Below are 71,399 nucleotides of genomic sequence, written 5' to 3'. Positions count from 1 at the left end.
AGCTATTGAAGGGCCCAGGATCACTGCAGATTTATCCTGGTAAAATCAGTAAATGCTCTGTTTGCTTCATGATATTTCTGGGAATGTCTGGGAAGTCAAATTAAAATGGAAGAGTGGATATCATAGCCGGGGGCTTCCCCCTGGTTCTTCACTAGCACAAGGAAAACAAATTACAAATGGATCCCGCCAAGGTTTGAAAGGCCGGGTTTTTTATTCAACATCACCTGACAGTGCTGTTTGTTAATACATTCAGTGTGTTTTAATATAATTTTTCTCATCTTTCACCACACTCGATGATTTTCTTCTATAATTGTTTCGTTAGTCATTTCTGTAGGCAGCCTGGCAGCTGTTGCTGAAAATCCGTTTATGAATTGTGGTTGGCTCTGGATTTAACAAAATGCAACTGCACCCTCTTGTGGAAGCTGCTAAGTAAATTATTTTTGTTTCCTGGTACCACCTGGTTAATTTTTTTCTGAACTAGTCAAAAGAAAACAAATAGCAGAAGTGTCCTAAGGCCACACAGCAACAAAGCTTCCTGGAGAACTTCAAAAGAATAAGCTGCAACTTTGGAATGTCTGAACTCAGAAAACCATTGAAGACAAACTTCTGTGGAGAAGACCTTCAAAGACACCCTGGGAGACCTTCCTGCCAGTGGCTTTTGTGGGACTCTCTGTCATAATATATTTTTCAAGAGAAACAGTTGGTATGGCTATATGCATAGAAATGGTACATTTACAAGTAAGTCTAAGGACAATAATTAAATATAAGTATCCAGCATGGACCTGAAAAATAGTTTATGTTCATTCTCTATTTGTGCAAATCCATGAATACAGATGTCAATCTCTCTGTATGTGCTAATGGAAATAGTGTTTGTATTTGAAGGCAAATACACTTGTGAAGGGAGTGGGTTAGGTTGCACAAAGAAGGTTTAACGTTGAACTCTTGTAAATCTCAAAATGTAATTTTTTTCCTGCAACCGCTGTGGACACTTTGGATAAAAGAAATGCCTTTAAACTCATGAATGCATTTGTACTCTGGTCTATGAGGAGTAGGGGCAGGGGAAGCAAGAATTCCTTTAACTGCTGAAGCAAATATATTGCCACCTCCTACTCTGCATTATATGGGCTTGCACAGAGTCTCATACAATGTTTACCTTAGTTAAAAAAGAGAAAAATTGTTTACAGGAAAAAGATTTTCCTGAAAAAAAGCCTCAAAACCTTTTGTTTTTCACTATTATTGTGGACATAAGGGCTTTCTGACTAAGACAAAATGAAGGGAAAATGATTTAAAAAAAATTTTTACAGCAGAGACACTCACTGACAATAGAGTAAAAATACCCCAAAAGTAACAAGGTATTTGTGAAATTATCACTTTCCATGAGTAATTAAAAAAAAAAATGGTACTGAAAAATTTTTATATTGTTTCTAATACACAATGTATTCAAATACATTAAAGTCCAACGTGAGCAGCAGCTGGTTTTTATGGGCCACAACCTAGCTACTCTTTCTCAGAGCAAAGAATTAACCCATAGTCTGCTTTGGTGTCAGTTAGAAAGATGGAAGAATTTGTCTTGCTCTCTGCAAAGGGCTACTTAAAAAAAAAAAAAAAGAAAAAAGTAACTGTCATAGAGCATGCATGTATATATCCCCTATGTAGAATTTAATGAGGTGAGTTGATTTGCATTTTTATGTCTGAACTTGTTCTTGCACTGCCAGCCTGTCTCACTGGGCGGTGAAATACAACCTATCGACACCTCTGGGTGGGGTAGCTCAATTCAAGATGATGATCTGAAGTCGAGTTTTGGGAGTCCTGATCTGATACTAACATTGTCTTACCTGTGACACGGCTTCTGCACTTTTTGAAGTTTCACAGTGTTTAAAATTTGTATTTCTGCTTGTTTCTCCACTGCACTTTTGCTCTTTTGCTCAGTGCTTTAAAGGACCCTTTGCCATCCTCGGATGGTACAAGTTTCTGCGCTCAGTAATACAGTACTTTACCCCAGACGAGGGTAAAGCCTCATTTTACTCTCTCTGTTGGGTATCTGCTGCACTTTATGTATTTCTGGCAGAGCAGTGGTAAGCCTGACACTGTGCCAGCTGACCCAGGAGGAGCAGCTGTGGCTGCAGTCTCCAGAGGGGGTGGCTCACACAGCCTGGCTGACTTTGGTCTCTGTGGGCTATCAGAAAGGGAAAGACACTGGCCAAGTACCCTCATGATTGTTGCATCTTTCACAGGGCATGGAAATACACACAGGTTGATGGGAAAAAGAACTAACAAGCATCCTCACGTGAAAAAGCTGCTTTTTGGACCTCTGTGTGCGCTCCTTGTGCCACCAAACTCAGAAGGAATCCTCTTAGCACACTTCAACCATAGGAGCTTGCTCCTTCCCTAGAGCAAGTATGGATGTGAAGTTTATGCAGCTGCATCCCTCTTTCAAGTTAATTATATCACTCTGAGCAGTTCGGCTATGATCCCACACCGCAGTGTCTTGCACTTGAACCAGCCTGCCTATTTCCTTGGGTGCCTGCCACGGAGGTTGCCTCCCCGCTGAAATCCTGGCACATCACCTAGTGCTCTGTAATCCAAGTTTCTTTCAAGCTCAAGTACCCAGAATTCACCACTGTAGCCATGCCTCATGTCTCTACATGACTTCAGCTGATTTCCAAGTCTCCCTTGGGGAAAGGTGTATATTCAGCCTCATTTAAAAAGAAACCCGTTGCTGAAAACCAGGGATCTACAACCTACAATACAATGTACTACCTAAACCAGTTCCTGCATGGCTAATAAATAATATAAAGCCATTTCCAACTCCTAGTATTGATCCTCCATGTTATAATCCTGAGCATCTGTAACAGATACAACCCCACATCCCTGGCATTGGCCCCTTATCCCACTCTTCAAGTGTACTGAAAACAGTGTTGATAACACAGAGATGTCTTAGCTGTTGCTGAGCAGTGCTTAAATCAGAGTCAAGGCATTTTGTACTCCTCACACCCCACCAGTGAGCAGGCTGGGGGTGCACAAGGAGCTGGACGGGGACACAGCCGGTACAGGTGACCCCATGTATCCAGAGGAATATTCTATACCATAAGGCATCATGCTAAGCATATAGAGCTGGGGGAAGAAGAAGGAAGCAGGAGAGCATTCAGAGTGATGGAGTTTGTGTTCCCAAGTCACTGTTAAGTGAGATAGTGCCTGTGTTTCTTGGAGTTGGCTGGACACCTGCCTACCCGTGGGGAATGGTGAATGAATTCCTTGTTTTGCTTTGCTTGTGTGCACAACTTTTGCGTTACCTATTAAACTGTCTTTTTTCTCAACCTATGAGCTTTCTCACTTTTACTCTTCCAATTCTCTCTCCCAGCCCACTGTGGGGAAGTGAGCAAGCTGCTGTGTGGAACTTAGTTGCCAGCTGGTGTCCATCCACCACATCTGGTTAGGATAATTGGGTGCTCCTAGTATGAGGCTTTTCAAGTCTCAACAGTCAGCAAAACCCCTCCTCAGCTCATTTCTTCTGAAACACTAACTTGAATATTAAACATTCTCTGCTAGATGCAGCCTACAAAATCTTGCAGGCATCACTCATTCCTCACAGCAGAAGATCTTACCTAACACTATGCACCTTGCAGGGACTAGGAATGTATGTTCCTCATTAGTCTCAGCATTGCTGGTGAATTTTAGCTCTAATTGTAGTCGTGCATCATGGGCCCCAAGTCACCCACTCCTTACACCTAAACAATCTCCTTTCCAACAGTAACCCCAGCCCTCTCCACATGGATGCTGCAGGATCTTGTTGAATTTCTTCATTCCTTGCTGTCACAGAAATGGGACATGTCTGGGGGTGGCAGGGATGAACTGAGAAGGTTCAGTTCTGAGCCTAGTGTTAGGATTGGGGTAAAGATGTGTTTTTTTGCAAAAGAAAGCTTGAAAAATCTGTGGTTTATTGTGCTTTCCTACAAGAACATTAAAGCTAGAATGGGGACTATGGCTGGTAGGGACAATTTCAGGGTAACAGGGCAGGATAGGATATGAGTCCTTTCAGTGAAGGCTGGAGTTGCAGCTAGAGGTTCAGATGGAAAGGGCTGATCCAGAGAGGTAGCAGGGGATAGAGATGCTAGTCACAACTGCAGATTAAACTCTGGGTTCTGATTAAAACTAGAGTTAGAGTTTGACCCTAATCCAGGGTTTAAGAGGGCTGAAGAGTCAAATGACTGCTGGATTGAAGAGATGTGTTGAGTCAGGCTGCAGATGACCCTGGCAGGGGAAAGTAACTCACTGTTTTGGCTGGGGGATTGCTAGGAGGGGATTGGTAGGATACATGTAAACTCTGTGGCTGGGTTAGAGTTTATGTTAGAGTTTGATTCATAGAGTCTGAAGAATTCAGGAAAATGCAGGAACTTCTAAGACCTGCAGGATTTTGATGAGGTTTAGTTTCTTGATGAACTTGGTAAGTGTAAATGCTAAGATGGGGAGGAGGTTAGAGTAGTTCAAGCTTGTTTTGGGTAGTGCTTGCTTCTGGCTATATTGCCTCTGTTAAAGGAGGCAGGGGCCTCCTAACGAAAGTTCTAATGAAAATATTGTATTTTTGGGGGAAGAATAGAATTGATTAGGTTGGACAAATTTTGGTGAGTTTAAAGTTAGAGTTAGTTCTGAGTAAACATAGTTTGACTCCACCAATAAATAACACTTGAGAGTTCAAAGGTTTTACACAGGTGTCAGGTATGCTGGCTAAGAGCAGCAGGCAAAACAAACACACTTATATAAAAAGTGTTTGTACAGATCAAACATTAACTGGTGTTCTCAGTGTCCCATACAGGAAATGCACACACGCATACTTGGTTAAATGTATGGGCTCTAAGAAGATTGAGGAATTGAGGCATCACTGTGGGAAGGTTTCAGAAAAACAGAATACTTCAGCTCAAAGCCTAGCTATCAATTTTACCAAAGATGGTGGCTGCCACTCAAATTCTCATTAGGTCCAGTAGTTACCATTGTAGAACTCAGACAGTAGTATTTATAAATTTTCCACAGTTAATTTGAAACTAAACCATTCACCCATTTTTCTAAGTCTTCTGAGTTACATCTCCTTTGAGAATCACAGTATCACAGAATATTCTGAGTTGGAAGGGATCCATAAGGATTGTCGAGTCCAACAAGTTAGTAGCCCATATGGGCATCAAATATACAACCTTAGTGTTATGAACACCATGCTCTAATCAAGTGAGCTCATCTCAGATTATTCATGATGGATAACGAGTAACATACATAAATAATAAATTGCATAATGCACATTGCATAGTGGAATGCAGTAGCCTATGCACTCATACAATAAATTTTATGAGTAGCTTGGTTCGGTATTTATAGAAAATCGTAGTGCTTCTTCAAAATTGTTGAATCAATATTTCAAGAATAGAAATTTACAAAAGTGCTCAGAGTGATCTTTCATACTAGAATATTTAATAATATACTTTGGAAGTATATATTCAATTTCACATGAAAACCACAAGTCAGTTTATGTATTATACCTCAGAACAGCCTCTGGTATCATTTAGATGTCTCATAAAACCTTATTCAAAAGCCAGGAGTGTAGGTTTCGGACGGGTTCGGTCGGGACGGAGACGGAGAGATCTCTATAGGCAGGTCTTGGGACACAGTCGGTTTATTGTAAAGGCGTGGGTATTGGGGCACTGCTCAGAGCTGCCGGACTCAGCTCTGAGCAGGCCCAAGAGAGTAAGCAGGTGAGAGAGAGAGAGAGGGTGTAAGAGCAAGAGTGGAAGTAAGGAAGGAAAGGAATGAAGTGGAAGAGAGGAATAGAAGTGAGAATGAATAGAAGAGAGAATGGAAGTGAGAATGTCTGAAGTCCTGGTTACAATACAATAAATCATCTTCTGTACTGAATATTCTAATTGTCACTAACCAATCTAATACAAGATACAAATCCTATAGCATTTACATACAGCCTATAAGAGTTCTTATATTACCATAGAGTGTTACATCTTAACTTCTAAAAACTACTCTTTGGACCCCTTCTGCTGAGCTAGTAGGGTCTGCTCTGACCCTTGGACCTGTTTGCAAGCAGAGGGTATTGTTCCATCAAGAGGGGATTATCTTCAGTGGCCATACCATTGTTTTCCAGTTGTTCAGTAACTAAGACCTGGTATTTCAAAAGTGGCTTTCATTTCGATGTTGCCTGTAGTTTTCATATTCCCAAAATCTTTTGTCAGGCAATCATATTTACAAGGTTTTCCTGTTTCATCTTCCCCAACATCTCCCCCTTTCTGACGGACAATTAAGATATTAGACATAGTCTTACTTGTCATTTTTTGCACACACTGAAGTATACAAGGTACTGCTACTAAAACTATAATTATTACTACTAGAATAATCAAGCCTATTTTACAGAGTTCCCTTAGCCAAGGTGCAAAGCTCCAACCATCAAACAAACTGTCTAGCCAAGACGGGTTATCTGTTGTAATTTGGTTAGCTAGGTCCCTTAGGTTTTGTAACTGTTTGTGAATGGAAACAGAATGATCGGATAAGTTCATACAGCATAATCCTTCAAAATCTTCACAGCCATGCCCACGTGCTAATAAAAGATAATCAATATAAGTTTGGTGTCTATGGCTGGGAGTTGGAGAAATGTGATGATTATCACATGGCTAATACTTATCAAAAGTAACATTACTAAAACCTTCTGGAAAAGGCATTTCAACTAAACAGGTTGAAAAAGGTTTGTGTCAGATAGACAGATGGTATCGGAGCCTGCAGATTTGGCTAAAGCAACCCAGACATTTGTCTTTGGTTGATTTACAGGTAAAGCTTCGCTACAAAAACTAAAACAAAAGAATAAAAGCAACATGCATCTACACAAATAATGCTAAAACTCCATTCTTTTCTTGAGCTGTTTTTGGCAGACAATCTTCTCTCAGTGGTTCTGCCTGGTTCACATTTCAGTGCCGGCTTCTCGGCTTCCACTCGCGGGGTCACTGGCTGGTGTGGAGGCGTCGGCAGGTTTTGATGTGTGGTATGGCTTCACGTTTTTTGCTGGAATCCACTTGGTTCCTTCACCTGTGGAGAGACATGCAAACCCCTTCCCCCATGTTATAAGATCATATGGTCTTTCTATTTTTCCTGATTCTAGATTTTTGATTAAAACTAGGGGGTGCTCCTTCAGTTTTGCTTTTTTGTTGTTTAAGAAGTGTCTGAAGATAGGGGGATCAGGCTCTTCTGCAGAGCTATTCAAAAAATTATAAACATACAAAGCCTTATTCAACCTCCTTTGAGGTGTATCCTGGGCTTCTCCCCCTTTCTGTTGATTTAAAATGCGTTTTAAAGTTTGATGTGTTCCTTTTAGGGTACTTTTTGGCAGTTGTTTAAGGTATGGAGAGCAAATGCCACTGTATCTTACAGCACTTTTTAGTTCTTTAATTTCGAGAGTGTGGATGGGAGCCGACGTTGTAGGACTGTCAGGCTGTTGGCTAGCTATCACAGGCTTAGCTAATAGACTAAGACTTTCATCTTTATAGATTTGGGGTCTTATTTCATGGCAATCTGTTAATTTAGAATAATCTGAGCACTTTGGAGGATTTTTTGATTCAGAAGGTAGCGCTGACAAACTTTCAGAACTCGTTTTCTCTTTCTGGGTTGCAAGATCCCCGTCACTCGCTGGCGGGACTCTGGGGCTCATTGCAAACAAATCTGGCTGCTTTTCAGAGTTTGCTTGTGTTAAAGCATCAGCTCCAGCAGAGAGGCTCTCCGTCTCCCCTGCCACTGGAGCTGCATTATTTCCCTCGGTTCCCCCCCTGCTCGCGGCTTCTGCTTGTGCTGCCTGTGCAGCTGTTTGTACTGTTTGAGCTGTCAGAGCCCTCTCAATTTTTTCTCCTAGAGCTTTTCCAAGTTCATTTGCTTGTATAGTTGCCACCTGCTGTGGACCTCCTATTTTGTTACAGGCATCAATCATCTCAGGCACTGTGGGTCTTTCTTTTCCCAAAGTTTTGATAACTTTTTTACATTCTGCATTGGCATTATTTTCAATAATGTCCCGTATCATTATTGGGCGAGCTATGTCGTCGTTGCATTGCCGTTCTGCTGCTTGGATGACCCGGTCCACAAATGTGGTGAATGGTTCAGACAACTCTTGGCTAATGAGATTATAGGCTTTCTCAAAACTTCCTGCAGGCTGAATTTGCAAGAAGGCTTTGCAAGCCATCTTTTTGATGTCATCTAATGCTGTTTTGGGTAAATTTATTTGATTGTCATTTTGATCATCAGGATGGTCACCAGTCAGCTTAGATATGACAAGGGTACGAAGGTCTGCGTCAGTACTTTGTTTATAAGTGGCTAGTACCCCTGCAAGCAGTCTCTTCCATTTGAGTTCCCATAGCATATATTGTGAGTCTGTGAGAATTATACTAGCAAGATTTTTACAGTCATTTGGTATAAGTGTATGTCCTTCTAGGGTACTTTTCAGCAGTTGCTTAAAGTATGGAGAGCAGATACCACTGTCCTTTATTGCTTTCCGCAATTCTTTAATCTCATGGTGTGGGATAGCTTGCCATGTTCTAGGACCACCAGCTTGCTGGCTGAATAGTACAGGCATAGCTAAAGGATTTAGATTTTCCTCTTTGCAAATTTGGCGTCTGATTTCATGCCAGTCTGTAAATTGAAAATTATTGAAACATTTTTGGGAGTTTTCTACTTTTGGGATAAATGCAGGCGAATCTTCAGGGTTTAGTGTTTCTTTCTGAGTTGAGAAGTCTGTCCCGAACACTGGGGGGGCACCAGAGCTGTTTGGGTTGGTTCTGGGAAGCGGCGGCGGAGTCAGGGAGGCAGGCGGCGGAGTCGCGGGAAGATGCGCGGCTGGTCCCGGGAGCGGTGCTGAGGCTGGAGAAGTTCGAGCAGAGGAGTGACACCGGTAATCTGGGAGTTGCAGCGATTGCGCATGCGCGTGTTGCGTCATCAGGTCCGCGCGGTAGGCTGTAATGGCGGCAGTCTGTGTGGCAGATGGCTCGGGCAAAGTGGGAGATGGCAGGACTGCAGAACCAGGGGCTGGGGCTGCGGTCGCGGGAGGCAGGAGGGCTGGTGGTTGGATCGCGGCGTGCTGCTGCTGGAAGCTTGTAGGCTGGGCTGGGGTGGGTGGTGGTGCTGCGGGAGACGGGGCTGCAGTGCCGGGAGACGGAGCTGGAGCAGGGGCAGGCACGGGGGACACTGCAGACATCCGTGCAGGCAGCGCGGCACCGGGACCAAGTGGCTCGCGGAGCTGGGGCGCTCCCAGCGCAAGCGATGGTGTGCCGGGATCGGGGAACCGCACAGAAACGGCGGCAGGGGCGGGAGTAGACACAGGCGTCCGTGCTGCCGTGGGGTCGGGGGACAGCTCGGGGCGTGCTGTGTGCGCTTGAACGGCAGGGTGGGGGGGTAGGGTTTGTGCGGTAACGTGCACAGGGGGTGCAGGGGACAGCAGCGCGGCCGTGGCCCGTGCTGTAGGCGCCGGTGGTTCGGGAGCGGCAGGAGACTGTGAAGACGCAGCAGCGGCGGCTGCGGATGGAACAATGGCTACTATCGGCGCCGTCTCGGGGGGGGGGGATCTGGGGGGCTGGAAGAAGGGTCACGACTTGGCTTTGGGGGGGGCCGGCTATAATGGCAGCCATGGCCATAACCGGCGCGGCTGGGGGAGGGGTAACACCCGTAGGTAGCAGGGGGGTAGGCGCTGGCCCCGCAGGGGTACCGCCGGGGGGCGAGGCCACCATGATGTCAGCAGCGGGGGGTGGGGTAGCAGTGACGGCAGCAGGGGGGGGTGGAGCCGCGGTGACGGAACCGGGGGGGGCACGGAGGGGCAGGGGCAAGGGGCGGGGCCGCGAAGACGCTGGCACTGAAGGCGGGGGCCGCGGGGGATGGGGCAGCAGGGGCCGCGGGGGATGGGGCAGCGGGGAGGAACGGGATGGCGGGAGGGGCCGTAGGGTCCGGTGGGGTGGCTGGGGCCGGGGTAAGGGGTGTGGGGGCCGCGAGCGCGGGGGGCGGGGCGGCGCGAGTCAGCCAGACCGTGGGTACTGGAGCCGCAAGGTCCGGCGGAGGGGCGGGGGCCATGCTCCGCTGCGGGCTCGCGACGGCAAGGGGCGGACTAGCAGCCGGAGCCGGGCTCGGCGGGGTGACTGCTGCGGGCGGCGCCATCGCGGCAAACAGCTCTACCAGCGCTCTGCAAGCTGGGAGCAGCTGCGCGGCTGCCATATCCCGGTAGGAGATATTATTAAAGAGCTTAACTCCAACTGTGTCCCAAAAGTCTCTTGTAAAGACGGCTGAACGGTCAGCATTTGGGAAATTAAGTCGGGTCCATTCTAAAAGATTTTTTAGCTCGTGTTTAGGCAACTGACTTGGACCAGAGCTTATAAGTAAATGCTTAAGTTGCTTATAGAGATCTCTGTCATGGGCAGAGTGGGTTTGTCCCATTTTTTAGACCAGTATGATACTCACTTAGATGATGTCGCAGGAGCAGCGTCCTTACTCAGATGTCTGTCGTGCGGGGCTGGCAGGCACTCCACTCAGCAGTCAGGACGCCGCTTTTCGGTCCTTTCCCAGAGCTCCGATTTCAGGCGTCGCTTGGCAACGGCTTTCCGTGCTCAGGACCTCACAGGTGGGTCCGCACTGAGAGCTCCAGTGCGGGCGGTGCTCAGCACTACTCGCCTGTGCTCGGGGCGTGTGGCAGATTTCCCTCCGCAGAGCTCCAGTCAGCACTGCTTAGCAGCGTGTCCGTGCTCGAGGGGTGATATGGCAGACCTCCTCTAAGAGCTCCAGGGGGCCGCTGCGCAGCAGTGGCTGCCCATGCTCGAGGTCTGCCAGGCAAGTCCCTCCAAGAGCTCCAGGTAATCCCCGTGCTCGAAGGCTGCCTCCGCAGAATTACAGAGCTCCAGCTATTACGATGCGCAGCAACGGTATGCAGTGCTCACGACACGTTCTAGGTGGCTATAACTGGTCTTTTAGTTACTGTCCATGGAGAAAAGTCCTACAGATGGAGAAAGCTGAACCGGGCGTTCAATCACGTTGTGCGCCAGGCTGCAGGTGCTGGGTGTGGGTTCGGCAATCACGGTGGGCGCCAGACTGCAGGTGCTGGGTGTGGGTTCGGCAATCACGGTGGGTGCCAGACTGTAGGTTACGGGCGTTCTCTGGGGTCCAGTCGGGACGGCCAGATGTAGACGGATGGAGACGGAGAGATCTCTATAGGCAGGTCTCGGGACACAGTCGGTTTATTGTAAAGGCGTGGGTATTGGGGCACTGCTCAGAGCTGCCAGACTCAGCTCTGAGCAGGCCCAAGAGAGTAAGCAGGTGAGAGAGAGAGAGAGTGTGTGTAAGAGCAAGAGCAAGAGCAAGAGAATAGAATGGAAGTAAGAGTAAGGAATCAATGGAATAGAAGAGAAGAGAGGAGAAGAGAGAATGGAAATGAGAATGTCTGAAGTCCTGGTTACAATACAATAAATCATCTTCTGTACTGAATATTCTAATTGTCACTAACCAATCTAATACAAGATACAAATCCTATAGCATTTACATACAGCCTATAAGAGTTCTTATATTACCATAGAGTGTTACATCTTAACTTCTAAAAACTACTCTTTGGACCCCTTCTGCTGAGCTAGTAGGGTCTGCTCTGACCCTTGGACCTGTTTGCAAGCAGAGGGTATTGTTCCATCAAGAGGGGATTATCTTCAGTGGCCATACCATTGTTTTCTAGTTGTTCAGTAACTAAGACCTGGTATTTCAAAAGTGGCTTTCATTTCGATGTTGCCTGTAGTTTTCATATTCCCAAAATCTTTTGTCAGGCAATCATATTTACAAGGTTTTCCTGTTTCATCTTCCCCAACACAGGAGGATTTTCCACTTGTCTTTTCTGGGTTATATTCATCAACAGATAAATCCTACAGCCTGTAAAGCAGTCTTGCTGACCTCAGTGGAGCTGCTCATGAGAGAAAATGCTGTTGGGAAGAGGGAGGAGGAAGGGAAGAGAATACTCTTTAATAAAAATGAACATGGAAGGTATTGAGGTTAAGTTACACCCTTCTCCTTCTCATTGCAACAGACACTTTTGCCTTCAAATACCCCATTACATGTATCAAATGCTTGTTCTAAAGAGCTAAATGGCAGACAAGGGCATAGAAGAGAGGGGGCCTTTGGCCTCTTTAAATGTGGAGTTAAAAAAAAGCCAGTTGCTAGGCTGGGCACTCTAATACTGGGTTCCAGGGCCTAGAAGGAGGGGAAACAAGTTAGCCTCCTCTCTGTCTGTAGTGGCTCTATTTTTAAGCACAGCTTTTGGGCATTAGGCTGCAGGCCACCATTCCCAACATCTGATTATTCCTTAAGGCTCCTTTCCTGCACTTTGCGGCTTGAGGAAGTACTGTGACGACCACCCTGACACTGATTTCAGGTGGGAAATCTGATTCAGAAGTCTGTGCAGGCCTGTTGGTCTGCTACACCACTGGTAATCCCGAAAGCAGGGTTTCCTCCATTTCTGTGATTTGCTTAAGTCATGGGAGTTCTCCTGTCAGTCCGAATAAAGCAATTAATATTACTTAATGTTGTTTTGCACGCTTTTGTGCCTTACAAGTTGCAATTATAAATTATAAATTGAATTACATACTTAAAAGAGTGTATCATTTAATATGACAGATACTTTCAATTATAAGCCCTTGTTTCGGTATGAGTTTCTTCCAGCAAACAATAATTGATGAGGGCAAAAATATTTGTCAGGAGATCTGTAAAGGTATGTCTAGTTTCTTTTAAAAATTCCCCAAATTTCAAGCTGAAAAAACATTGATAGAGAAAAAGTCTGGTGGTTTGGGTTTTTAGGGTTTTTTTAAACAGTGTGCTAAATTTTTAAATACATGAGGGTTTTTTCTCCTTCCTTTTTAATGGAAACTTATATTCTCAAGCATTCTGACTAGCTCTAACTTCCAAGTGGAAAATCCAGTTACATTACATGTTACAGGCAATTACATTCCTAAAAGAAGATCCTACACTAGAAGCAGAGCAGTCCAAGGGCAAGTCTGCTCTTTAGTGTGACATTAGAGGATGGATGAAGAAAGACACTAACCAAAACTCTGTTACATGCTGCGGGCCTGCCTGGAAATGAAGGGAATCGATGACTGCAGGCTGCGCACAGCGCTGCTCCACTCTGGAGCAATAACCAACATTGGACAAGCCCAAACAATAAGTCAGCAAAAAGTAAAGCCTCAGACTTCCTATGTTTGCCCAAACCAATTCACGATGGTTCTTGAAGCTTCTGTCCTGGAAATATTGCAGTTCAAGGAAGTTCTTGTTTCTGTGCACATTGTTGTATTTCACAGACGTTTCTCAGCACTTTGTCAGTCTTTTGGTTTCTCCTTGCACGCAGGGTGCTTATAAACTGTGAATGTTTACAGGTTGTTTCGGTTAGTCTGTTGCTTCAAGGAGAAGTTTAATCAGATTTTCCTTCTCTTTTCAAAGCGGATCATTTCTCTCTGGGATGCTCTTCTCTTGGGGATGGGACATGCAACGGCGAGCTCCCCTCAGGCGTTTCCTGGAGGCTGCTCCCTTTTTTTCCTAAGTGTCCGCCTCCCCAGTCTGTCTGCCAGCCTTTCACTATTTCCATGGATTGCAGGAGACATCTTGTGGTCATGAAGTAAAATCACGGAGCATGCCGAGTGAAGTCTGCGAGGGCTGAGTAGTGATAGACTTCCGCTGCGTCCCAAGCGTTTCGTTTTCGTTTCCCTGATAGGGAAAAAGGGAAGTTGGAGTAGTCCATCTGTCTGAAGGGGCCTTTTGAACTAGGGCAGGCTGGCTGAGCTAGGACAGAACGAAGATTTGAGGCTGTGGAGGTGACATATGGGACATTGTCAGCCTTGTAGGTGAGTGACCTATGAAATCTGCTGCAGCTTGCTGAGGCAGAGGTTTCTTAGCTGAGGCCTTGCTAGCAGCGTGTCTCCTTGCTTGCAGCCACCTCTCTCCTGGAAGGAACGCTAATGCAGTTTGCTGCAGAGCATGGGAAATGAGGAAAAGCACAACAAACAAGAGTGCATTTGTATTTAACTTCAGCAAAGTAATATTTCTGTGACACCATGGAAATGGACATCATTCAGTCACCTAAACCTCACGTATGACAGTCTGTGGAATTTGGATGCTCTCAGCATTCTTACCAGATCAATGCAGAGGGAGAGTTCCGTTGAGGTAGCCTGTTATTTGAAGGTGTCTGTTCAGAGAAAAAAAAGTGGATTAAAAAAAGTGTAAAGAAAAGCAAGAAGGAAAATAAGAACACAACAGGGAAGCAGAAAGAGAAGGCAAAATGTTTTTATGATTAGTAACAGGCATCTGTCTCTGATGATAATTACAATTATTGGGCAATTATGTAACAGCATTTCTCAGCTGGCCTGGACTTTTACTGTGGTTGGTGCCATGCCCCTACATTTGGAAAATGACAGTACATGCCTCAAAGAGAGCCTCAGCTATGACACAAGATAGAGAAGATGAAGGAGAAAAATTCGTGGATTATGAAAGGGTGATGGAAGACACGATAACTACCAGTAATAAAAGGATGGGGGCAGTTCTAAACTTACCACCATACCATGCTGTGCTATTAAAAACCTTGTGAGAGAGCAGAGCAATAATGAGTAATGAGCAGCAGCAAAAGGTAACTCCTAGAAGATGCATAACAAAAACTGACTCAGAAATCATTCAGTAGAACTTATGTCAGGCCAAGCAATCTGGTATTGAGACCGTATAGCAATCATTTGTCCCCAAGCTGCTATTATCCATGGTGAGGAAATGATACTTGCAAGTGTGCAGTGAAAAAGAACATGATCTTTCAGACCCCATGGAGTCACAGTTTATTAGTAGAGACTTGCAGAAGATGGAAATTCTATCTGGCAAAAGACTGCCCACTCATCCTCATTAGCTATGGCACCAGTAACTCCACAAGTTCTATGCAGAAGAGTATTTCATAAAGGATTAGTGTCAAGTCAACCTGCATACTTCATTTTGTGATGTGAAAATTCAATATTTTATAATAAAATATAAAATTAAATGAACAGTCATTTTGGGGGAGAAAAATAAAAGAAAAAGCAAAAAGCACTTCAGAATGTTTCTACAAGTGACAAAAGAACATTTTACAAAATTTTCACAACTCCTCTCCCTTTTCTTTCCCCTTTGTTGAATGAAATTACTGAGAAAATTATGCTATTTTGCAAATGTGTCAATGATAAAGAATGTGAATTCTCTGTTCTAACACTGTTTTCCTAACAAGCTCAATTAACCAGTTCACTTGTCTTTCAGAGGTAAATTTTGTCCCCTTCCTTGAAAATTCTGTACAATTAATGCTCGGCCCAGTTGTAACAGCCCTGCACATGCTGCCTCAAAATAGAGCAGCACTTGTGCTACCAAATGCCAGCCCCATTGTGGGGGCCCGTGCATCTCGGGCAAGATGTCCTCTTGGAGGAAGACTGGGGAAATGGCACAAACACAGTCTGGTCCTTCTAATCTCCTTGGAGCTTGTTGTGGCCCTATGTGCAGTGTACACCTGCCCTAACTTATATCATAGAATCACAGAACCATGGAACAGCCCAGGTTGGAGTGGACCTCGAAAGTTCATCTGGCCCAACTTTTCATCTTTCCCAACTTTTTGGGAAAGGGAGCCTCGAAGAAATCATGTAGCAACCTGACCAGTCTCAAATTGAAAACCTTCTGTGATGGGGACCATTTTCCTGGTAAGGTTGTTCCACTGAGTTATTATTCTCACTGTGAAAAATTTCTTTCTTATATCAAGGTGAAATGTCTCCTAGTACAACTTGTACCCATTGCCTCTTGTCTTTTCTGTGTGTCTCCTTGTGAAGAAGGAGCCTCTGCCCTCCTTGTATCTGCCCTCTAAGCACTGGAATAGTGTGATGAGGTCCCAGTAAGCCTTCTCTTCTCCATGGATGGAAGATCTACCTCCTTCAGTCTTTCCTCATGGGGGAGGTTCTCCAGCCCTTTGACCATCTTTGCAGCCTTCATTTGAACCCTCTCCAGTCTGTTTCTGTCTTTCTTGAATTGTAGTAACCAGAATTGGACACAACATTCCAGATGCAACCTCACCAACCCTGAGTGGAATGATCACATCTCCAGCCTGCCAGTAATGCTCCTGTGGCTGCAGCCCAGGATCCAGTTTGACTTTGTTGCTGCAGCTGTGCTCTGCTGACTCATGTTCAGCTTCTGTTGTGTACCAGGACCCTCAGGTACTTTTCAGCAAGGCTGCTCCCCAGCCACACAGATCCTAACCTGTACTGGGCTCTTCAGTAATTTTTAATCTCTACTGCATTTGCCTTTCTTGGCTGCTGAAATAGCTGGGAATGGCTGACATAAGAGAAACACCTGTACAACCCAAAATCTGTCTCCTCTGAACTGTTCCTTGTGCTAGGGTCTCCAGGAGAGGACAGGATATGGCCTGAGGGCTTTTCATTAGTTTTGTTCCTTGTGCCTCTTGGCCATGATCTTTTTTCTAGCCAGCACTGACATTGAAATGGATGGCCTAATACATCTGAAAAATGTTATTCAACCCTCATCCTTACCTACACTACAGTGGGTAGATCCAGATCAACTCTGGGCTTTCCAAGGACTCTTCACAAATTGCAAGCAGGGAATTCCTGTGTCTCAGAGATGCCTGTATGTGCTCCAGGGTGGCAGACTTGTCAGCATAGAGCAGGCACCATGTACTGCTCTGATGTAGTAACTGAGATGCAGTACTTTGCCATTTGTATAGCTGGCTAGTTCAGAACTAACATTATAAGATACAATATTGAATGAATTTTGCTTATAAACAGGTATTACTGACAAAGTACTATCTGAGAATGCTAAGCCTGATCAAACAATTAGCTTATCTCTTTGTCTTGCGTGATAAGGTAAGTGTAACCACCATCAGTGTGGAATGCTTGGACATACCACACTCTGGTATTTCACATCTGCCTCACTTGCAAAGCTGTAGTTTAAGTTAAACCTGCTTGTCAATAAGCACTGAGCAGGTACCCTTTTGCAGTACTCAGCTTTTGCAGTGCTCATCCTCCAAACTCCACCATGGACTCTGGTTATGTTTAAGGGACAAGCCAGTAATGTTAGTATGTAGATGAAGCATATGGCTGTCATCCAAAGAGTGCAATTTTGAATTGCCCTGTATACCAGTGTCACAGCAAAAGGATGACATGGGCAGAAGTTCTCATTTATTAAGTGTTGAATTTTGAAATTCTAGTCCCACAAGATTTTGGTGTGGCAGGAGGGGAGGGAGAGGACAGAAACCTTGAAGTCCAATCCAGAATAGAGACTTGATTAGGCACAACTCCTAATTAAGGTGTGAAACTTGTTTCACACAGCTGATGCAAGTCAAAGGTATAAAACTGTTCAAAATGCAATTAGACACATTCATAGGGAAAAGTCAAACAAGGACAGAACATCAGACTGAGGATACACTTAATATCTCAGTAATTCCTTAAGCCACAAACATCCAGAAGCTGTAAGTGCTTGGGGAAAAAGTGTCAATATAGGCATGTGCTGTTCTTGTGGTCTTTCCTAAGCATCTATTAGCAGCTGCTGTTGGAGGTAGGCAAGCAGTTTTGATGGACCACTGGTCTGAGACAATACAACAGTTTTTATGCTTTTACACCTCCGACTCTGCTCACTACAATTCCTAGGTCCTGCAGACACTTCCATTCCAGTGTCCTGCATTGCAAAAAGCCACCTCAAATGTGGGGCTCTATGCTTCCTCAACCAAGTATTCTAAGCAGAGCAGTTTTCATAAAAGATAAAACAAAAAACCCACAGAAAGTTATAGCATCTATAAGGTCTTGTGCATTTCCTCCTGTGTCTGTACAAGCAAACGCCGGAGTGCTCCTAGAAAATCAGAGCAGGGTATCAAACTTACATCTCAGCAAACTGCTATTCATGTCTGCTATTGTTTCTGCAACAAATTCCTCTCACCAGAACTTTAGCTTAGAGTAGGGGAAAGCCTAGATTTTGTCAGCTGCCACTTTCTGTTGATGATTCCTTGAACACTTTAATTGGAAACACACCTGATAGTTCCTTCCAAACACGTGGTGAACAGCTGTCACATGAGCACAGTAAATTTCTGCACTGTAGTTTTCTCACAAGGGACCCATGGCTAATATAGCAAAAATACTGCTACAACTGTAGGCCTTGGGCCATGTAGATTGTACTAATATTGGTGAAAATTAGTTTTATGGGCTTATGTCTAATAATACCAACAAAACAGTGAATCCAAAAATGGGATAAATGCTAAATACAAACTCTGCAAAGTAACAGCAATATGGTATGTGTTATGTGTGCATGGAAAAGAAGCCAGCTGATTATTGGTATTGTGCCTGAAAAAGAGGCTGTTGAGGGACTAATTTCTGGTAACATTAATCATATCTTAAGTATATTTGACCCCCACAGATCAATTGCTGTTTTCAGGAACTGAATGCCACATGACATAAAAGCATTCCCAAAGGAAATCTATTCTTCTCTACCCAAATGTCATTATCTAAAAGTGGATAAAGATTATTTGCATAGAGAATGTGAAAAAGATATTTTTCAGCTATTACAATGCCTCTGGGATTAGCACTTTCAGAAGAGATAATTCCTTCTTCCTTTTATTATTTCTTTTTAAATGGAAGAATAAGTCAAATTCTCATTCTGAATTTTATTTTGTTTTTATTTTCCTGCAGGTAACCACTGGCAAAACCTCCTCCTTTCCACAATTTTATTTGAATGCAAGGTATCGAAGACAATCTTTCTTTTAGCAGTGGCAGGAGCAAAACATAGTTTTGTTCCTTTGTTTTCCATTTCTTTGGACTACCAGAGGCTCATACTGCAGAAGACACAGGTGGTTAGATGCTATGTAAGAAATATGGATAAGATACTGTTCATAACTCTACAGAGCAAAAATACCTTGCTCCTAGCAGTAGTAGAAATAGGAATCATAGAAATCTAATGTGTTAAGGATTTAAATAAATCTTCTAATCTAATTCTTTGGTGAAAGGCATCAAGTGTATCTAGGCCACTGGCAAAGATGTTTGTCAAATAATTTGTAAATGCCTTGAATGAAGGGGGTCTCTCAGAATTTCTCTACCCCTCGGTCCTGAGGCTGATTGGCTTTACAATGAGAAAATTCACCACATATCTAACATTGTTAACATTTGCTGAAAACCAAAATTATTTCTTTTTGTCCTACTTCTAGCTGGTCAACAGCACTCTTGTTTCACCAAACAGTAGTTCATAGCTTGTCCCACGCTCCTCTTGCAAATCCTAGAATGGTTTGGTTTGGAAGGGACCTTAAAAATCATGTAGTTCCAAATTCCGGCCATGGCCAGGGTTATCTTCCAACAGACCAGATTGCTCAGAGCCTCATCCAGACTGGCCTTGAACACTTCCAGGGATGGAGCATCCACAATTTCTCTGTCAACTCATTCCAGTGCCTCACCACCCTCACAATAAACAAATTTTTCCTAATATCAAAATCTAAACATACTCTCTTTCAGTTTAAAGCCATTCCCCCTTGTTTTATCACCACACGACCTTGTAACAAGTCCCTCTCCATCTCTCTTGTAGTCCCTACTGAAAGGCCACAAAAAGGTCTCTCCAGAGCCTTCTCTTCTCCGAGTGGAATGATTCCAATTCTCTCAGACTTTCCTCATAGGAGAGGTGTTCCACCCTTCTCAATAAAGCCAGAAATATGGCTCTGCAGTCACTTCACATCAACACACTGACACTACCACGGTGCCACCAGCACCATGAAAGTTTTTCCAGCCAGGACACACTTCAGCCCTTGCAGAAGCACCTGTGGGGACCAGAGAAAACTCCCTGAACTCCATCGCTGCTTCTCATTCCTGATGCGGCCTCAAGATCCCTGTGTGTTTTAATCAAAACGATTGTTAAAGAGTATTTGCAAAAAAATCCAGGAAAAGCTCAAAATGAACTTGTTCAAGGGGGTCTGAAAAGGGTGGAAGAAGCAGGACTGGGCTTGGAGGGGCTCCAGCTGCAGCAGATGTTGAGCTGCTGCTGGGGCATGCTGTTGAAGTGGCAGCACAGGGACGCCTCAAAAGCATATATCTAGAGTTGTATTGCAGCTTTCCTCAAGGAAAACTGTTGGAAAATCCAGTGGGATTTTTGCATGTTGGAAAATCCAGCTCATCTGACTGGAGCTGTACAATTTATCTCTCATCCCATCAGGGCACTGCCGGTCCCTGGGGACCATGGGAGCTCCCTGCTGGGTCTGTCAGGGCAGGTTCTGGCAGCTGGGGCTCATCCCACACCACAGCCGGGAGCATTGGGCTCCTCCCTGGGGCTGGGGACAGGCCAAGATGTGGACCTGCAGGTGGAGGCAGGGAACCTGGGTGCTGGAGACTGGCACTGCTGTGGTGTTGGGGCAGGGGGCTGATGGCCCTGGCAGGTTGACATGAAGTTCTGGGCTGTAGGCAGGGTGCTGGGAGTTCTGGAGGGGGTGGACAGGGACAGGTAGGGCTGGCAGTGCCTCAGGGCTATGACACTACTTGAATTTTCATTTCATGCTTTCCCTCCTCTGCCTCCTTCTCAATTAGTTGCACTTATGGCACTAAAATCTGGTGGATATGAGGTGCTGATGATAATTCTTTTGAGACTAACCAGTTCAATACGATCCCTTGGCATGAATGCCATGACTGGTGCACTCTTTTTATCTGTGTTTTGCAAGATAGAGTTGATTTCCATAGAGTAGATACTTGGTCCCTCACGGTGCACAGTTATCAATGAATCAATCCAACTTTGAAAAACACAAGCATCACTTGTTCAAAAATTTTTTCTAAGTGTCACTAGATATGTAAAGCTGAAAAGTGTCATGCTGATAAAATATCTTTATTAGCATATTTTGTCTGAAATGGGTCACGTCCCAGCAGCATGCAAAGTGCCAGAGCAGCAATTGCAAGGGCTCAACAGTGTAAGTTCTGTGCACACCTGAAGACTTGACACTTGCCTTCTTCTCTAAGTTTTCTGTGTGCTACCCAGATGTTGTCACCTCTCCATGTCTCTGCATGAAGAACTGCTGAAATTAATGTCAAACGAGGAGTTCTTCAGATAGTAAGGAATGAATTCCATCATATTTCTCTTTATTGCCTGGATAAGTTTTAGGTTGTGTCAGATTTCCTTCAAGGTTTTGCTAGAATCTTTGGGGCAAGCTTTGACAAAGAGACAAGTTTATGTTCCTGAATATCTTCAAACCAAACTTAGAGCCTTACCTGTTTCTTGGCCAAAATGAGGGTCGGTCAACTCAAAACTTATTTGGTTCAATATTTAGCTGAATGAGATTGAATAAGTGAAACTAAACAAATGAGTTTTCCCCTCTGGTGTGAAACAAAGAAGTAAAAAAACATGGATTGGAACTGCAAAGCGCGGAGCCACGATTCCTCCTGCCCACTGGTGTGGTGTGAGTCACAGTCCTTCGTTCCCAAATCAAGTGTGGGTTGAAGAAATTCACTCGTGACTACAGACATGCAGCCCCCTGGGTAAAAGCAGAGCCTCTCTCAAAACCTGGTTCTTAAATTTCCAAAGTCACAAATCAAGGTGAGACATGGTATACTGTCATCTGACAATGACAATTTTTTTCTCTTGTGTCTGGCTTTTTTAGTTGAAATGAAGAATGAATTGACTAAACCCCAAACGGACTGCTTATATTTACTTGTAAATAAATATCTTGCCATTGGAGACTATTATATGTCTGCAAAGAAGTCTATTTTTTCCTGATGTCACAAAAGTAATTTACCAGAATATCTTTTTTTTTTTTTCTCGGAATGGTGGTGCTTAATCATTTTACGAAAATGTGGGAAAGAACTGTCATGTGTCCTTTGCCTTGTAAAGAACCATTAAGATTTGGACCTATTAGCTGGTGTTTGGAGGTTTCATTTGTCTCTCTTTGTAGTTATATAATGAAATATTTATTGAAAAAGAAGAAGTAACCATTCCCTTCCATCAGTAAACAAGTGTCTCCACCTTGTGAAAATGTAGGATGGACGACTCTTCAATTAAACTACAGTGGATACATGGATTTGCTGAAGACATTTTATCTGGGAAGTGGAACATCTGTTCTACCTCTCACATTTTTCCTCAAGGAATTCCTCTTTTAAGCTATCACAGTTTTGCATTCTGCCAAGGATTTTATTTATCACTCTGACACATTCAAAACTGCTAACTTGAAGTCCATCCAAACTGTACCAAAGTAACTGTGGTAGCTGAAGGATTTTATACTTGGTTTTCTGTCCTAAAGTTTGTAAGCACCTGTTTTCCTCTAAGTATGTGCACAACTTAAATAATTCATTCTCTTGTGCCCTTTCTCATCAGACACATACAATAGTCACTTGTTAATAGTGTCTAATTTCATCTTAGGCATTTCTGTTTTGTGATCCTTTATATCTTTTTTTAATATGTGTCTTCCATTTCAATATTAACTGACACCACTGTGATGTTTTTTAGGCTTTTATGATGCAATTAAGATAAAACAGTAAAAACAATAGGAATACTAACCCCTGAGAGTTCAGATGCTTAAGAGAGTCACAGATGCTTTTAGTGCATGGCCATGTCAAATTATTTGTCTAATAATGTGTTATTACTTATCTTTTCTGGGATACTGTTTCAAACATACTTGTTTTCAACTACTTACTAAGAGACATTGTCAAAGGGACTCAGCACTCACCTGAAAAGGGATAATGATTGTCAAGCCCTTAAACACTCACCTTTGCAGTACTTTAGTCCAGATATTCAAATAAACCCAGCACCCACTTCAAAGTGTGTGAACATCTGGAACTTCTTCTGATCTCCAAGTGAGAGATGGGCAGTCATGAAAGTCTATTCACATGCACCTTTTCTTTGACATCAGGCTCCTAAAATACAATGTATAGTCCTGAAAGAAAGTTGACTTGCAGTGTTATTAAACATAGTCAAAGTAAGTCCTGGGTTCCATTAAAAAAATCTGTTGCCATACATGGGAATCACCTAAAGCTCCGACAGTCTGAGCCTATATTACATCTGACTGATTTCTGACACAGAAGTTAGTAGCACTAACCTTTCACCAGACGTGGCAGATGAGTCTATTATGTAAACTCCTACCCAGTCAGCACATCTGAGCCTGACCTTTAAAACACCCAACCTTCAGCTGTTACTCCTTTTCTCATCAATCCCACTATTTGCTAAATTTCTAAATTTCATCATCCATCTTCATGGCAAGCGTTTTTGGCTGGGGAGGAATGGGAACTGAATTGAGCTGGTAGGGCGTTGAAGAGGTATCTCAACAAGAGATACTCATGATCACTTTAGGAAACTATAGTCCAACAGTACCAAGCTACATTCCTTTCTTTGCCTACTTCACTTGCTGCACTTGATGTCTGAGGACTTTGCTGAATTCTTTTTAATTCATACACTTTGGCTAAAATTTCAGGTAATAAAATATGAATAGAAAATTCTGCATATTAAATTTTTTTTTATTATTACCTTAGGACCTCAAAGCAGATTCTAAGTGGTGTGAATGTGCAAACTGGGACCTTTTCATTTATAAAGTGGGTAGAGGAAAATATTGAATGCTCATTTCTTGTGTTCAACAGAGAATTTTACAATTCTGCTTGCTTAGCTGTTTTTCTCTTCTCTCAGTATCTTCTGTCAGTAATGAAATTAAATGCAGATTAAAGTGATATGTCTGATCTTTGAAGTACAATGTACAGAGGAAAATGTTCTTTTAAATGAAAAAGTACTGCACTGTCAATTCTTCCTCCTCTTCCATCATGTTTAAGGACATCTGATTTCAAACTGCCTTAGTCTGTAATCTCTAAACAATAATTTTCCCAGGAGAACAGGAAAATGGTGACAAGTATAATGGTATCCATTATTTTGGCAATATTGGTTAAATAGGATTTTGGTAGGCATTCTTATAGATCAGAAATTTGCAATTTGAAAGACTGCAACAGATATTTACAGTTTCATAAAAGTTGTTTCATTTAATGACCTCTCTTTCACTTCTGTGTCTGATCTTTTATTTTGCTTATCACCATTCAGCCACTCAGCTCCCACATCTGGTTTTATATGTCACTTAAACACAGTGTTTGACTTACCCAAAACACCAGACACTGCAGATCTGAAACGAACCATGAGGAGCAGGATCAAAGCAATTTGAAACAGGATTTAAGTTGTATGGACTTCATCCACCTGTACTTACCCAGGCACCTCTAAAATCTCCAAAAATAAATGATCAATTTTCAGAATCAAATCAAGCTTTTATGACAGTTCAGACAAGAAAACTGGGAAGGAATTGTTCATGCTTCCATTCATGCATCTGCAAATGTGTTTTCTTCCTAATTTTGCCCATATGCAGCTGCATGTTCTTCCTAATTAATGAATTGCCCTCAGGTTACTCACTCAGACACATCTAATCTATCTCTGTCCAAAATGACTAAACCCTCTATGCTGCATTAAAGATGTAAAAGGCCACAAATTACTTTCTTGATCTTTTCAACTAGATCACTGCTTACTGAATGATGTTCTCTCCATGTGGCATTCAGGGTGATTTCATCACCTCAGGGCTGAAGCTTTCAGTAGAAGTGAAGTAAAACCTGTGCTTCTAAAAAGCGTCTCAGCTCAGACTCCAGTTCAGCAGAAGAAATGTTCACTTCAGGTTTACTCTTATAATAACATGAATCCAATAAAATGTGTAAGTATGCACTTCTTCCATCTTTAAAGCACTTTAAGCAAAGTTTCTTGAGAAAAATTTCCAACTCAAGTTATGTGATTGAGATGAATTTGCTACAGAAGGGTACTTTTTCCAGACCTTAGAGTAAGGAAATGTGTGCAATTAACATATAAAGCATATAAAGCAAATAAGAATAAGAACATGTCATCTTTAATACCAGCTGACCTCCGCTGCGGCATATGGGTGATACAATAAGGGTACATGCAATTGTTGTATTTTTTCTTACATTGCTTAAAATTGTTTCCTCCTTAAGGCCTCTGAGAGCAAAAAAACACTTCATGGTCTTCTGCCTGAAATGAAACATCAACAGTACTTGATAGGCTAAGGGATTGGAAATTATAGTGCTGGATGAGAATTCCCCGCAGGAGTCCAGGCAGCAGGCATGCTTGATTATCACATTGAAGGCAAAAAATTGTCCATACAATTTGACCTCTATTTCAAGTGTGAGCACCACAAAAGAAGCAGTTATCAGCACAGTAGTATCGAGGATTAGGTAGCAAGCACAAATTTGGCCAGAGAGTTACATTTAACAGAATACATTTCCTATGATCTTTAGCTGAAATTTGCCAGTGAGACCAAGCCTTATAATGCCCAAACCATAAGAAAAAGGAAGAGAAAAACCCCAGTTGTGTACTTCTAAGTAGTATGTTGAAAGAGAGCAGCAGATGTAGAGTTTATCTCCCACTTTGGGACCACTTTCCCTGTATAATCACAGGGAAGAAGTCTCTCTTGTGCTTACAGTTTCTTATTCATGCCTGTCCTCTCTTTTCAGATTGTGAAGCCTTTGGGTAAGAACCATTTCCAACAGGTGAAGTAGTGCCTGACAGAGTACACTGCCTGTACTAGCCAGCACACTGAGATTTGACCATAGCGGGAACAAAAATATGAGAGGAACATTGAGGAACTCTCTGTCAGTGTAATAAGCTAATATTGAAAAACATTTTCTGCTCTTTGTTTGGTTTAACGTAAGTTAGAAATGTGAGTGCAACAAATCCATCGCTTATTTAGAATGCTTAAAGGCTTTTGCTGGCTTCAAAAGTTTACTTTTCAAGTATCCTTTGAACAAATCATGCATGCAAGATAAAACTATAACTTCTTCTTAAAAATAAATTAGAAGAGATTGGGTTCTGGAGAATGGTACCTGAAGCCAATTGTATGAGATTTAACAAGGCGAAGTGCCAGGTCCTGCACTTGGGTTGCAACAGCCCCCCCACAGGCTGGGGACAGAGTGGCTGGGAAGCTGCTCCCTGGAAAAGGAGCTCTGGCTGAACAAGAGTCGGCGTGTGCACAGGTGGCCAAGAAGAGCAATGGCATCCTGGCCTGTATCAGCAACAGTGTGGCCAGCAGGACCAGGGCAGGGATTGTCCCCCTGTACTCGGTACTGGTGAGGCCACACCTGGAATCCGGTGTTCTCTTCTGGGCCCCTCACTGCAAGAAGGACATTGAGGTGCTGGAGCATGTCCAGAGAAGGGCAATGGAGCTGGGGAAGAATCTTGAGAGTGACTCATATGGGGAGCGGCTGAGGGAGCTCGGGCTGTTCAGTCTGGAGAAAAGGAAGCCCAGGGGAGACCTCATTGCTCTCTACAACCACCTGACTGTAGAGGCTGTAGCAAGGTGGGGATTGATCTCTTCTCCCAAGTAACAAGCACCAGGATGAGAGAAAATGCCCTCAAGTTGTTCCAAGGGAGGTTTAGAACAGATATCTTCACTGAAAAGACAACTAGACATTGGAAAAGGCTGCCCAGGGAAGTGGCGGAGCCACCACCCTTGAGGTGTTCAAAAGGGGTGTGGATGTTGCACTTGGGGATGTGGTTTAGTGGTGGACTTGAAGGTGCTGGGTTAAGAGCTGGACTCAAACTTAGAGGTCTTTTCCAACTTCAATGAGTCTACAATTCTATGAATTTCTTTATTTTTCATTTAGCTACAAAAATTGTCAGTTTGGGAAAAACAGATGTGATACTGCCATGCTTTCCTGTTTTCTGAGCTACTTTTCTGCTCCTGTTGTAAAAAGTGGCTTGAAAATCATAAAGTCCACAGCTGGTGTGCTATATCCTTGTTTTGGTACCCCTCCTGATTGGCAATTCTGAACTGTTGTTATTCTAATGCTGTATACTGACTACCACTGTATGTTGCTGCTTTTCTAATTGTGTTTGGATTCTTGAGGAATAACTACAGTGTAAAGAATTCTGGACCTCAGGCACTCACCCAATATTTAGGACAGTGTAATCAACCCCCTGGGAAGATAATACAGGAAAACTTGATTGCTGGTGCCAATAGGGTTTCTTTTCCAGGTCATTGCATGAAGTGAGGCCTGGAAGGTGGTTATTTTCCAATTTGTTTCTTTTTCTAGTCATTAAAGAGGCCAGATTAGTCACCTCTATCTTGTAGACCTTTCTGCAGGATCCAGAATTACTGTTCCTCAGATGCAGAATGTTCCCTATGTATCTTTTATAGTCTTCAAAGTTTAGCACATTTCAGTCTTTGTACGTAGGTGAGGTCAGTTTTGCTTATTCTTTGGAAATGTTGTTTTAATCCTGAAAAAAAAAAAAGAAAAGAAAAGGAAAAAACCAAACAAGAAAACACCACAGCTGAATTTTGTATTATGCGTTTTGCATTTTTTATAACCATAAAACTATCCTTACCGAAGGATATTCTCCAGTGACTGCCTCTGAGTTCCTGATACATGGTCAAAATATTGAAGCCCTTTTGGGATCTGTTACTGCATAGCACTGCAATGTAACTCTTACTGGCAGGTGTCAGGGTTGGCAGTCAACCTGAGCTCCACAGTCTTCAGGGAATGCATTGATCCTGAATATCTGAAATTTCATTTTTACTAGCTGTCCAACCAGGTTGGCTAATCTCTGCTGGATAAGGCATTGTTGCAAGCTGTGGATTGCCATCTTAGAAATTGAAAAAGTTTTGCAAAGCAACAGATGACCAGTAGTTTTATCACTTGCATGATTATTTCTGGAAGCAGGATATTTTGGTGCAGACTGATTAATTTTTAGCTGCTAGCATCTTTGATGCTTCCTATTGAATGAACAAATAAAAACCTTTTAAAATAAAAAATAATTTGCTGTTTGGTACTATTCCAAACAGTGAACTCTTCCTTACTGTAATACTTGTTCCTCTCAGCACAAAAAGCGACTGGCGCATGATTCCTTCTCAGCAGTACCAACACTAAGATTTTCTAGTTTTTTCTTCCTTAACTGCCTGCTGCAGTGGCCAGAGTTATACGTTGTTTCCCAAATATGGAAGACACATAATTTATAAACTAACTGACTGTTTTTACTTGCAAATTCTGGTGCTGAAATGGCTCTGTAGGAAGCATTTACACAAGTTTTACAGTAACGAGATTATCAGAATGAAAGCTAAGAAAGAAGTTGCAGGAGACAGAACTCTGAGTGCCCATCCTATTTTATCAAAAATTGCTTCCCTAGTTGCTGAGAGATGAAAGGGTGAAAGTGGTGACCCATCCATATGTTTTCCAAGAGACAGCAATGGCAGCATTGTACTTGAAGTATGTGAGGTGGGCATAATGCTTTCTGCGTGGCAACTTACTTCTTAATATCATCAGAAGCAGAGGAAAATCTCTGTTAGAAAAATCGGCTTTGTGCATCCTATCATCCAGTGCCAGGGTGCCAATACATATGAATGAAGGGTAAAGGAGAAGAGAAAAGAAATACAGCAGAAAACTGTGGCCCCTTGGTGACATGACCAGGGCCATGTGCGCCACATGCAAATGGGTCTCATAGTCCTCTCAATATCTCTGACAAAATTCCCTACAACAATTTTATTTTATTACTGAGGCAAAGATCCATGTGTTTTAATATCCATTTTGTGGACAATACGTTTACAAATTGTTTTAATAACTGTTATGTGCATTAATCTCACAATGCATTTTCTTACTCATGTAATTACAGAAAACATTTCTCTGAAGCCTGGTAGTAGACCAAGTCTGGAAAATTAAAAAAAAAAAAAAAAAAAATTAAGAAGCACATTTCAGAGTTTGAAGACTCAAGTACTTTTAAAGGCAACTGCTATCAATGTTGCTTTTGTGTTGACAGAATCCTCTTAAAAGGTTTTGTGGCGTGAAAAGCACCTTTTAGTGGGTTTTCATAATGCACTGGGAGAGAACAAGAAAATGTTTTTCTCACCATGGCCAGTCACAGAGCGCACTTAGAACATCGTGTACCCAAACCGGGAGGCGATTTTCCATTGGGCTCGCAGGCACAGCCTGTGGGATCGGCACTCATGCCTGCCCCTGCTCGCCTTGGAGACTGTTTGCTGCTTCCCAGTGCACCTCAGGATGACTCAGGCCCCTTAATGCGCCTGTAGGAGATAGTCGGGGTGAGGGCTCACACCCGCCCGAAAGTGAGAGATTGACGTCCCCAAAGCTCGCAGGAGGCAAAAGTGCTTTTATTGTAAGAGCGTGGCTTGAAGCAGGAGGGGTGACATCCCCCTGTGCCAGCTGTAATCCAGCAGCCACAAGGTGGCACGAGGGGTTTGCGCTTCCCCCGCCCAGTGTCTGCCATTAAGGAGCATCTGGCCACGTACTCCCACTGTGCGCTGAATTCCGCCGGCCTGCAGAGCTGTTTGTGGGACAGCATCTAAGGACTGTTGTGTGCAAAACCCAGGGTTGCTATGTCCTTGAGGCTGCTATTTCTCAGTCTGGCTAAATGAAAACCAGCCTGTGTGTACTCCTGCACAAATCCTCCCTTCCTGCTGTCTCTCAGATCCCCTCGGGATGGCCGTCCCTTTTTGTCTCGTATGGTCCGTGGCATTGGAAGATGCCTCTCAAACATGTAAGATGTCAAGCCTTGCCTAAGCTGGCCAGACCCCCAGTGTCTGCTGGGACAAGTGTACCCCGTGCCCACAGCACTCCTGTGCCTACAACAGGTCTAAGAAACTGGGCCATGAGAGAGCAAACAAACAGCAGATATTCCCAATTCGACTCTTCTGGTCTTGCTGCTCCCAGCCTAATCTGTAACAGATCTAACAGCCAGGAAAATGAGAAAATCACACAGGAGTCTGCCACAACCTTCTGCACCAGCACCTCGGTGATGCTAAGGTGGAAATAAAATTGGGTTTTCTCTCACAGATGAACCCCTCCTTGCTTTATTTCTGATAACTTTGTTGTGTATGATGCATCTGTGACACTTACAGCTTTCTGGAGGTGGACAGGACAGGACAGGATGGATGGATGCGTCTCATACTGCTGTAGCTTTTGCCAAAGCAAAACCGAGTGATGAGGATGTGAAATAAAGAGAGAGAATCTGGTGCTGAGTTATTAAAACGTGCACTACAGATCTTCTTTGCAATATGTCTGTGTGAATTTCATTGATTTCTCTGCAGTACTGCTTCATTCACAGACAGGGTTTTCCTTATAACTTACTTTCAGATGCTTTGTGCGAAAAATGTTTAGGAGTTTCTATCAGAGGTACAGCTTCTGCTGGTCCTGTTGGGAAAGCAGTGTGAAGGTGTCATCCATAGAAGTTTTCCTTTCAATCTGCCTTAACATTTCGCCTGAAAAACAATCTAAAAGTTTAAGATACTGTGAAATAAACAGTTCCTACAGCCAGTACTATGCAGGTGCCATTAACAGCCCAGTCCCAAGGAAGGCAAACATTCAGCATTCCTATTTGTTGTATTCATTTATTTAAAACTTGCTGCTTTTCTAAATAGGACTCCAGGCCATGTAAGTATATTAGTGACATGGAATAGTTCACTGGGAGTTACACATATGCAGTGCTCAGCAAAAGTAAGGCAGCAGCTGTGAGCTAAAGCAAATATAAGTGCTTTGCTCACAGACCTCTGTGGAATTAAAGAGCTGTACCTGACTTCAATCCACCTTGCTTCTTCTGAAAAAACCATTTGAATGGAGAACTCCACCACCCCCTCACCTTTTCTCCATTTCTTATGAGCTAAAAAAAATGGATTTTAATATCTCTGTGACCTTTCAGTTTTATAATACCTAACTGGAGCAGAGGAAATGTTTTCTTCTTCAAGCACAGCTTCCCTTTTGTTGCAGGCTCATTTTGGACTAATGTAGCACAGCACAAAATACCTCCAGGATGTACTGTTTTGCAACACTTTTCCCAGTTGACATCTCTGAGTTTTATAACCATGAATCATGCATTCTGGAGTGGTTTGTCTCCCATCCTGTGGAATCTATAGAAATGGTGAGGAGTGATCCTGAAAAAGTACTTACTATAGGTTTAAATACTTAAACTAAATGCAGATGTTGAAAACAAGAGGAATCATTGGGTATTACACTTTTCTTCACATCCTAATACCAAGTTTGTACTTTTTGTCTGTGGATCAATGCTTGGGAACTTTTACCATCTTTCTAATGCACTTCAGTGACTGTCCTGACTTTACCTGTCACTGTTTTCCAGAGAAGTTCTGTGCATTAAGAAAAAACATGAGGAAAACTTGTGATTCAGCTCTCCTTACTGCCTCTTCTTCCCTCATGAAAATCAAGGAAGGACACCAACTCTATTGAGTGTAATGACTAGCAGTATTATTCACTAATCAACACTGGAAGATGGGGAAAGATTTCTTTTGAAGGACAGCTTTTACTCAGTTGCAAAGTCTCCTTTGATTACCTTGTTCTCAGAGGATGAGTAATGTGGTTTTAATTCTTTTTAATTTAGTTCATGGTTATTAATCCTCTTAAAACTAGCAACAAATACATGAATTCACTAGTGTTTCATGTCATTGACTGTACATTTTCTTTTTCTTGGAGATATTTTCTTTGCCATTTTAGCGTTGATGATTTCTACAGGCCCTGGTGGAGACCATCACCTAATGACTACAAGTTTGGGAGCTGAGACAGGAATTTCTTCAACTAAAATCACTCTTCATAGAAGCTAAACACTAGTCTCCCTTGAATTCATGACAGAACTCACTGGCAGATATTTACTTTATAGATTAGTGGCACTGAGTACTTGGAGGCACGAGAAGTATTATTCCTGAGTGGTAAACTTTCAACACTTGCAAAAAATTGGAGTCAGATTACCAAAGGTGATCATCTGACCCCACTTAAGTAATCAGGATCTTTGCCTTTGACATCAATGGAGTCAGGTATTTGTTTTGGAACTATTAATGTTTTTTAGCTATGTGCTCCCAAGAAAGTCACTGAGTTTGATGTATTTAATACTTTATTGGATGAAACAGATGTAATATATTAATAAATATATGACTTACAAGAATATTGTAAGATTAGTGATAATGCATTCAGATTAAATTTATTGCATAATTGTAGCATTTTTTATAAGTATGAGGAACCCACATTAAGTATGGGCATATCATCACCAGACCACATGCAGCTCATCTTTCATCTAAAATAAAAGATAATATTTTTTTTCTAAATCTGTGACATGGAGGTTTTAGCAGAATTTTCTCAGTACTGAACAAATATTTTCCCCTTTCATAAACAGAATTTAATCTCCTATTCCAGTATTTATCTTGTAGTAAACAAGGTTTACTTTGTTGTACCTCTGTGATAACAATATAAAAATATTCTGCATTAGGAATGAGAGGAATGAAAGAAAGGCTATGTGGAAATAAACAGTACATCAGAAGCAATCCCTGTCTCAGAACAAAACTGGTAGAACTGATCTAAGGGTTAAGAGCTGTATTAAAACCAGAGTTATTTACTTTCCATAGAGGAGATGTTTGAATAAATAATGTTCTGGACAATGGCTTTCTTTTGAATGTGATAATTTTATCCCAGAAAGGTATGTGAAACATATAAAGGTATCTCCTTGTGGAGTCTTGTACTAGCTTGAAAACAAACCAATGGAAGGCACCAAGTCAGAATAACAATTTAATAGGGAAATTAAAAAAAAAAAAGGCAGAAACACTGGTTCAAACTGACAGTCAGGATACAACCTGCCACCCTGTTAGTCAGGGTGGCAGTAGCAGTCCGATAAAATGGTGGCTGTGGTTCTGTTGAAGAGTGATCCTGTAGAAGGGTCTGTTCTTCCTCAGAAGGTCCAGTGGTGGCTGTGTAGCTTCTATCTTCCAGGAATCCAATGGAAAGAGTGTATGAGGTGTTCGGAATCTCAGATTATATCCAGGATGGGATGCTTGGTTCCTCCCTCTGGGTGGAGCATCGCACAATGGGGTAATGAGTCACGAGGCCAAGTGTTGATTAGGCTCATTAACAAAAAACAGTCCTGAGGGAGTTATCTCTGAGTCATGCGGCAGGACAATGATGGGCAATTAACAGAAAGATAGTCTGGGGGGAGGAGGCAAGGAAGCACTGCCCCACCTGGTTCCAACAGCTCATGAGGATGGTAATAGAATACACTGCAACCCAGGACAAGCTCTTACTAAAAAAATCAAACCAGAACCAAACCCAAAAGCCAAAACACCTTTAAGCGTTAGCATTAGATGATAAGATGTTATTTCTTAATTTCCTTGCTCAAACTTCTTGTCTATTGTGTTTCAGAGCAAATTCATGTCACACTCAGGTATTTCATCAGAGAAACTAGCTAAAGTTATTTATGCAATGGTAAAATATTCTTTACAGACAGCTAAAACCAACATACCTTTTAGAACAATCTCAAGTGTTACTGAGGCTTAGAGGAAAATTGGGTTTGCTGTAGGGTAGCATATGTCAGAGAATCACCCCAAATTATATGCAAATAACTTATTTATTTTTCTTTTCTGAAGGCACATTTCAAAGTCAATAATATGATTGCACTTGGAAGCAAAAAATCCCCAGGAAATATATTTTCATTACAGTGAAAAATACCATATTTAAGTTTCAGGATTTAAAACATATCTACGAAGTATCATGGTTTATCATTATGTTGTTGCTATTGACATATACAGTTACCTCTGGAGACTGAACACAGATCTGGGAATCAAAAGAGTGAGTTCAGTCTTGCAATGTCCTAGCAATTTCTGGTTTGTTCTGTGCTCTGCAAACTCCTATGAAATTCAAAACTGACTAAAGCCATAAGTATTTACATAATGAGCTCAATAGACATGTACCTGGAGTTATGAAATTGCATAGGAGTTTCTGCAGACAATCTTCATTCCTAATGAGAAGGGTCAATAAATCCAGTGCAGTTCTGTCTGAAATCAGTGAGTGGCATTACAAGGGTCAGAGACCGATTTTTGACATTAGAAGAGGCCATTATGAACATCCAGTCTGACCTTTGCATAAAGCAGGACAAAGAATGGCTCGATAGCTTGAGATCTTTTAGAAAGATAGCAAGCCTGACTTTAAAGATTTTCTAGTAATGGAGATTGTAATCCAATTCTGTTTAAGTGATTAATTGCCTCAGCTGTTACAGAAATACATTTTATTAGAAGATAGAGATGGATCGGACCATAAGGCCACACACAAAGAAATTCTTTGTGCTATCGTTAAATATAAAAACTAAGAACCGCACATTTTCCTTTAGGCTAAGTAGGCTAGAGTACTTTATTTAAGTTATGACAACAGACAAAGATTATGTACTGTTTCCTGGCCCCAGTGTCTGGCTGGTGACCCCAGTGTCTGCTGTCCAGCCAGCTCATGGCAAACCCAGGAGGCCAGCAAACCCAGCTCCCCAGTTTCACTCCACACCCCACCCCACATCTCTGGAGCTGTGCATCTGGTGTCACACAGGCCCTTCTGTGCTGCCAGGGGATGTGGGAGCTCTCCCTGTTGCTCACTATGCACAAAACAGGGAGCTAAGCCACGTGAAGGGCTCCCATGCTCAGGGCAATTTTGGCTGTGGCCAGCATGGGCTGCAGCCCCACAAGGCAGAGGCTGCACTGCAGGGTGTACAAGCCACCAAGGACAGGCTTCTACACCCAACCAAACATCTTTTCTCTTTTTCTTAATGAGAAAGACTTTGTTATTCTCTCATCAGAATATGTGGTTCTGGTTGATATTTACTGGGCTCTGCATGACCCGTCTCTGTCATCTTTAGCATGGTTAATTGGAATTATTGAGCGGCGCCCGGCTCTGGCAGGCTGGGATTCACCCCTGTTGGGATGGTCCTCACCTGCCCGCCCTGGACTGCTTCTGTGCAGCCTTGCTCCCGTCAGACTGAATTAAGCTGCACTGTCAGGAGCCAGGGACCCTTCAACAGTTTTCTAGCACAAGCAACACTAAATTAGTGTTTGGTAATAGGCTGCACACTGTTTTGTAATAAGAAAATATGGATGGTTCTATTTATTCCGTCTCGCTCCCTGCGATGATAAGAAATGTTCTAATTCATTATTAATTTGTTCCAACTATTTCTGGTAAATCTAAACTATGAATAACTTTAGCTATGCCATTAGCAATACCTCAGAACTACAGATGGATTTTTGTTTCTGGACACAGGCACGTAGCAGTCCCACTGTTTCTAAAGGTGTACCCAAAATTCTGCCACATTTGGGTACAAAACCAGAACTTGTCATTCACCTGGGGCTACAGCTGCATCTAAAGCAACGTGGAAAACAAAAATATTGTGTCTGCTATTTGTACAGTATAAATTATTGTATCTTGGCAGCACTTGTGAAGCTTTGTATATTCAATCTGCTTAAGGGTTTACCTTCCCCCTGAACACTGGATCAAATGGAAATGAGAGTGGGTATATATCTGCTTCCAGTGCTAAAGCCTTTTTTCTGCCCTGTGGACTAGTGAGGTCTTTTGTGGCATTTTATATGTTGCTGGCTTTAGTGGAATAGGTCTTTGGAATATTAAGTCTTAAAAGAAGTCCTTTATTTGTTGTTGTTGTTTGCCTTTCATAATTTATTTTTCTATTTTTCATATATAAATGATTGATCAAAGAACCACTGTCAGAAAGCATGAAGGACAATTCTTTTCTTCTCTTGGAGCATATGAGTTTATCTGGGATTATAAATAAATCTATCGGTCATCCAAGGAAATTTTCTGTCACAGGCGTAGCATGGCGGTACCTCCTTGTGAAACCAAGTCCACTGTTTGGTCATTCATTTATTTAGAAAGTGATTTTCTTGCCTTTGCGTTTGGATGGGAATGATTCTTCCTTTGTGTTGTTGAAGTCATCTGCCTTCATTTACTGAATAGGGGGAGGAGGACACCCACAGGGTAAGATCGAACACTGAGCTTCTGTGTGGGCAATCATGCAAGACACAGGCAGTCCACTGGCCTTACCTCTCACTGTGAGTTCCAGGCAGAGGCAAGAGCAGAATGACTGGACTGCTGGTGCTCTTATGCTGTTGCCCTGGGAAGTACTGTTCTGCCTCCTCACTTCAGAGAGGGAAAGAAAAAAAAAAACCAGCCCATCTTTTTTAACTGTTTGCTTGGAAGTAAGGTTATAAAAGGAAGCAAGGAATTATCTGGAAGATTCTCTCAGAGATTTTGCTAATGCTTGGTGGTCACATGCAAAGAGGCTGGCAAGGGTTCTGGCCACCAGGTGAGGCTTGCCTCTATCATCTCTTGAGAGATTTGTAGTTCCAGTACTGTCCCTGGTTGTCATTCTCTGGCTTTTTTGGAGTTTGTGCATCCTGCCCAGGACATCCCTGGGTAAACAAGCTTGTCTGGATTGCAGCTCTGTCCCTTTGGACATGATAAAGAACACAGATGTTTATGCTGCCGACAGTGTGCCTAAGCATTTTGCTGCTTTTACCTAAAGAAAGCATTAGGGGGAATGGTTTAATAAAAGAAAAACAACTCAGCGAATGAAATGCTTCAGCTGTCTCTGTTACTGAGTGGATTGACATCTAGCCTCCAGGAGGAAAGTGGGACTTTCCCACCTCTGCTGCAGGTGACATGTCTCAGCTGAAAGTGCTGAAATGTCTGCCAAGCTGTGCTTGAGCCATAATAACTTCTGTTGTGCTGCCAGGCTATCCCTAATTAGCCTTTTTCAGATGACCACAGCTACAGCTGAATGACTTCATGGATAGGTTAACCTCCCCTCTGACACGTTCATCCTTCCAAGGAGCTGGCCCTTGGGGAGGAGGAGGAGTCAGGAAACCCAAGAAAAGGTGTTTATGAAACTGATGCAGACAAGTATTCATTGGCATACTGATCAGCAATAGGTTTCCCAAACCACCCCAGTAAGAAAGGAGGCCTGGGCAGAGATAAATAACAAGATAGATTATAAACCCACAGCGTATGTGTGTGTGTGAGAGAGAGAGCTGGTTTGGCAAGATTGCTTGCTTTTGGGAAAGAACAATTCATCCTTTTCTGTATTGGCAGAAATACATGTGCCCTTTCATGATAAAATTATCAGGTACATCAATTCTTCCAGGTTCTTTTTATAATATGCAGCTGTTTGGGACATACTGAGAAAATATGAATATAGTGGCTGGACATCCACCCACTGTGTATGAGATATCAGGCTTTATGGATCAACAGAGTTTCTGGCAGTTTGATAAATTGCTCATAGTATTTTTTATAAAATATGCATAAATATAGAAAGGGGGTTTCTGAGGAGTCAAAAAGATGCCCATCATGGTACACGATGAAATATGTTCCTTTGAATTAGAACTATAGCAGCACGGTTTCCAGCAGTCAGTTGCAGTCAGCCACAGTCAGGCTTGACAAGGCTCACAGGATGTAAGCTGCCCTAGAAACTTCTATAGAATTATAATGCTCTAGTTAATAAAATAGATATTTAAAATAGAATAGTGTGGCAGAATAGAATAGTAGAATAGTCAGATAACTTAAAAGGTCTAATTTAAAATGGTAGGAGGAAGATGAAAGAAATTCTGCCAATAAAAAATCCTCTGCTTTTCTTCAGATGCTGCCTTAGGAATTTGCCCTAGAGGCCAGTATTATATACCTTAAATCTCTGTCAGCCTTGAAATGACAGAGTTATCAAGAAATTTACTTGTACTCAGAGACCAGATTTAAACCTTTACTTCCTCAGCCTAAACTGCATTCATGTCATAATCACATTCACCTTGCACACACACCCCTGTGACACAGAATGAGATGCTATGAAACTTCTGTTGGCATGAACTGTGTGTGAGTTACTCACCCTAAATGAGAGCTTAGAAGATGCATTTTTTGCAAACCATCCTGACATTGCTCCTGCATGCACAGTACCACCAGGGTGGCACCGGGTCTCTGTGTGGGGTCTGTAGCTTCAAGTTTGTTTTATGGGAATCTCTAGCTCTGTGCTGTTGATGACTGTTATTTCAGGCATCCTAGTACTTTCTGTAAGGATCTAGGGAAGTGGGGATAGAGGAAAGGAAATGTGGCTGTGTATGTCAAAAGTAGCTGAAAGTAGCTCTCCTAAAGTGAAAACAGACACAGCTTTAAAACGTATTGCCTGTGTGTGTCTAGTCTCTTCGGAAAGAAGGAATGTTTTTTCTTGTTCTTTAGGCGGAGTGTGTGTTCAGGCCTCCATACTGACATGATTCATGCAATCCTTGCCACACCGGTTTCTAGAAAAGGCCGTGTTTACACCTGCTACCGCAGAGTCATTAAAAAGGAAACCAAAAAAACCCCACCACAAACCCCACCAGCCCCCAAAGCCCGGCGAAGGGGAGCAGCGGACAGCCCTTTCCCGCTGGTCTCGCTCACAGCCGGGCTCGGGAGCTGGGCGGGATGGCGGGGGTTTCTCCGCAGCCCGCTCCAGCCGGGGCACGGAGCAGCGCCGCTCAGGCCCGGCAGCGGCTCCGCGGCGGCGGCCGCAGGTGCGCAGCTGCCCGCGCGGTGGCGCCCTCCGCTCACGGACCGTGCGCGCCCGCGGGGCGCGGGGAGAGGCGGGGAAGCCCCAGCGCGGTGCCGGCCCGGCGCGGGGAGCCGCGGGCTGCCCCTGCCCCAGCGGGCGCGGTGGGACACCCCTGCCCCAGCGGGAGCGGTAGGGTGCCCCCTTCCACAGCGGGAGACGCGGGATGCCCTTCTCCAGCAGGAGCAGTGGGGTGACCCTTTTCCCAGCGGGAGCGGTGGGTTGACCGCTTCCCAGCGGGAGCGGTGGGGTGACCGCTTCCCCAGCGGCCCCGCCGGGCGCCCTGCCCTGCCCCGTCCCTTCTCCTGCCGGCGGTCCTTCCCGACCCGACACGCCCGGCACAGAGTGACAACGGGGACAGTGTCCCGCTCCGTCCCTAGCCCTGCGTCCCTGCCCGGCTTCGCGTCGTTGGCCATTTCTACGGGAATCATTCATTCACGTCAAATTTCCTTTATCTCCGGAAAATATTGCAACCTTAAATGACCGTAATAGGAATGTAATTGTATGGTGTGTTTTTTGTTGTTTTTGAGAAATCGATTTGGGCTCAAATAACTCATCCAAGCATGTTACACCAAACCCATTCAAATAGGAAACAGGAGAACTATATTATTGCTGCTTCCTGAACGCTCTGCTTATGATCCCAATAATTAAAATGTCTAGTAATGGCTCTTCCAGCCTGGATTTCTCTGGGTAATTCTCGGAAATGAAGGGCACATTTTCGGTCGCGGAGGGAGGGGAGTGTGGAGACGAGCAGCAATTGCAGCGGCTGGGAGCCCGCCGGTGGCCCGCGCCCGGCGCATCACTTCGGGGGAAAATTATTCCGGCGGCGGGGAAGTCCCCAGAGAAGGGATTTCCTTCCCGGTCCCTTCGGCAAATCAACTTTTTTTTTTTTTTTTTTTTTTTTTTTTCCCCCTCATGGCGATGCTCTTCCCTCCCACTCTGCCAAGCGCTGCGAGCCGCACATCTGTCTCTGCACGAGGCGGAGAGACGAGAGGGTCGGGCCGGGGGAGTGGGGGGAAAAGCCGCCGCCCCCATCGCCGGGCAGCGCCGGCCGCGGGTGGGACCCTCCTTGCGCGGCCGTGGGGCTTGTCCTCTACGCCGGGCGGCTTCAATACACGCAGAGCGGTCACAGCGCTGCTGGTTTCCCCGGGGGGAGCCTTGTGTAATGGGAACAATATTAACAATCCTTAAAAAAAAAAAAAGTAAAAGGAAAAGAAAAAGAAAAAAAATAAAAGAGGGTGTTGCAGTGGGGATCCTGCAACACGCATATATCAAACCAGGAGTCCCATGGAAAGGAAATATATATGGGCAGACAGATTCTTGATAGCTGTTTCAGAGAGATGTTTATTTCTCCAGCCGCATGGCCGGGGCTCTGCCGAGGAACTGTTCCAGTCACCGGCCCAAGGGTCCTTCTGCCCGCGCAGGGAACACAAACCAACCAATGGGAACGAGGCTGAGCAGGGACAGGGAAGCCCCGTGTCTGTGCCCTCAGGGCCCCTCTCCCAGGGCTACACGGCAGGGGAGGGACCCCAACACCTCACCCATTTTATTTTCATAAAAGGAGAATGAAAACAACTGGATAAACGTAACAAGAACAGTTTCAAAACAAAACAAGCCACCCTCCTGAGTCTATAAATGTCCAAACAGGTTCTGTGGAACATCTTAGGGCTGACAGAAGGGAGACAGAACTCTGAGCATGCTTTGTGGGGAAACTGAGGCAGGAGAGGGTTTAACTTCTTCCCTCCCCCTTTTTCATCCCCCACTCGGCATTGGAAAGGGATTTTTGGGGAAACAACTGGCAAAAGCATGGTTTTGTGAGGGAAACCATGGATGAAAAAACGGATTGGGAATACACTCGGGGTAATAAGACATAGGGTAAAAGGGAAAGGTGGGATTAGGAAAGGGAGACTGTAGGGGGGGCTTATAATGGAGATATTGTCTACCATGACTACGATTTTTAGCATATATACTGCCTTTTACAGGAACACCATCAGGCCCAGTGACCTCTGATGCTTGTAACCGTTTTCTACCTCGTATAATTTTGAATTGCACCACCTCTCCATCTCCCAAGCTTGGGATGTATTTTTCAGGGTTATTCTTTTTAATAGCAGTTCTATGCACGAATATGTCTTGCTGGTTGTCACACCTTGTTATAAAACCATAATTTTGCTTAACATTATACCATTTTACTATCCCTAAGATCTTAGGTACTATGATCTTTTCCTTTTTCCGAGTGGCTGCTGTTTTCTGTCTCGCTGCGTCTTTGCTCTCTCCTTTGGTCGCTCCCGTGTTGGAATTGTCGGGGCTGCTCGTGCCTGTGCGCTCTTCCCGGGGTCGCGTTCGGGGCTGCGCGGGCCGGGCCGGGCCGCGCTGCTCAGTTCTCCGTGCGTCGCCTCCTCTGGTCGCAGCTTCGCTGCCGCTGCCAGGTGCTGCACCCACGTCTTGGCCGGGCCCCCGAGCGACGACCCCTCCGCGCCCTGCTCCAGCGCGTGTTTCGGCTGGGTGCGGCTCCGCTCCACCGCTACCGCCGCCGCCCGCACGCCGCCCCTCTCGCGGGTTGCACCGCGCCTTGCTCCGCTGCCGACACTGCGGCTCGCGTGGCTCCGCCCGCACGCGGGAACTGCCTCGCTGCTGCTCGGAGAGCGCTCGGTGCACGTGGCCTGGGCCGCACAGTCCCTGCGCCAGGCTTCCCTTCGCCAAGACACAGCTGACATTGCTCAACAGTCTCGGTAATTAAATAATATTCACGAAAATATTCTTCCATCGGTATATATTTTGACTCCAATATTAACTGTGTCCAAACGGTTTTCCAAAAGCCCTTGGTAAGAATTAAATCCCAAGAAACATAGAAAAAGTTCTTAAACAACCATGCCAGGAAGTGTTTCAGTTCTTTATGAGCTTGAATCAAGCTAAAATTTACAAATCGTTGTTCAAGAATCATTTTAAGATAAATGTCCATATGCGGCTCTGAGAGCCAAGAGTCTTCCCACGGTTCCTCCATGGTTTAGATATGGAATAGCAAAGCAAAACCAAGAAGAGGAATCCAAAGTTTCCAGGGTTTACTCACACAAATCAGTCGCTTAGGGATCGGGGATCGTTCTGCTCACAATTCTCCACCATTATGTTGCAGTGGGGATACTGCAACATGCATATGTCAAACCAGGAGTCCCGTGGAAAGGAAATATATACGGACAGACAGATTCTTGCTAGATGTTTCAGAGATGTTTATTTCTCCAGCCGCATGGCCGGAGCTCTGCCGAGGAACTGTTCCAGTCACCGGCCCAAGGGTCCTTCTGCCCGCGCAGGGAACACAAACCAACCAATGGGAACGAGGCTGAGCAGGGACAGGGAAGCCCCGTGTCTGTGCCCTCAGGGCCCCTCTCCCAGGGCTACACGGCAGGGGAGGGACCCCAACAAGAGGAGGCTTAGGAAGAAAAAAAAAAAAGGCACTTAGATTCTCAAATCTCCGCGGAAGTGGGGGCTTCCGCCCCGGGGCTGCTCCGCCTGCGGTCTCAGAGCCGGGCGGCTCCGAGGGGGCCTGCGCCCAGCGGCGGCCCCGGGCTGCGTGGGGGGTGAGCTGGCCCCGCGGAAAGACAGGCAGCAAAGACGTGGGAGAGTCCAACAAGCCCGGGGACCCCCACCCCACCCCTAACTGCTCTCCTCCGCTTCCCTTCCCACGTCAGGTAAAACTTTACCGTGGCGAACATCCTTTTATGTTTGTGCGGTGGGGGGTTTCTGCGTGTTTGTTTGGTTGTTAGGTTTTCTTTTTCTATTTTTCTTTTTTTTTTTTTTTTTTTTTTGGAGGGGGGGGGAAGTGTGAGTTGGTGTTTATGAAGAAGCTTTATGACTCCTGATAAGCTCATCTTTGAGGACGACACAGAACTGTGTTCCTTGAGGAATTGGGGTGGTGACGTCTTTTCTGATACCCGATTATTACGTGACTGAGGAAAAAAAAAAAAAAGGCATTTGATTCATGAATAAAAATCCGGACACCGCTACGGGGGCAACAAACAATATTGCCCGTCCTCTAAGGTAACAAGCAGGCAAATGTTTACGAAGAGGGCTCTTGCTGAAGCGGGGTGTTTGCAAAGATTTACTTGCTAATTGCGTATCAGACGGAAGGCTGCGGAAGGCTGGTCAAGTTTGGAGCCACCGAGCAGGAAAAGAAGAGAAGAAGGCTGAAGGCGCTCAGTGAGGGGAGAGATCTGGGGAAGACAACATCGCACGCAGCAAGCCCGCGGCTCCCGCCTCCGCTCCCTCCCGGGCTCGCTCGCTCTCTTCCCTCTTCCCTAGCGCTCCGTTCTCCAGCGACATCTCGCTCCATCCCTCCTTCTCCATTCCCTTGTAGACTCCACTCCAGATCTGTGCTGCTACCTGCAAACTTTTTTCCTTTATCTTTTTTCCCCCCCCTCCTTTCTTTTTCTTTTTGGAGTGGATTGCCCTAAAACCAGCAAACAACTAACTGCTGTCGCTTCTGCATCTTCTCATCCTGCGGGTCCTTCGCCCATCGGAGAGGTGATGTCACGAGGGTTTTAACTCCTTTTGGACGCAACTTGGGAGAGAGCTCGATTTCTCCCCCTCCCTATTTTGGGTCTTTATTTTTTTTCCCCCAAGACCTGCCGTTTTAGTTTCGCAGCCAAACGCTCTCAGTGCCGGGTGTCTAGAGTTTAATGGTAAGGACACGAGGTGGCTCGCCGGGCCTTCCCGCAGCGGTCCCGGGGCGAGCGGGCGGGCGGGCAGGCGGGCACCGACGGGGCGGGCGGCGGCCGCAGCTCTTTGCGCCGGGCACCGCTCTGCTCCTCTCCGTGCCGCTCCGCGCCGGCGCCCGGCTGCCCAGGGCGCTTGTCCCCCGGGGCCGCGCTGCCTCCTTTTCCGGCAGGGGGTTGGTGAGCCGTGGGGCGGTTTGTTTGGGTTTTTGTTCGTGAAATATTTTTGTTTGTTTGTTTTTGGGGGGGTTTTTCCTTTTTTTTTTTTTTTTTTTTTGACAGCAGTTTCCTTTCCCTCCCGCACAGAGTGGCAATGTGTAGCAAAGCGATCTTAGCACTCCTGGTCTATGGCATAATAATGCACTGCAGTGTCTACTGCTCACCTGCGGCCGGACTTCAGTACCCGGCGCTCAGGTAGGTCTGTCCCCCGTCCGGGAGCTCCGCCGGGACCACTCCAGCCCCCTGCTGCCCCAGCTTAGCTAAGGGCAGCGGAATCTTACTGGGGAGGAAAATGAAAGGGGATGTGGAGGGGAGTCATCAAAGGAAATCCCCTCCGCTTGGGCCATGTGCCCACCCCTTCCACCGCAGCATGGGACCCCCTCCGCCTGCAGCACTGGCACCCCCCAGGTCCGCTCCTCGGTACCCCGGTACTGTGACCCACGGCCTCTTTCCCCCGGGAGTGGGGGACCTGCTCTTCTGCGTGTTGGCGGGAGCGGGCCGAGGTCCCGGCTGCATGTCGACGGGGCCCAAAGCTCCTCCCCCGCCTGCCCCCTGTCCTGCGGGGCCCTTGGCAGCCTCCGGTTGCCCGCAGCTCGCCCAGGGTGAGCGCCGAGCATTGCCTGTCCGGCTCAGGGGGAGCGGGGCGCGGGGACGGGTGCGCCGTTGTCTGCAAGCATGTGGGAGCTGTCATGGTTCGTGTAGCGGCATTGGAACTGGTGGGGATCCAGTCTCTTCCCCTGTTAACCTGTTTGTGTATGACAGCCCTTCCCAAGAGAGAAGGGCCTGGCACAAGGTTGTTTAGTTTTCTGTGTTCGGAGTGTTCTCGCTGGGCTGCAGCGCAGACTGATGCCTGCGCTGTCCCACAGTGAGCGTTTGAACCCTGCTGTGTTTGGGGCAGGAGTGGGGGACACCCAGGAGCACCAGCACAAAGGAGTTTCCTACGCTGGGCTGCGGCTGGGGGCTCAGGGCACCTGTTCCGGGACGGCCGATGGTAGCCTGTTCTCACTCTGCTTGTCGCCTGCTCGGGCGACCGGTGTTGCTTGGCTTGGGGGGAGTTTTGGACTCGGTGCTGTCGTCCTGCTCCACCGGCTCTTGGCTCTGTTCCGGGGTGCTCTGCGGGGGACACTGCCGTGCGGTGAGCGCAGATGGGTGGGGGGAGGGGGAGAGATGCCGGGCGCGCAAGGTTGTCCGACGTGGGTGTCCTTTTTGGGGCTCCGAGGTGTCCTTACAGTAACCGGGAGCCTGTCGAAGCTGGCTCGGAGCAGCCCCCGTCATCTTCCTGGGCAGTGCGACTAGGGGGCAGCGGGCTCAGTGGCCTGAGGGGCTATTAGCCGGCAGCAAGCTGGCTTTCTTCATTCAAGCGCCTGAATTAGCAGGAGTGAAACACTTTAGCGGCATCTATTATTAATACCTCCGCTAAAGCTCACAGACAAAAATAGCTGCCTGTAACGTGCAATGACCTACATCGTACTGCAGAGAGGGAGGCAGAGAGCGGGGGCTGGGGGGGCTGGGACACACACAAAACCGGCGAGATCTCAAAGGGCAGAGGCACCGTTCAACGAAAAACAACAGGCGAAGCCCCCCCGTCCCGGAGGGCGCTGCGGGGAGGAGCGGGGCGCGGTCCCCGGCCCCGGCGGCGGGGCTGCCGCTCACCGCCCCGTCTCCGCCGCGGAGGCTGCTCGGCTCCCGCCCAGCCCCTGGCACACAAACGCGTGTCAGCGCGGCAGCCTGCGCGCCTGGGCGTGCGCTCCGCTCGGGAAGCACCAGCCATGGCTGTGGCAGAGAGGGGATGTTTCTCGGGCCGGGGCGTGGGTCGCAGAGGGCGGGGGGAGGGGGGGGGGCATGTTTGGGGGGTTTCTTGGAGCACGTCTGACGGAGGGTGTGTTCCCTCCTCCGCGGTCCTGCCCCGCAGAGGAGAGGGCGGGGATGGGGAGCGGGCGGGTGTAGGGAGGGGATGGGGGCAGTCGGACGGGGCTCCCGGGTCTCCCGGGTCGGCTCCGCCGAGGGGTGGCCACTGAAGCAGCCGGAAGCCGGCAGCGGGGAGTGGAGCGGAGCGCCCCACGGAGCCCGGCTGACTCCTTCTCCTTGCTGCTCTCGTTGCCAGGCTGGAGGATGAAGTCTACGACGAGGACGGGAACACCCTGCAGGACTTCGCGTACGACCACGAGCCCCTCGGTATAGCGAATCCGTCCTCCATGATCGGCGAGATGTACACCTTGTATTACCCACCGGAAAAGAGGTGACTGCAACTCGCGGGGTATCAGGCGTGAATTTGGAGTAGGGAGAAAAACGGGTCTGGCAGAACCGATTGGGGGAAAAATAATAATGATACCTAACAAGCAAAGAGCAACAACATCAAAATAAAAATCCCGAGCCCAAACAAACGACAATACTGCCCAGGTCCCGGTGCCCAGCGTAAAGCTCAGAAGAAATGGAAAAGCCTCCTTACCTCCAGCAGCGCGGGGGAGGGAGCGGGGAGCCGCCCGCGCCGGGGAGGGCTAGCGATGCTCCCGCAAACGGAGCAGAAATGCCCAGCCGGCGCGGAACCGAGCGGGCGCGGCGGGGAGGGATCTGGGTGGGGACGAGGGGTCCCGGGGGACGCGGGGAGATGCCGCCCTCCGCTCGCCGGCGGAGGGGAATGGTCACTGCTACCGCCCGGGCTCCCGCAACCTGCCGCAGCCGGCTCCCGGGCCTCGCCGCTCACCCGCGGGCTCTTCCCTCTGCCCAGGCACGCCGATGGGATCTTCAACAAAGCCTACAGGAAACTCCTGGGCCAGTTATCCGCCAGGAAATATCTGCACTCCCTGATGGCCAAGCGGGTCGGGTAAGGCTCTCTGCTTGTTCTTTTCCGCGGTGGGCGTTGGTACTACTGGAGCGGAGACACTGGAAGGGCCGCGGCTGGGGGGAACAAAGCTGCCCCGGCGGGGTCGGGAATGTGTTGCGCCCTCGATGAGTCTGGTGGAGTCCGGCTCCCCAGGCACCAGCCTCCCATGGCTGCTCCCGGCGCAGCGTGACCCTGGTTGTCAGCACGGGTGTGCGCGGAGGTTTGGTTGGGTTACTACAGCCGGGCATAAAGATATACACACATGCATGTATATATATATATTCATGTCTATATATCTATATATCTATATGTCTATAAATTTTTATAATCAACCGATTTAAAATTTAGAAGTTGGGCAGCCCTTACGGTTTGCCGGGGGGAGCAGCTTATGGAGAGCGATGATCGAGGGCTCAGCTGCAGCCGTGGCGGCTCGGTTGCAGCCCCTGCGCACCCCCAGCCGCCGGGCGGGGCTCCCCGGGGCTCTCCGCCGCCGGCGGGGCAGGGGCGAGCCCGGTGCCACCCGCTGCCCTTCGGCAGAAGGTAACACGTTAATGAAGCCCCAGGGAGAGCAGCTTTCCCGGCCGCAATGAATAATTCATGGCGGGGAGATACTGTCTCTCCCTCCGCCGCCACTTGCGCGCACCGCGTCGGGAGCGGGTTTCGGCGCGGCCTTTGTCTGCCCGCGCATCTTCCGCGCAACGTGTTGCGCCGGGGGCAGAGGCCGGCGCGGGGCTGCGCAGGGCAGGGGGCGGTGCGGAGGGGCGCGGAGGGGGGCGGAGCGGCCCCGCCTGATGCAGCTGTGCTTCTCGGTGCTTGCAGCGGTGCCAGCGGCGGCCTGGGGGACGATGCGGAACCGCTGACCAAGCGGCACATAGACGGCATCTTCACGGACAGCTACAGCCGCTACCGGAAACAAATGGCTGTCAAGAAATACTTAGCAGCAGTCCTGGGGAAAAGGTATAAACAAAGAGTTAAAAACAAAGGACGCCGAGTAGCGTATTTGTAGCGATGTGAGTAACCAGCCACTCCTGTGTATACAAAGTCCTAAGAGAGAGAGAGAGAGAGAGAGAGAGAGAGAGAGATAAACCCAATAACAACAACAAAATCTAAACAAAAACAAAAGTAATTTCCAAACTGACTGAACAATCACCGCTCCTGTGTTATCTAAACATGTATTTATGTATGAAGTAAAGCCATTAAATGAATATTTTGATAATAATATTGTTTTTCTTTTGTACAAAAAGCACTAGAGAAACGCACAGATCTACTTTGTGGACCAATCATTAAGTTATATATAATATATAAATATATATATATAAATACTACTAAGAATAGTAAAGAACAATTCTTCATGAAAAGCCTGCACAAGAACAAGAATTCGCCTGAGCTGTTTATGTTTTTATATAAAATAAATAGAAAAAAAAGACAATCATTGTTTTGAATATTACTCCTATTTTTGTAACAGAAATTAAAAGGATAGTATTTTTATCCACGACAGGGTCAAAGACATTAATTTTCACCATTTGCTACTGTACATAGAGAAGGATGACCTGCTCCCAGGGGGATTATGAGGAAATTGATTTGGGAGAATTGGTGAAGCAGATTCTTCCCCTGGTGAGTCTCAAGGCAGGCTCCTTTGCCACTAGCATCTCTGAAGGGGCAGCGTCCCCTTTCTTCTAGATTTCGATTATTTTTTTTCTCTCCTGCTTTCTTTGATTCCAGTTGTATCTCTATTAGTGAATCCTCAAACAGTGAGCTTAGAGGATAATTATCTTGTGAAAACAACAGCTCGATCCAAATTGTGAATCTCTGTTGCCTATCGGAGGGAGAAATAGTTAAAAAACCAAAACTAAAATAACAATAACAACAAAAAAAATCAAAATAAAACCAAAAAAAGCCAAACTCAAAACCCCAACCCCCAAATCCCGAACCAGCAGCAAGGGTAGTAAGTACTAAGCCCCGTGCACTGCTCTTCTGGCTGGCTGGGCAGAGTTGCAGAACAAAGCCAAAGCAGAGACAGGATCCGTTTGGAAAGAGTGGGGAAGTGAGCGGGGGCGGCTGCCGGCGCGCCCCGGGGCCGGAGCCGGTACCGGAGCCGGTGCCGCAGGGTCGAGGTAAGACGAGGCGATCCCACCTCCGATCCGCTACCCAACTGCCCCGGGCAGCTCGGTACTGGACCTGGATGCAAAGTACAGTGTGTTACTCTCCAGTGCTGTCCATGCTTCTCATCATGTGTAATAATGAGCAGGGCTCTCGCCTTTGCATTTTTCGGTCGGAGTTGCTCTTTTCTTTGATTGCTTTTTCTTGTAGGACCTCCCGCCTCTCATCCTCTCTTCGAACTTTTCCGAGCGCTGTTTAACCCACCTGAGTCACCCTTTTGGGTTATGTTCTTTTTGGGGAAAAAAAAAAAAAAAGATTGTGAACGCTCTCTCACTCCTTTGTTCTGTTTTATGCAAGCTCTTATTGTACAAGTTTAGGAACCCCTGTTGTAGCTACCACTAAAGAATTATGCACTACTACGAAAGTTTTTGTTCCTTGTTTATTGAGTTTGGAGGTAAAATGTATTTTTCTACATTCTGGCTTATTGCTTAGTAAAATTTATTTCATAAAACAAACTTTTGTCATAAAAGAATGTGTAGTGTTCACCTGTGGTCCGGTTTCTAACGAGATAAACCATTTTCACCTCATCTCTCTATGTACGGACTCCTATCTTACCGTCTGCCCGGGGGCTGGTTCCGTCCCCCGCCCGGGCCGGGAGCGAAGGAGGACACGTAGGTACCCGCTTCCTTCCAGCTCACCACACAAACCTTACAGGAGTCTTTCCAAAGACACAAAACGAGCCCCGCATTCAAGACGTCGGAAAGCAACCCCCCAACCCCCCAACAAGCCCTCGCGGGTAAAACCTTCCCTCCCCGGCCGGGAGGAGCGGAGCGGAGCGGGCCGGGCAGAGCCCGTGGGGGCGGGCAGGCGTTGCCGGCACTGCCTGTCCGGGCTGTCCGGGCTGTCCGGGCTGTCCGGGCTGTCCGGGCTGGCCGGGCTGGCCGCACTGCCGGCACCGCCCACCCGCGCTGCCCCGGCCGCCCCGCCCGCGCTGCCGGCCCGCCCGAGCGCGCTCCCGGGGCGCAGGGACGCGGGGCGCAGTGTGCAGCTTTCGTGCCTTCTCTTCACCTTGTAAATCGCCACGAGTTCACGGATGGCTATTTAGTGGCCCTACGATGCTGCAACACATCGGCTTGCGTTTTAGTCGTCCTTCTGTTCTTTGGCCATGGGCAGAGTGCGCTGTGTTTGTGTCGGCTGTGGTATAATGACATAGGGCTCTCTTGACGTTTTGTTTATGACCTTATCAGTTAGAGTTCAGTGGCTAGTCGCAAGCATTATGAAGTGATCACCTAGGTTATTATCCTTTGTACGAGTTCTTTTTTTTAGAAACGCCAACAGCCTTACCAAAATTTGAGCAGATTTGAGATACAGTCATAGTAGGTAGATGTTAGTCTTGGAGATCTTATTTTGTGTGCAAATGAATATAAAAAGAAGTTAAACAAAGTATTATTACACACATGATATCTATAACTAGGACTTTGATAACTGTTATATAAAGTGTGTAAAGTTTGTATTAATAAATTTTTGTAACCAATGCAATTTCGTCTAATGTTTGGGGGAGAGAAATCTAGAACCTAACAGTGAAAGCTGCATTTCATTTAATTTGTTTTTTTTAATTAGTTCATTATTAAGCAGTGTTCTTCTGCAGTGTTTCATGTCTGGGATATCTTTTTATTGAGTCTCCGCATTTTATCACCTCTAATGTTTTTTACCGATGGTTACTACTCTGTTCGAGTAAACTAAACAGAACTGCCAGAGTAAAGAGCCCAGTCCCACACACAACAGCTCAAAACACTCTCTAAATATGCAAACCAAACTAGTTGGTGCATATGATCAATTCCTCTAACAATTTCTGTGCTTAGAAGCCGTTTATTTCAAGAGGAATTGGTATGTTTGATGAGATCTCCTAATCCACTTTTAATGAGCATTCTGTATGCAGTAATGTGCTTCCAAGTGTCACCCGCCTTGGGCAATGGCAGCATCTTTGTTCGGATTAAAGATGCACTAGCTATCCTAAAAAAATTGTACTGTGACAAGACCAAGAGTTCCTTAAGTTTTACAGGGTGGTAGGCGGCCACAGCAAAAAAGCACAGGGTAATTTGTTGGCAAATGTGGAGGTCAGGATACCCAAACTTAAAACTTCACTTTAGCTTAGCAATAGCTGCTTATGTTAATTATTTTTATTGTAGCTCTGGGACTTTACTCAAGTATTTTGAAAAGTAACAGCAATTTAGTTTGAACTAAACTCTATTTCTTTCTAAGATCATACAATTAAAAAACAAAGCACAGGAATTAAATGACAATTTTCTAGCAGTTTATTTTTCAAAACTCTAAGTCTGGGATTTGAGACAGCTGGTCATATCCTCTCTGCCATGAATTCACCTTCTAAACTGGTTTCAACAGCAGTATTTTACTGTCTAACTGAAAAACACTGAGATAACTTGGCTGGTGATGCCAGTGGTACATGCTAGGAGTTACTACAAAGTGAGATAAAAGTGCTGATTAAATGCAGACCAGGTCAGAGGCCAACCCCACACGCGATTAAACGCAGACCAGGTCAGAGGCCAGCCCCCCATGCTCACCAAAACATACCTGTTGAGGGGAGGGAGAGATGTCAGTGATTTCCCAGACTTACAACATAACAAAATCCAGCCACTGTTTCCCAAGGACAGCATGCAGCAAACACCTACTCTTAAGCTTATTCAGGGCTCGCACATATAACTACACTACATTTCCTGCCCATCAAAACTGAAAATGTGATTAAGACATCCAAGCTGAATACCTTCTTGTTATTGGTAACTAGAGGGTGAAATTTAGGATTGGCCCACCTGAAAATAAGGTCTTCATCAAGTCCTGGTATGTGTTGAAGATGTGTAAAAGATGGAAATTCTGCTGTAAATCACACAGAGATAGTCCTAGCCTCACTCTACTGAAATTCCTCTTTACCAAATCAAATACAATTTCATGGAAAAGCTCAGCTCGGTTCCCAGTGATTTAAAGTGCCATCTTAAATGATACTCTTGGAAAATGTGCAATACCAAGTCTTACAGTATGAGTTTTGTGGGGATTTCTGGAGTTCTGTATGCTGCTGTACAACTAGGAGCAGAAATGGATAAAGCTGGCTGAGGAAACAAGACTGACTAGGCACGACATGGTTTTGGAGCCTCACATTGTAAAAACCTCCTGACATTCAGTCAAAGTGATAAAATCCAGTTAGCTAGTAAAAGAGGCTGCTATAGATTCCACCCCTTGGAAATGTGGTGCAACACCACATCTGTCACAGAGCTACTTAGGTCATCAAAACCAGAAAAGCCAATTCCTATAGAGCCCTGTTATAAACCCAGTATCTCCCTTGTACAAGATTTGCTTGTGGGGGTGCTGACATGCTCTCCACAAACCTTCAGAACCTTTCAGTCTTCTTCGAAATACACAGTTTGTCTATTGTCTGGATACGTTTTCACCTAGAATTAAGGAAAATAGGAAAACAGGAGGAAATTTGATCTTTTGGGGGCTTGTTACTTCATATCTATGCAGCTTACTTTTCAGTTATAGGGTAAATAATTTAGTATTTCTTCAGGCAAAACCTTCAGGGAAAACTCCTCCTGAAAAATATAAGGACCTCATACTTACCCTCTAGGAGTACATGTCCTCTGAACTACACTCATGGATTTTTAAGACCCAAATGGACTCTTACGACCATCCACTCTGTTTTAGTTAATACAGGGCATAGGATTTCATGGATTTCTTTCATTCAACATTTCATTTCTGAGTGAGCTATTCTGTATTGATTGCAAGGCTAGCAGGGATGGCAAATTTACTGGATAAGTTGTTCCAAATGTGGCAGTTTAGCACTCTGTTCTCTGTCTCAGTTTGTCTCATTTTTGAGTCCAAGAGATTTGTAGCCTGCTGAAGAATCTCTAATGCCTGTAGATTTCCCTCTCCACATAGGTAGTCTTAGGCAGTGATTTACTCTTCTCTGTGCCCTTTCTTTGAGGTAGCGAGGTTGATCGTTAAGTGCTCAGCACAAGGGAGATTTTCCTCAGGTGGCACTATTTCTGAACGGTTTGTATTTTTTAACATCCTTGCTAAAGTGTTGAGACTAGAAATGGTTACTATACCTAGCAACGACCACCTTGAAGATGTGGCAAAAAGTAATACCTTCTTCTTGGAATCCTTCTTTTTCTTCAGATGCTGGTCATTGTTAACAAGGTTTGCATTTGCTCTCTTGGCCATTTTGTCATGCTGTGAGATCACAACATGTTCATAATCCTCTTGCACAGCTAGCATCTTTTCCAGATGATTACTTCACATGCACAGAAGCCATGGCCTGGGAGTGACACCATGGTTCTTGATTCCTATTTTGTACTATTATTTTATGTTGTATTAAAGCCTTTTTTTTCCCCAGATATTTTACCTTACTGAGCTACTACTTTGGAAAACATTCATTTTTTTTTCTGCACAAAGACCATTCTGTGTCATCTCAGCTGCCACCTGGTGCCCATTTCTACATAAAGTAGACCCTTTCCAGCAATGCTGCTTGTGTATTTGTGCATTGTGGTACATGGGCTCAATCCCGCTGCAGTGCAGATTTGTATAACTGTTCCAGATAAGGATTTGACCCAGTTGTAAGTGCAAATCCTGGGACAGAGCGAGTCAGAGTGACTCATAGCAGGTTGCTGGCCAGATCTCCCTTTGAGCTTGAGTTCCTAGAGGCAATCCCATACCGGCATAGCTGAAGTCCCATTCTCTCTAAACCTATGTGGAACATCTGGAAGTGCTTTTTGCTACAACCATGGCTCAGTTACTCACCTGGAATACACAGAATGAACTACTTTCATGATGCATTCATGGTAATGCGGTGGAACTGCTAAGGCAGAGTAAGTGTAAAACCTAATTCATCTTTTGAAATAATTAGTTACCTGTCTGCTGATAAGATTTATCCAAATGTAAAAATGGAATTTAGTTTTGAACAAGGATATTTGAGCACCAGAACTATGACAGTTTACAAGCAGTGTAAACTACGTTTACAATTTATGCAATAGTATTTGCTTTGAAACTTCAATAATGAAATATCTACAAGAGATAGAGGTATTGTTCTCTGAAACAGCATAATACCTTTATGAGGACCACAGCAAGAATATTTCTTTCTCTTCAGGCTCTGAGATGAATTTCAGACATTCCACGTCAAAAGAACTTCTTGGAGATTCACGGTAGTATGAAAGAGAGGAGTGGGACAGAAAAATGACAGCCACTTCTGGTTCTTCTCTGGTGTCGTCCAGTGCCTCAGTATCAGGGTATCATAGAATCATGGAATCATAGAATATACTGTGTTGGAAGGGACTCATCAGGATCATCGAGTCCAGCTCCTGGCCTTGTGCAAGACACCCCAAAAATCACACTATGTGCCTGAGAGCATTGTCCAAACACTTCTTGAACTCTCTCAGGTTTGGTGCTGTGACCACTTCCCTGGGGAACCTGTTCTAGTGCCTGACCACTCTAAGTAAAGAACCTTTTCTTGATATCCAACCTAAATCTCCCCTGACTCAGCTCCATATCATTTCCTTGTGTCCTGAAACTGGTCACCAGAGAAAAGAGATCAATACCTGCCCCTCCACTTCCCCTAATAAGGATATTAAAGACTGCAAAGAGGTCTCTCCTCAGCCTCCTCCTCTCCAGGCTAGACAAGCAAAGTGACCTAAGCTACTCTTTTTATGGCTTTTCCTCCAAATCCTTCACCATCCTTGTGGCCCTCTTTTGGACACTTTCTAAAAGCTTAATGTTAGTTTTATCTTGTAGTGCCCAAAACTGCCCCCAGGACCCGAGGTGAGGCCACCCCAGTGCAGAGCAGAGCGGGACAATCTCCTCCCTCGCCCAGCTGGTGATGCTGTGCCTGATGTCCCCCAGGACACACTTGGCCTTCTGGGGTGCCAGGGCACTGCTGACTCAGATTCAACTTGCCATCGACCAGGAGCCCCAGGTCCCTTTCCTCAGCACTGCTTTCCAGCCTCTCATTCACCGTCTATACACGCAACCAGGGTTGCCCACCCCAGGTGCAGAATCTGGCACTTTCTCTTGTTAAACTTCACATGGCTGGTGATTCCCCATGTCTCTAATTTGCTGATGTCTCTCTGCAGGGCCTCCCTGCCTTCAATGGAGTCAACAACTCCTCCCAGTTTAGTGGCATTGGCAAACTTAGTATTTCTTCCAGTCCCGCTTCCAAGTAATTTATGAAGATGTTGAAGAGCACAGGGCTGAGGATGGAGCCCTGCAGAACTCCGCTAGTGACACGTCGCCAGTCTGATGTCACTCCAGTCACTGTAACCCTTTGTGCCCAACCTGTGAACCAGTTACTCACCCATCACATAACATTGTTATCCAATTGTGCACTGGACATTTTATCTAGAAGGATACTGTGTCAGACAATATAAAAATCTTTGCTGAGGTCCAAAAACATTACATCTACTGGCTTCCCTAGATCAGCTCGGTAGGTTACCCCGTCATAGAAGGAAGTCAGATTTGACAAGCAGGACTTTCCCCTCGTGAAGCCGTGCTGGCTATGACTGATGATTGTGCTGTCCTCCAGGTGTTTTTCCATACATTCCAGAATAACCTTTTCCATAACTTTACAGGGCACTAAAGTGAGACTGACAGGCCTGTAGTTTCTGGAGTCATCCTTCTCGTTCTTAAAAATTGTGACAACCATTTTCAAGAGGATATGAGGAACTCCATAGGTACAATTTGATGGGAAAGGATGTAGCATAAATAAACACCTCCCAGCTGACATCCCCAAAATGGACATATGAACTGGAGGAAGGAGAGGGCAATGACAATTAACAGTTTTACGGGAAAGGGAATTTCCATTGCCATCTTCCACGTACATCCAGGTAGGACCCTGTTTTTCTCATTTGTTGGACCAGACACTTGGGAGTGGAAGGCCTGCTGATTTCAGGTGTGTGTCGAATGATAGAGATATTTTAACAAAAATTAATATATTTTTTACCTCTCTGTTACACACTTCTGGAAGTCTTGTGCTTTCTTGTCTGAATCTTTGCTCATATCAGAAAGATTAGTCAGCATCATATCCTGTCCAGGTTAGCAGGATTAATATGCTTCTTTGATAGCATATATCCATTCTGATATGCATATTTATAGATGGAGAGGGCAGACTGAGGAAATAGTTGCCCAGGCTAAAGGGTTTACTATTCAAGATTTGACAACAGATCTAAATATATATATATCCATTTTGGACAGATTAGATTAGACTCAGCCTATGGATGGTCTCTGTTTTGACGTTTATCTCCATGGTGAGAAGACTGGTTACTTTTGAGTGGTAGAGTTACGAATAAATGACTGCCTTTTCCCCGGGAGTGACGATTAGTGTCACAAGAAATCAGCCATCATGTATGTTATATGCCGAATGTGTACTCTCTCAGCCCCCACTGCCTGGATGGGATTGAAACTTTCCTGACAGTTTGAGAGAATGAAGAGTGCTTGGGTGTTGTGGCAATCAGGCTGCTCCAAAAATGGTTAAACTTCTAGTCAGCTGTGAGCTCTTATGTCACCAGCAAAATAACAATATATGTAAATGAAACTGTAAAAATAGCGTAAAGAAGTCTTTCTCTCCCTTGCTATGTATATATATGCATATGTGCATGTACATACACATCTTTCTTAAGCAGACAAGAATGAGAACACATTAAAGTTCTGATATTTATGTATCGGCCATAGCTAAACTTAGACACAACATCTAATTTACACTGACGTCTTTCTTTAACAAGTTTTGTAAGAGGAATGATTTAAGTTCAAGGAAGTGCACTGAGTCATCTGCACGGTGGGCCAGTGGCTGAGCTAAGTTTAGAATCAAGGGGAATTTTGGATCTTCTGGCTCCAAGTTTTTCCCTTTACATTTCTGCTTTTCTCATTCTCAGTGCTTAAAAATAAAAGAAACTTTCTTCCCAATTTCTATCCTTTTCTTTCTTGATTTTTTAATGTGTCCTTGGTTCTCTAGTCTTTTATAGTAAATCAGAGAGTTTAACTTAATGAGCTATCTGAGATTTTAAAGTCAGGTTAGCTGATGACCTTGCAAATAGCACCTTGAGACATCTGTTTCAAGAGTGCTGAGATTAAAAAGCATAAATGAAAAACGTGAGGTCTGCCCAAGTGATACCTGAGCAAAACAGCATTCCCCAGTCTCAAGGAAAAAAAAACAGATGAAGCTGAGCAAAGTCAGTCCAACCTAGCCCACTCAGCACAACCTCTGTTGCTATCTGCCTGATATAAAATTACACATAGTCACTCTCTTCTGCCCTCTTTTCTCCTAAGACTTTCTGTGGCCCAACGAGTTTCCTGCCAGCCCAAGGGTTATGGCACACCAAAGCCTGCAGGTTATCCAGCTCATTCCTCCTCTGAGAGACACCTCTGAAAACAGACTTATGGCCAGAACAAGGGAAGACCAGTGCACTCTCTCCATAAATAAACTGCAACTAGGCTGTTCTCAGCAGGTTATGAGTCTGTTTCCTCTGTGTCAGACCCTGGATGCACTTCTTGTGCCAGATGGTAGAGCTTCATGAGTTCCCCTCCACTCCTGTGGCACCTCTCCCCAGCACAGCACAACTGATAGATATTACAAGGCACAACTCATCTCTGATACAAACTGAATGGTTAATCTGCTTTTGTGCAACTTCTGTAAATTTTATCTATTTTTTTTTCCTGGGCCAATGAATACAGAAAAACTAAGAAAGACTGGCCTGACTCTTTAAGGCTATGTATGTTTAATAATTTCTGGTGTCTCTAGTTGATTTGGTGCATTGCTGTGTTTTGCATCAGGAAAGAGCCATGACATGGCTAAGAGGTGATTAAGCCCAGGACTTTGTGTAGAATGCTGCATGCAGGCAGGTGAGACAATTAGACTGAAAGGAAATAGTTTTCTGATTGTGTTTCACTTAGTACAATAAAATGTAGGTATGTTTTATACCAGTTTCATTTTATTCGTTATACTTCAATGACAGCCTTATTACACCACTGTTTATGTTTTTTTGAAGCTTAGTCATTGCTTAATCTTATAAAAAGAGAGTCAGCTTCATGCCTGGTAGTTGTTGCACCTCATTCTATTAGGCCCTAACACAGCTGGAGGTACCATGGGATGGGGATGTAAAACTAATTACATAACCTGGTCATTATAAGAGTCCTACCAGGGCAACCCCCATACTGTGGTTACTTGCCAGTAGAGCTGGTCACTCAGAAAAAATAAAAATATTGGAATCTATTGAATCTCTCGGATTATTATCATTTTATTAATGTCTATTATCAATTATTAGTACACAGCAGGATCTCAATTGCATTTGCATTGTATTCAGTTTTATTTCACTAATTATGATAGTGTTAATGTCAATGGGGCCAAAAGAAGAAGAAAAATGCCACTCAATCTGAGTGAGCTTCATCACAATCTGACCCTGTCTCATTAAAAAAGAGTTTTTCAGCATGTGCAGTCTTTTCATATGCCAGATCAGTGGTTCCTAAAGGGTGGGCTTCAGAGTCAGAAAATCACAATACTCCCTTGTAACTTCACAGTGAGCAGCTGTCACTCTGTTAAGATAAATGCCACCTTATATAAGCTGCAGTTACTGTTCACTTTTCTCCACACTCCTTATATTGCTGCTTTGACCTAGTCTGAGTCATTCCCTGCATGGGAAACGTTTCTTCCTGTGGGCATACATTATGACTGGGGTTGTGTACTGATAAAAGAGGGATAATGCGTCCTCTGACTCCTCAGTCAAATGCTTCTGCCTGGAATTAGGATGCACGCACAGCGAAGACAAAAGCCAGCAGGAGTTTGTTAGATTCCCCTGCTATAGGTAGATGACAGGAGGAAAAGTAGTTTTTAATTAATAAAATGAATTCCATGCAATGAATACCATGCCTGTGCACGGCGACAGGCAAGCACAAGCTGGGAGTATGAGGCAGGAGCAGGGGGCATCCAAAGGCTCTTCTGCATCTGTGTGCAGAGGCCTTGAGAAGGCACCAAACGAGAAGAACTTTGTTCCTCCACCTTTGAATTGTGAGAAATAAGAACTGATTGCTTTCCTGCCCAGCTCTAGTAGCAAGACCATAAGAGCTTCCATATGGACCAAACCAAAGGCTAGTCCAGGAGCCTGTTTCTGATGGTCATCAACAGTTTAAGAAATGCCTCCAAATTTGCATCCAGAAGGGTCATCTTTGCCAAAATGAGCATCTGGCCATGAGTAAATTAAGTAGTTGCTACTCATAAGCTGCCTTTATGAGTATTTAACAAACCAGGTGGACATCCCTTGATTTAGTGTCTCCCTTTTGAAATCCATTTTTATTATAAACTTTATTTTAGCAATGAACATCCCATTTTAATTATGCTCTATACCTTCTCGTGTTTTGATAAATTAGATTGTTACATGCATAACCACCCCCGAAGACACCTCTGAGTACCTATATTCAAAGTATCATTACTTGTATATTCTAAGACAGAATACATGTCAGCTGTTGAAGTTTATGGAAAAAATCACAGCTCATTAAAATACACAAATCTTGTATGAATTATTATTTTTGGTCCATTCTTCCTGCCCTTTTTACAATTTAGGGATTTTTAAAATTTCTTGCTACAACTTTCAAGCTATTTCTAAACTTTGTGTTTACATGCAGTACAGCTTTTTATGTCTCAGAAGCATTCTGACTTCTGTTTCTCTAACAATGCCTTTAGAATGAGCACCATGAGAAGGCACTGTATGGTAGCTTTGTTATGCTTTCCATATAGCTCCAAAGCCTGAGTTTGAAACCCAGGAGTGAGTTTTTGCAACTGAACCACAAGTAAACCCACCAGTGCTTCAGTATATTTTTGTAATACAAAGACACATGTTTGAACACCAGCTTCGGGTGATTCCACATCTCGGCCAACAACTTGTAGTGATTAGAGTGAAACATTGAAGAAATCACATATTTTTTTGCCCAGTCTGAGACTTTCACCAGCTTGGTCAAAAACTGGAATTGTTTTTCTTTTGAAATTTTATCTTTTTCATATATATACACATCCAATTGTACAGTGACTATAGTGTAGTCATACAGGCAAAAAGAGATACCCTTAAAATACCTGTCAAGATTCACAATACGCAAAGAATGACATATTCCTTTGAATCTCACAGAGAGCTGCTGCTGGTGCTCGCTGCATTTCATGGCTGAAACCCTTTCAAGTACAGATTCCCTCTGGCTTTCAATGACTTTCTGCATGCAGAGAAATCAGCCCAAGCTCAATGCTGTAGGAATATGAAAGGGGCAGGAAGTGCTGCTGCCTTTCTCTGACCACTTGAAATTAAGATACTCTGCATCACAGTGAAAGACATAAGCCAGCAGGACTTTGTTAGAGTCTGGTTGCCATAATCAGAAAAAAAATCTGGTGAGCTGAAGATGTCCAGATGGGTTTACAAAGATAAAAATAACAGACTGTGTTCTTTCCCCCCATGAAAAAGAAATAATTCCAAGCTGGTGATGCTGCCGCAACATACCACCTCTGCTGCCACCAGGGCAGGTTGCACAGCAAAGAGCCTCTCACGGTCATGTGCAAAGGCAAGTGGGATTCCATTAATTCAGAAGGAGATCTGCATGTTGCTCAAAAAGGGGAATAGTGCTGCAGAATAAGAGGATACCTCCGGGAAAGAGGACTCGACTCAACCAGCAAAGTTCATTGGTGCCAGCACATGGTCAGGGAAAACTTCAGGTAATGGTTTGTACTGGCAAGGAGTTGAGCTTCAGCACTGGGGTCCATTCTGATAGGGATGCACACATATCAGATTGTCTTTTGTTGATAGATCCAGCACTTTGTTGAGTAACTTATGCCAACCACATGGGAAGAGCCAAGATGATCACAAACTGGAGATAGTGCTATAGTGGGTGTTTCATCTTGCTGGAAAAGAGGGTAGAATTCATATCAGATGATTCAAAAGTGACATTTACACTGAGGTTAGGTTGGATGCTGGGGTTTTGTTATGTTTCAAAGCCAGCAGAAGGTCATCAGGTTGATTTTTAAAGAGCATTTTCTCAAGAGTTTTAGTAGAGGGAAGAGAGAGTTATGAATTCCAGTTCTGCTAGAAGTAACTGTGGTAATGACTGTGAGCTCCAAATCAGACACCTTTCCTCAGTGTCCACTGTTATTTGTATGCCTCCATCAGCCTTGGAGCAGCCAGGCCTTCTGTTTTCCTCACTCTGCACATGGAAGAATCTGTGAAGGAAATCTGTCTTTCCAGCTGCAGTAAAGTTTCAACAAATCTTTTCACAAACCCTCATTTTTGCATAACTTATTGTTCGTGGTCAGTAAAAGAGAGGGGGAAGCTCAGTGGGGCTTCCCTCTTGTGCTGCTTCCTGGAGGGGGCTGGAAGCCACTTGCAAATGCAGCAGATGAGCACTTTCAGACAGTGCTTTAATGTGGACATTGATGTAGAATGATATTGAACACAAATGCTATTCTCTTTAATGAAGACTCAACAGGGAAACCTGGAAATGTTCTTGGTGGATCAGTTCTGCAGGGGTGGCCCCAAGGTCTTTGCCAAAGGTGTAGGGGGAGGGTGGGTGGCCTTTTGGTAAGCCATGCTCTGCTCAACCAGAAAGATGAAGAATAACCCAAGTTAGCCTTACAGTTCAGGTTATGCTCTATGTAAAGCTAATGCAGGAACCCACTTGTATTGATTATTCTAACTCTGAACAGACTGTGCAGAACCTATTTCGAGTGTAATTTTTTAGGTTTGAGTGTTCAAATGACACATGTTTGAACATAAAATTTGCCACCACTTACCGTCTCAAAATTTGACTGCCTAACCAACAGCACTGTCTTTGCACCTTTAGGAGTCTAAAGATATGGAAATGATATATTAGGCTTCTCTTTCACCACACTGTATTCCTTTATTCCCCCCCCCCTCCTTGATTCTGGATTTTCAATACACAGGAAGACTCTCTATTTTGGCCAAAAGTTGGCGTTAAAAGTGTGTATCAGGTTACTGCTGCTAACAAAAAGCTTGTCTCTTTGATCTGAGGTAAGGCATGGACTAGATGCTCCCGGATCACTGTGCTTGTCATGATAAATTTACTTTGTAGGTTGGTGGTTGATATACCCTAGGGTTTGACTTTGAGGGCTGGAGACACCAGGAGGAAGAGACAGCCTGGTGCCTGAGAGAAAACTGTGTTCCTGTACCTCCCACCCAGCTGTACAGATGTTTGAAGTTCACTGGTGTATCTCTTCATCCTGGCAACACACACCAGTTTTCTGTGGGCAAACATTTTCTGTGGGCAGAGATTTCCACTTGATCGCCCAAAGTCCTGACATGAACAAATGTTGGGCTGTTTGGCAGGATCCATAAACCAGATGTTGCCTCACCTACTTACTGTTCAGGGTCCTGTCTGTTAGGTGTGCCTGTGAGAGATGTCACCCCACTAGGGAACAGAGTCAGGCAGAAGCCAGTGATTAAGCTGTGAGCTGGAGGAATGGGGGTCGCATCCCACTGCTCTCCCCCGTTGCATCTTTGGCCACTCGTTTTCCCATGACAAAGTCAGAGTGATCTTTCATAACCTGCTGTCTTCAAAAGAGTGGAATGTTGCTTTGGCTGTGGTTGAACTGCAATTTAACTTTTCTCTCAAGTAATGTCTTCTTTCAAAGAATGTTTGTTATGATACAAAGTCACATTATTCTCTGCTGTTCTGCTGTTAAGAAGACATGAGTTGGAGGAGCGTCTTCTGAAAGCAGAGGATTTGGGAAAAGGTAGGATTTTTTTTAAATTTCCCATTTTTCCCTGCTGAGACCTGCTTTAAAAAAAATAATATAAATTGTTACTGTTGTACTTAAATTCTTCAGAAATGCTTTTTGTAACTAAGCTATTTCAGAAGAAGTCACTTTTTTTGTTTTAAACTTGCAGTAGTAAGCAACTGCAATTCCCATATGTCCATGTTACTGCTGGTCCTTAGTCCTGTGCAGTGCAGTATATTGCAATGAAGATGCAATGCATTATCAACTTAATTTTTCAAGATTTGTCTTTAAAAACATGAGCTTCTTTTATATATGTACAGGATCATCAGGTCCTTTTACCATCTCTGAGCACTCTGGATTTAACCTTCCCTCTTTGCAAGCCAGCAATGTTTATACTTTCTATTTTTAACATTTAATTTTTCGTCTATTTTAGAAAGGTGTCAATAGGCAAAAATGTACTTAAATATTTCAGTGACCACTGGAGCTACTGGATATTATAAGATTTATCTGTCACTGTTCAAGAATTAAGGTTTATACTTCCTTATTATCTAAATACACCTAGCAGCAGTTTGTATGTGATCAATACACATGTATATGAATATAGCTATTTATCGCTGTATGAACTTAATGTATCGTGCTTATAGGATTAAATACAACTTTGTTTCAATAAAGAAACAACACTGCAGGCAGAGGTTTTAGATTTTACCTACATTTGTTGTTTTCCTCTGCAAAAACAGGAGGAAAACCATCTGTTTTTCTGCATGGCTTTGATTTCTAAAACTCATGTCCATCTACAATGGAAACGCATGTTATTACACGATCAGAAAAAAAGGCAGTGAAGAATCTCAAAATTTTTAGATTATTCAGGAAGCATCAACTCTGCTGTCCTTTCAAATATAACTCTTGATCTAGAGCTTTGTGTTTCATCTTGGCTACATGAGTTTAATTATTGTTATATAGTAAATAAAAATATTCTTTAAAGGGAGTATAAATTAGAGGTATTTTGTGGCTTTTCCTGCACAGCTGGAGAAGCGTGAAAGGTTTTTCATCTGAATGAGAGTGGGCATGTCATGGTATTGTAGAGAGAGAGAAGCCCATTAAGTTGCTGCTTGTCCTTCATATGTGCAAACTCACAGGTTTGGACATGCCTGGCTCTGGCACGTGCACTCACATGTCCACACACACACACCTCTCCTCCCAGGCAGAGCTCTGGCAACATGGAATCTAAGTCATGACCAGCACTGCCAAGATGCTGCAGCATTACATGGTAGAGCTACATTACCATTTTCTGTCAAGTACAAGGCACAATAGTTAACAAGTGTTTTGGGGCACCCCAGTCACTCAGAAATGTTGCCCAGAAATGTTAAACTGTAGTAAGTGCAGTTATTATAATTCAAGAGATCATGCTTACAAAATCAGAATATTTTATTCCAATGTATTATTTTTACTATTTATTTATTACTTGTATTGCCATAGCAACTAGGAGCTCAGCCACAGTCAAACCCCCACTCTGCTAGGAACTGCACAAACAGGAAAAACAGATGAGGAGCTCACATTCACATTAATAAGGTGTTCTTAATTTTAAAAGGTCTCTGAGGTCATGTATGCCGCTCCAGACAATAGATGTAAAGCAAGTTCCAATATAAAGGATAAATAAAACCACAATCAGACTCTCAGTGATAACTTGGCTGTCTGCTAAAACTCCTCAGAGAAATGCTGGCATTATCAGCAGACCTTGAACCATGCCCTTAAGGAAATAAATTCAGGCTCTATCAAGCCAAGAAGGGAAGGCCAACTAAGAACCTCATGCTGCAGCATCTCCACATTTACTGTGTGGACGGCGAGTGGGAACATCTCTGCTGATCCATCTGAGCACAATCTCCTCACATGAGGAAAGCTACGCAACAGTCTTTGCTACAGATTTCAGGCTTTAATGAACCTGGGACCTGGAAATATTCCTTTCCCCATTATCTTGCCATTGACCTGAGGAAACCTCCATGTTTGTTAAGAAGAAACGTCAACCCTCCATAAGAAATTATTGCCCTATGAATCCCAACAGGGACACTACCTAAAGGACCATGATTGCACAAAACAATGACCTTAAATTCTACTACATTTCAGAGCATATCGATTCCTGGCATGGTATTGAGCTGTGTAATAGGAATGCTATTTTACATTCCAGAAATGCTAGCCCTGTTAATGCCTTGAAATCTTCCTTTAATCTTTTGTGCCCTATAAAGACTCCCGTTATCTCCTTCTCCTCCTTCAGTATCTCTTTATTTTTGTTTCCTATTTATTTTTCTCTCTCTAGTTCTTGACCTTTTTTTCCTGCAACATCCTACCCTCACAAATTGCTGCCTGAAAGAAGACACAATTTATTATGTCATTTTAATGCAGGGATTTTGCACAACGCATGTAGTTTTGGATTATTCCAAAAGAAAGACAACACACGTGTGTGCTAATTAAACACACCATACAAATGATGTGGCAGTATGTGGCCCTCATAACTCTGGCAGCCATAAGGAGAGTCCTGAGGGAGGCATATTCCTTCAGACTAAATTGCTGTAGGGATCTTTGCAGGGAAGCTCTCCATTTTATTTCTGAAGGCACTGTGCTGGTGGGGGATGTGCTCTTGTCTAACATTGACAGCCCACTGCCCCTGCCCTTTTTCTCTCTGTATTAAACCGCTGATAAATCTTCCTGGTTATCCTGTAAAGTAGAAGAGAGAACTAAAACCACAGTGTTTCAAACCAGCAAGAGTTCAGAAAACAGGAGTGTGTGTGATATTGTTGCAGAAGGGGGATTCAGCTGGTGTGAAGTCCCACTGTTTGCAGGCGGCCTCACTTATCACCCGGCAGAAATGGGGAGGCAGGGTCTGGTCTCGTCCACCCTGCGGGAGCCGAGGTGCCTGGAGCCTGGCTTTGTTCATGGGCACAGCTGGCCAGAGCTGCAGGCTGCACCCCAGGTTTTGGGAGTAGTCAACAGGGTGCACCTTTTGAAGCTGCAAAGCAGCCTTAGCTTTCTGTGAAGGCGTAGTCAGGGAGATTTGTTCACGTTCTTCTTTTTAACAAGTATGAATTTATAAGCATCTTGATCTGACTTTCTGATTGCACCTAGGGTTTACAGGAGTAGAGTGGCTTGAAAAGCATGGCCCTTTGGATACCGTAAGGACAATCCTAGTTTTCGTCTATTCTCTCATACGGCAAAATTATACATAGCAGAAAGAAATAAACTTAATGAAAACCATTCCCATTACAACAGAAGCAGGGCCAACCTTTGTCCTTATTTGGACAAAATGCCTGCTTCTGAGTATGAGACTTTCTAAGCCAAATGCCTAGACAATTCGCTATTAATAGGCAAATGAATGGGAAATCAATTCAGAATTGCTGCTAGAAAATTTTCAAGGTCAAATGAGAGAATTTAGCTCTCATAATTTTTTGTATCTGCATGCATCTACAGATTAAGTCCCTTAAGTCTCAAATGCTGTCATTTATCAGTATAAAAGGTTCATGTTCAGATGAGGGAAAGGTGCTCTCAAAACGGGACCCTAAAGTTGCCCCAGATGTGCCGCAGAGATTGAAGCCCAGGCAGGTGAACAGCACTGATCTGAGAAAGTAGGGATGAATGAATGGACAAGCTGCATGCACAGCACAGTTTGGCTCTAATGGGTTGGGATGTAAAGAGCCTTTTTCTTTCAGCTGCCTCATGCATGGTGGCTGCCTTTTGTGAATACTTTCAGGAGGACAGTTCGAAAGAAAGACTAGGAAGCTCACATACTAACTGCTTTGGAGAATATTTTTTGCAAGACCTTTTCTGTTGTAGGCATTGACTCAGCTCTGACTCTGTATAAAAATTGCCTGCTAGCTGTACAGAGGTGATGCATTCAAATATTTGGAGATTGTTTGGCATAGTCCATCATGGACCCCTGCACCTGAGCTCTCTGCTACCAACACATCTTTGAGTGTCAGTCATATTAATCTTTAGATTTTTAGGGATTCTTCTGATGGGTATTTTATCACTGGGCACAAAACAAGGCTGCCAAAGTCAGCCCAGTGGCTCTTTGCCTCTGGCTCCTGAACTCAGTCTTCACCATTCACTACTGCCTTCTGAGGGGCTGACTCAGAAGGGTTGCCTTGTCCTGCTTTATTCTATATGAATTAAACTTCCTTTTGCTCCCCAGGCTACAGATGAGTAAATTCCCTTCCTTACCAGAAAAGACAGGATAAGTAGCTCTCTTGGCGCTTGCGCACATCCCGCTGGCTTCACGCAGAGGATGTTAATTCACCTCTCCTCTGCTTTTGGCCCTGAATGCCTGTTCCTGCCAAGTGTGCTGTGGGAACGTGTGTTAAATGTTACTGTCACTTTTAGTACATGAAAGATGATAAATACTGCGGAGACAAGCTGTGAAGAATGAAGACAAGAAGCTGATGTTTGGTGTGAATGAAAAGGGGGAAGGCTGTGAAAAGTGAAATCACATGCTCGGAGCAAAAGGCTAGGAAAGTTTTCTTCACTGTAATGTTATGAATGGAAATAGGTAGCAATGTTATATTTGACAAATTTGTAGAAAATGATGTTAGTCGAGAGGGGAGATGGTGAGAGCCTGGAGGAGTGTTTTACGTTATGAATGAGAATAAAAGCGTATCACTTATAACTGTAAAGTAAAAAGATGGAGTAAGGCTCAATTGGAAATTCAGCTAAAGGCAGTGCCAAGGCCATGGACCTGAGGAGCTGCAGAAGAGGTAAGATAGTGGTATTTCCATAGTGACAGAAAAAGGGGAACATGTCAGAGGGAAAGATGAAGAGCCCTACACTGACTGTGCCACTCTTAAGCAGATGGCTGAAGCACGGAGCAGGTACTTTATTTATTTATTTTGCAGATGAGATTATCTGGAATTTGATTATTTGCATAATTATCTGTAAATGAATTATCTGGAGACAACATGAAAAGAAACAGAAACAGAGCCCAGGTGTAGAAGGCTTCTGTGGAAAACTGAAGGGGAGAATGAGAAAAATCCTTTGAAATGTACACTGGTGTGTGGTTAGAGGGAAAAGGGGAGAATCAAGACATATGAATCAAAGTCCATGGACAGCAGCTTTGCAAGAAGAACAGTCTTGCAGGCAGATTGGAGAGGGTGACAAGGGGTGTCAGTTCTGGGCTTTGGGAGGAATGATTTATGAGCTACTTTGGTAAAAATGTGTCTTCTTCACTGGAGGGCAAAGGGAAGAAGTTAGAAAAAAAAAGAAGAAGGCTTAAGACTGAGCTTGATTGGAAGAGCGCCAGAATACATTTGCAGACAAAAAAGGTGGGCGGGATGATTGGTAGAGAGGAGAGTGGAGTCAAAGATGGTTTATTTTTAAAAGGACATTTATATTGTGAGGTGGAGCATCTTGAGGAAATTGAGAAATAGAGATACTAAAGAGAGAGTGGAAGAGTGCCAGTGAGATTAAAAGACAAGCTTGAAAGAAGCAGATAAGATACTTGTCTGCTTAGAATGAATATTGCAGAATATATGCCCTGCACATCCTCCAGAAGGGAAAGAGTTTTGAAAACCCTGACAATTCTCTTGACAGGGAGAAATGTACAGTTGGGAAAGGGGAAAAGGAAAAAAGGAAAAGGAAAAAAGGAAAAGGAAAAGGAAAAAAGGAAAAGGAAAAGGAAAAGGAAAAGGAAAAGGAAAAGGAAAAGATGACTGAAGGACTAATTGAGGGTGGTGGTAAGCTCAGGAAACATGGAATTAGGTTGAAGTATAGAAGCATAGAGGTTTTTGTGAGTAGGGACGTAGCAGAACTGAGGAACTGAAGGAGAAAGGGAAGAGAAAGGAAGCAATTCAGAGTGGAGGGCGTTGCCCAGGCTGGGAAGAGGAGGAAGAGAGGAAACAGGAGGGAGACATACCTTGCAGTGGGAAGGTGGGAAAAATATGTGTGAGTGGGGAGACACAAGGTCTGGAGAACTTCATGAGCATATGATAAGAGAGGAGAGAGAAAGAGGGAGCAGAGCAGAAGAGCAGAAGAAGGGGGTATCTGTGCTTGTGATCTGGACATAGGAACAAGGTAAACTGAGGAGACAGATGATTGATGGTCATTTGTCAAGCCAGAGAGATAAATCTTCAAAGCTGTCCAGCAAATCAAATGGAAATGCAAAGCTGATTTATGGCAAAAGGAATTAGGTGTACTATTAACACAGTACTCCAAGATATGGAGCATAGGTGAGGAAAAATGTTCTATGATTCTATGACAGCTGGAAAGAGAGAGCTCCTCAGAACTTAAAAATATTAAGCTTACTAAACAATGTATTAACTTAAATAATGAGTCAATGAGTAAGAAATTACTAAGTGCTTCCTGCATCAATAGCTACTGTGAATTAATAGGAAAATGTGTACTGAAGAAAACTCTGAATAGAGTTCTTATGAATGCTGGAGCAAAAATGATGAAGGTCAACACTGAACTAGGTATATATTTTTTAAAAAATTTTTTTTCGTTGAGCTGCATGTAGACGATAAAGCAGAATAAATATTTAGCACCTCAGATACACATGCACATCTATATTGCCTACATCTAGTATATATCTCTATCTCTGTATCTATCTATATGCAATCATCTCAAATATACATAGCTAAAAGTAGGAGTTACATGATTTCTCAGCAGGTTAGAAATTTTTGCTGTGATCCTGGAAAAGCCTGAAGTACATTTTTGTTTTGAATCTATTGATCTGATGATGCAGGAGCAACAAATTACTTGCTAAGCCAGACACTTTATCTATAACGAGTGTCACTGTCATTTTCTAATTAAAAGAGGTTTATTTCCTCCATTAAAAGCATGAGATTTCACTTCCATTGGAAAGGATATCCTTAGTCATCTAATGCTTTCTCATAATCTAGACATTTCTTTCCAAAACTGCTTTTCAGCTTTATTAGAGGTTTAAATAAGGTGCCTTACTTTGATGTTTATTTTTCCAGCTTTCTCACAACAGTTGTTAAGACTTCTTGTGGGTGTGATCCTTATTTCTGGAGGGTTGTTTGATAATTCAATATTACTGCAGCTGAGAAATAAATCCCATGTATAGCACTGCTCGCCCCTTTTTCATGGGCAGAAAGCTGTGTAAACTGGAAGCATGGTGTCAGATCTGTGAGCTGTGATGTCTCTTTTTCAGTGTTGTTCTTATTCAAAAAATCCTTAGTAACTTTTAAACTTAGGGAGTGTCAGCAGAAGCACAAAGAGATGAAGGTACTGTAGAGTACAGAGTTAGCTGTCGGAAAACTTCTCTGATTTTCAGAGGCATGAAAAGATGATGAACTTGGGCAATGCTGGACTGAGGCAAATGGCTACATCTATGCCAGGAAATTAAGTGGTGACAGGGAAGGCTCCAGGGCACAGGCACCTGGTTGTCTGTACTGTTATTACTGCAACAGCCCACGAATGGCACACTTGTGACACACAGAAAAGAAAAGCTCGCAGCCAGCTCAGGGTGATTCAGGAGCTAGTAACTCCCCAAAGGCAGTTTGGCCTCTTGGAGACTAGGAGAGTTTAAAAGCATGGACAGGGCTAGTCCATGCCTGTAGGTCTCAGTGCCAGACTGTAGACCAAGGAAAATTTAATTAACCTATGTGAAGAAGCCTTACAACACTATACATTACATGTGTCAGGAAAATTTGGAAAAAGAGCGAGTGGTCTGTTGATTGCTCAGAGTGAAAAGGTGAGCTGAGTCAGTTGGTGATGGAGGTAGGGACAGTACTCTTCACAAAAGAATCTATATTAAGGCAGGCATCATTTCTTGAATCTTCCTTTTTTCTTTCTCTTAATGTCCAAATATTTGCTCTAGAGATGAATCATCATTCTTATTGAGCTTCATACAAGCCATAAACTTCTTGATTTTACAGCTCCTGCAGTAAGAAAATATTAGAGTAAATAAGCTTGTGGGTAAAATATAGCAACAGATTAATTCCATTTTTTCTATTTATTTCCTATGGCTAGCCATCTCTAGGAAACAAGCTAAGAGGAGCAGAGAGTCTGTGATTCCCTATGTGATGTTTTACAGATTTATTAGCTTATAAGGGCACTTTTGTCCTTTCTAAGTGATGGTTATATCTATTAGAAGGTTATTTTTTTCAATTTTAATGAACTCTAAGGAGTGCTTGAGAGATAGGCGAATTGACCTGAATTTTCTCCTCACACTTGGACAAACATTCAATGGAGACTTAAAAAGCTCAGTTTATATTTAGTTTTTCTTCTGTCTGAATAGGCTGGAAGAAGAACTTCTACGTGATCCTCCCTGATAAGTGCTTTACCATGGCCAATACCATCACTGCATTGATCAATAGTCTCATGGTATAAAAAAGACCCTCAGGCAATGACTTGAAGCGAAGTGACCAACTGTCTAAGTACATGAGAAAAAGCATTTCTAAAATACAAAGAGCAAGGTTGTTCTAACTGTTCTGATGCAATTATTACTTGGTATATGCTGATTAGACTGAACAGAATTGGGCATTATATCCAAACACAAATCTGTCCACGCACGCACACAAAAAGAGATACAGTTCTCAGGCTTAAGAAGAGAACCGAGCAAGAAGTTATATTGTGACCAAGACATTTGGAAATTATTTTGATTTTGGGATCTTCCATCTGTGAATTTTGATGTAGATGTTTTTATTCATAAGAGAGGAACTCATCATTCTCTGGAGCTCTGGACACGTCTCAGTCTGGACAAAACATTACCACTTGAGAACCTCAGCCTTGTAATTTTTCCAGCCTATAAAGCTTGTTGGCCTTACACTTTCGTATCCACTGCATCACAGGAGAGTTCATCTGCAACTGCATTGCGATCCATTTCTGAGGGTTACTAGAGAAAGGGACAGGTCTAAGTCTGGACTCACATTGATTTTGCACCTCTGTCACCCCACTGATAGGAGCAAGAACAGTGACACCAGGTGTAATGAGATTGCTCCTGATTTGCAACTCTGAAGCGATTGCAAGCTGGTCTTCCTTCTGGTAGCAAAACTTCAAGCATCTTTTACTAACACTTGGGAAAGCATATCTGAAATTCTTGCCTGCTTTTTGTCAAAGCCGCACCCGCTAGGAGAGCTTTATCTATGAAAAAGTGAATGAGGTTTCAGATAATCTTTGTGACAGACTCTTAAACTATATGTAGGCTCCCAGAGTTAGGAGGTTGTGAGGTAAATTTAGATTAGTGTGGACTAAATATAAATACACCGCTCACTTCCCTGAGCAGTTGATGTGAAGGGGTTAGACTCCTGCCAGAAATAGGACCCTAAGTCCCTGCTCTGTACTGTTTTTCTGTGATGGCTGGGGTAAATCATTGAGACATCCAGTTCATTGAATGGGATCCTTGGCCTTCACTTCCCATTTGTAAAGTAGCACAATAATACCTAATTACTGAATA

General features: G+C 44.3%; 1 protein-coding gene and 2 long non-coding RNA genes across 5 annotated transcripts; 2 read left to right on the top strand and 1 right to left on the bottom strand.

Moving 5' to 3' along the window:
• The first annotated feature begins 13,531 nt into the window (after positions 1-13,531).
• On the top strand, positions 13,532-22,631 carry LOC116450548. Its single transcript, XR_004242828.1, has 2 exons — positions 13,532-16,226; positions 18,705-22,631. It is a non-coding gene; the product is annotated as an uncharacterized LOC116450548 (long non-coding RNA).
• Positions 22,632-41,802: 19,171 nt separating this feature from the next.
• Positions 41,803-47,383, top strand: ADCYAP1 (adenylate cyclase activating polypeptide 1). 3 transcript variants are annotated; one of them, XM_032123123.1, is made up of 5 exons: positions 41,803-42,080; positions 43,410-43,517; positions 45,427-45,561; positions 46,051-46,146; positions 46,966-47,365. In XM_032123123.1, the coding sequence occupies exons 2-5, from the start codon at positions 43,417-43,419 to the stop codon at positions 47,150-47,152; spliced, it is 519 nt and encodes a 172-aa protein (XP_031979014.1). In that variant the 5' UTR covers positions 41,803-42,080; positions 43,410-43,416; the 3' UTR covers positions 47,153-47,365. The 3 variants fall into 3 exon arrangements, with proteins under 3 accessions (XP_031979014.1, XP_031979020.1, XP_031979005.1); XM_032123129.1 differs by lacking the exon at positions 41,803-42,080 and adding an exon at positions 42,243-42,912; XM_032123114.1 differs by lacking the exon at positions 41,803-42,080 and adding an exon at positions 42,245-43,070 and having other exon boundaries at positions 46,966-47,383.
• Positions 43,348-46,057, bottom strand: LOC116450543. The gene is made up of 2 exons (XR_004242827.1): positions 45,772-46,057; positions 43,348-44,686 (listed from the first exon to the last, which is right to left on the bottom strand). It is a non-coding gene; the product is annotated as an uncharacterized LOC116450543 (long non-coding RNA).
• Positions 47,384-71,399: the final 24,016 nt, after the last annotated feature.

This window comes from Corvus moneduloides, chromosome 1 (assembly GCF_009650955.1).
Source record: "Corvus moneduloides isolate bCorMon1 chromosome 1, bCorMon1.pri, whole genome shotgun sequence".
Lineage (NCBI taxonomy): Eukaryota > Metazoa > Chordata > Aves > Passeriformes > Corvidae > Corvus > Corvus moneduloides.
The sequence above is the reverse complement of the archived record's forward strand: the minus strand, read 5'-3'. Positions and strand labels throughout refer to the sequence as shown.

What these genes read in the sequence shown, in the direction of transcription:
- ADCYAP1 (XM_032123114.1), top strand. Translation starts at nt 43,417, where the DNA reads ATGTGTAGCAAAGCGATCTTAGCACTCCTGGTCTATGGCATAATAATG. An exon ending in TATTACCCACCGGAAAAGAG is followed by an intron (nt 45,562 to 46,050) that starts GTGACTGCAACT and finishes CCCTCTGCCCAG; the next exon opens with GCACGCCGATGGGATCTTCA. An exon ending in CTGATGGCCAAGCGGGTCGG is followed by an intron (nt 46,147 to 46,965) that starts GTAAGGCTCTCT and finishes CGGTGCTTGCAG; the next exon opens with CGGTGCCAGCGGCGGCCTGG.